The following is a 72,089-nucleotide window of genomic DNA, read 5'->3' as shown; positions in this document are numbered from 1 at the left end:
AAGCCGATCTGGTAAATAACAGTTTATCTACAATCTCAGATTTAAAATCATTTTTATTTGAGACAGAGAGAGAGCATGAGCAGGGGAGAGGGGCAGGGGGAGAGACGTTAGAAGAACTTAAGCAGGCTTCACGCTCAGCGCAGAGCCCGATGTGGGGCTGGATCCCATGACCTGGGGATCATGACCTGAGCCGAAATGAGGAGTTGGAGGTCAACCAACTGAGCCACCCAGGCACCCCACAATTCCAGATTTCAACACAGATGTGCTTAGGCAACCCAGAACATATACATAATTGGAATTAGAGATCCTACATAAAATCCACTTGACTCTTGAAATAATTCCTTGAGTTTGTGACCCAATTACCAGAAATGTCCTGTTACAAAGAGATGAACTGATAACTATCATCTGTTAATAGAGGCTCTACATTGTCATTCATCCACAAGGGTTAGGGAAGGATTAATTTGGCTAATGCCCCACACGGAGCGTGGATTTTCAGTTTTAAGATTCAGCACAATGTACTTCTCATTAAATTTAAATTATTTCCATTTTTTAGTTTAGAAGACATCAGGATTATGGGGATGCCTGGGGTGGGGGGTGGCTCAGTCAGCTAAGTGCTCTGACCCTGGGTTTTCAGTTCAGGTCACAATCTTACGGCTTGTGAGATCAAGTCCCACGTTGGGCTCTGTGCTGACAGTGCTTGTGGGGCCTGTTTGGGATTCTCCCCCCCCCCCCCCGCCCTTCCCTCCCCCCCCCCACCTGCACTCTCTCTCCCAAAGTATTTTTTTCATAGCCATCCTTTTGTGGTTTGTTTTCTTAACTGATGTGGAGGATAAAGGCAAGAGAAAAAAAATGAAATTCCCTTCCGACTGACAGCCCATTGCCAAGTCCTTGAGACAGAGCAACCTTCTCCTAGGAGCTCAGCTGCCTGGATATTAAGACTTGAGTTTAACGTCAGCCCGACCTCACGGATCCTGTAAGTCTCCTTTAACATATACAAATTCCCTTGGAAATGGCCTTTATCTCTACCCCCGGCCCAAGATACATGCTGGCAGTCATACTCCAAGCATACGGCCCCCTGATATACATCTGTAGGATCTCATGACTAAGGTTTCACTGAACAGTAATAAATGACATTTTCCTGACAACAGCTAGCCCCTCAAGGTCCTGGAAATCTGGCTTCCAAATTCCTTAGAGACTTATGCTGTCCCTAACCCCCTCCCAACCTGAAGGTATATAATCAGTCACCCCTCACAACCCCAATGCATCTTTCTACCCAGGGGTCCTGTCCCCACGCTTTAGTAAAACCACCCTTTTTGCACCGGAGACGCCTCAAGAATTCTTTTTTGACCATTCCCTCCGAACTCTAACATTTTCACATCATTAGCCTCACACAAATTTTGAAATTAAGAATAAGTTGTTTTTAATAGTCTACTTCTGTTGGGTCTCACTAATCTTAAGCTGCCCTGTCATTCACTAAATTGATTTAGGGGACAAATAACCGAAACAACAGAATCTTATCTATTCTAGTGTGCTCGTTTGCCGTATACTCTTCTTCTTAAATTGTGGCATTTTTGTCACCTAATTTGCACACGTACTCATCAATAACATTGTGTCAATTTTGTAGAAGGAAATCGAAGTACCTTAAATCATCTGCTGAGATAGTCTCGTGAATTCTTAAGTTTTACAAGTTGTTTCTCTTAAAAAAGGTTTTAGTTGCTTCTGTTTTCTTATTTATAGTTTAATTTTCTAATTCTTTTAATGTTTATTTTTGAGAGAGAGAGAGAGAATGGGGGAGGGACAGAGAGAGACACACACACAGAATCTTAAGCAGGCTCCAGGTACTGAGCCATCAGCACAGAGCCCAACACGGGACTCGAATTCACAAACCCCATGATCGTGACCTGAGCTGAAGTCGAACGCTTAACTGACTGAGCCACCCAGGTACCCCAGTTTAATTTTCTAAAAGTTGTGTAGGAATATACACAGTTTAAGAGGCAAATAGGCCTATAGGACGTGTGGAGCACAGATGTCCCTGAACTTTTCCCTCTACTCTCCCCTCCCCCAGCATTTCCCACTCCCCAGAGACAGCCCCCTTCAATGTCTTTCCTTTTTTCTTTTGATATTTGCCTGCCTTTTTCTTCCTCTTCTTTTTTAAGTTAACTCTACCCCCCCACTGTGGGGCTCAAACTCATGATGCTGAGATAGACAGTTGGCCTGCTCCAGCAGCCAAGCCGGCCATTTTGCCCCCCTTTTCCTAAATAAAATCCTTACACTGCTACTCCTTCATTTTTCACTGTTAAAAGGTATCCCCCTACCATGTCATACAAGTACACTTCCTGTCCTCCGTTCTCCTAGTGTGGCCGTATGGAACAACTGGAACAATGTTCTGTGTCTAATGATTATGGCCGTGTAACGAATGCTAGTCATAGCTAAGTCACGAAGTATACGATGACTACTTGTTTTTTTTTTTAACCACATAACTTTCTGTTTTCTCTGGAATAAATCATTTTCTTTTTTCTGTTTGTTTAGTTTTCTGTGTACCTACCAATACTTCACCCCCAGACTCTTCTCTAGTCTTCCTCTCAGGAAGTTTGCATGCGTTAGATACTCTATCGATTTCTTCTTCTTTTTTGGAGAAATCTCTTCCAAGACTTCTGATTTGCTTAAATATGGGCAGCTTGCTCTCTAGGCCTGTGGAGAGAGAGAGAGAGAGAGAGAGAGAGAAAATGCAAGTGCCAGAGGGACAGAGAGAGAGGGAGACACAGAATCTGAAGCAGGCTCCTGGCTCTGAGCTGTCAGCACAGAGCCCTGTGTGGGGCTCAAACTCATGAGTGGTGAGATCATGACCTGAGCCCAAGTCGGACACATAACCGACTGAGCCACCCAGGCGCCCCCATATTAGGTATTCTTTTGTGCCTTCTTCCTCATTTGGTTCTCCTGTTGCTTTGTATTTTCCTTTTTTTGTGGCTTACTGTCTTTTGGTGAGCACCTCCCCCAGTAGTTTCCCAAGAAAGAGGGCACGGGAGGTGAAATTTTTGAGACTATAGGTGTTTCATTTTGCTCTCATACTTAATTCATAGTTTTGTGGAATGTAGAGTTCTAGGTTGGAAATGCTTTTTCCTTCAAGTTTTGATGGCATTATTCCATTGTTTTCTAGCTTCCAGCATTGCTGTGGAAAAATAAAATGCCATAATGATTCATGATCCTTTATATAAAAGCTTGGGTTTATTTTTTTTGATCTCTTTTTCTCTGGAATGATTTTTTCTTTGCCCCAAGTGATTTAAAACCCTGCCTTGATGTGGATCTATTTTTCTCCATTTGTGATGAGGTCTTTCGAACTGGAAATTCAAATTGAAAGATTTTGGGAAATGTTCTGGAATTATTTTACTGATGATGTCTTCCCTGTTTTCCCCTGCTTTGTGTTTGTGGAACACAGGGATGGGAGAGAGGGACAGCTACTAATCTTCTTCAGAGGTCTTAGAGACCTATTTGCCTCTGGAACTATATACATTCCCCCACTACTTTTAGAAAACTATATGTAAGCTATAAATAAGAAAAACAGCTAAAACTTTGAAAGAAACAATTTGTAAAACCTAAGAATTTATAAGACTGATTCAGCAAATGATTTAAAATATTTCCAATTTCCCTCTATAAAATTAACTCACATTACTCAAATCTGGAACTTCTGAATTGTTCCTTTACTTACCTTTTTTCTTCTATTTTTAACCTTATACTTTTACCCTGATTTTTGAAAGATTTTCTCAACTTTATTTTCCTAGTATTTTATTGAATTTTTATTTTATTTCCAACAGTGTTTCAGCTTTCTGCGTATTCCGAATGTTCTTTTTTCATATCATCTTGTTCTTGTTTCATGAATATAATGCTTTGTCTCTCTGAGGATATAAAGAGTTTTCTTCCCTCTGCAGTTTGTTTCCTCTTGTTTTCTTTTTGGTTCTTTTGTGGACTTTGTTTCATGTTTCTCCTATCTGGTGACCCTTGAATGTCTGAGTACATGATAAAGCTTTGGACGCATAAGCAGGTTTTTCAACAGTGGGAGGCACCATAGAGCAATCTGCCTGAACTGAATCATTATGAAATCCTCAACAATAATATGTATTTTCCCTTTGAACTGGTCAGATTCCCAAGAGAGGACCCCTACCATCTTTTGCCAGCCTCTGAAAAGCTGACTGGGAAAAGAAAGCTGGCCGAGTCAACATTTAGTATGTCAAATTTCCCTTATTCTCCTTATGTTTATTTTAGTACTTTTATACCATCTGCTGTACCTGGTGTTCCCTAGCTGGGAGACTTGCTGTCCTTCTTTTTCACTAAAATGAATAAAACTTCAGTCTTCTGCTAAAATGAGATAGAATCTGTCTCTTGGCTGTTTGGAGTGAAGGAGACACTTTGGAGCCTAACTTCGTACACAGATTTTCAATGAAACCTGTTTTTAGCCTTACCTTAACTGCCGTTTCTACAGTTTCCACCAATCCCTGAGCTCTTAGGGAATTCTGAGGTGCAAAATGGGTTGTTTCTTGGCTTTCCCACTGCTGGCTTAGAATTCAGCTGAGTTGAGCCTCTTAAGTCAGTTACCACTTATCCATCTGTTTCCCAGCTTCCAAAATTTTATTGCTGTCATCTTCTCTTTCTTCTCTCTGTTCCTGTGCCTCTCTGGCAGATACAGTGTGTGTGTTCTTTTGGTCATCATCATCCCGAATAGTGCCCTCCTTTCAACGTAAATTCATTACAACGTTCTGGTGCTTTTCTAATACATTCATTTCCACCCGTTGCTCCCACCATCCCTCTCTTCCCTCAATGTAGCCATATGTTCAAATGTTGAATCTCATGTATGAGACATACGCAAGGTTCTGAATGACAGTTGCAGATTTCAGGACAACTGTTGGAAGAAAACATGTGATGCGAGTGTGCATGCACGTGTACAGACACACATATACGCACACACATGCACGCACGCACTATGATTAGATCAGACACCTCGTTTATTTAAGGAAGAGTACGGAATCATCTTGGAAGCAAGCTGGCCAAACAGAACAAGGGCAGGTTCAGCATATCTTGGAAGCTGCAAGTGACACCAAACGTATGAAGTTGAGATGTTTTGTTTGTTTTCTTTTTTGATCTGGGAAACATATATTTTTTAATGTTTATTTATTTTTGACACAGAGAGAGAGCATGAGCAGTGGAGAGCAGAGAGAGAGAGAGAGAGAAAGAGAGAGGGAGACGCAGAATCCAAAGCAGGCTCCAGGCTCCGAGCTGTCAGCACGGAGCCCGACACGGGGCTTGAACTCATGGACCGCGAGATCTGTCGGGCACTCAACCGACAGAGCCACCCAGGCGCCCCAAGCAAACATATTTTTAAACCGCACCACAGTATCACTGAAGAAGAATTTAGAGAAATAATGTATGCCCTCAGAGGGAAGTATTTGGAGATATCCTAGCACATTAGAGGCAAGCTGGAGAGTAGATGGGCAAGCGATTCTTGGGCTAAACGTAGCATCAGTAAACCCCCTTCGTGTTCAAAGGAAAACAATACATCCCTGGACATTCTCTGAATTCATCTTCTCAGTGTCCTAGAAAGCCTGTTTCCCTGTGATCTGTCCACAGTCTTCAGTAGAATACCCCTTTTGCTTGAGTGGTTCTGATCCTACATTTGGTAAAAAGATCATATAGCATTATATTTTAAAACAGTCCCCCAAATGTTGGACATCAGCGTTGATGGAATATGGCAATGTTGATGTCCAAAGTCTTGCTATAGAAGCCAGTTACGACGCTTGTGACCATTAGTATTATTTTTGACATCACACTTTCAAAAAAACTTTTTAAATATTTATTTATTTTGGGGAGAGAGAGACGGAGTGTAAGCGGGGGACGGGCAGAGAGAGAGGGAGACAGAATCCAAAGCAGGCTCCAGGCTCTGAGCTGTCAGCACCGAGCCCTACGTGGGGCTCGAACCCACAAACTGAAAGTTCATGACGTGAGCCGAGGTGGGACGCTTAACCGACTGAGCCATCCAGGCGCCCCGTGACATCGTACTTTTTTAGTTCTAAGTAGTTACTGACATACGTGTGTGATCCTCAACCTTGTAATTTTAAAGAAGAATTTTAATTTTACCTTACTTTGCATATGGTCTTTCTCCCAGTAAGACATTTTGGTGTTTTGTAATGGAGCGGAGTAGGACCCTGTTTAGTAGGGATCGGTTTAGTTGCAGAAGCTTCAAAGAGTGTTACAAGGTGCTCAAAACCTTCATACAGCCTTACGGTAGGTGCTACAAGGACCATAATGTTCGGTGCAAGTTTATTTGCAGAGAACACTTTTCTAGATAATAGCAAACATAAGTGAGTTCAAAAAGGGCAGTAATTGGAAACAGAGTGAGCGTATGTCACCAAGGTATAAATAGCGAAATAACTCATTGTCATTCATAAGAGAAAAGAACATAATACGTGACCGAAAGGAGTAAGCTGAATATCCTCCATTTTTTTAAAACATTGCCACTCCAAATTGCTGTTTAAACAAAGACTTTTGCGGGTACAGAGACGATAAGCCTGGAAATTTTTACCCCAGCGGAACTCGGCGAGCTGTAGACATTATGAAAGCAGCCATTGAAAGGGATGTCACCCATAAGCCAAAGAAGGCCGGGCTCACAGGGCGCCTGGGTGGCTCCGTCGGTTAAGCGTCCAACCTTGACCCAGGTCATGATCTCACAGTTCGTGAGTTCGAGCCCCGCGCTGGGCTCTGTGCTGACAGCTTGGAGCCCGGACCCCACTTCAGATTCTGTGTCTTCCTCTCTCTGCCCCTCCCCTGCTCACTCTCTGTCTCTCAAAAATAAACATCGAGAAAAAGTTTTTTTCAAAAAAGAAGGCTTGAGCTCACATGCCCCAAATTTTGTTCCTGGGTTTTTCTCGTTTGATTTCACCTCAGCTGCCAGGGGTTCTGTCTAAATCTGAGCTTTCACACCGAGGAATAAGTAAAGTTGATTTCCATTTTGTTCTTTCCTCCAGGATGGCTATTTTGAGCTGAGTACAATTCTTCAGCCACCAGAGTCCTATGTCTTAGAACTCTGAATCAGAAACGTAAGAAAAGACCCTCAAATCCACGTTTTTCAGGCATATGAAAGAGGGCACAGACTCAAATTTCAAGATGACGTTTTTGAAAAAGCTGTAACAAACGGCATTTTCTGCTGCTTTGCAGCGTAAGAGGGTTTTGGGGGGTAACCTCTTCTGTCAGTTAGGTGGCTTCCATGGCCTCTGGTAAAAGTCATCATTCCAGCTTACATCTGATCTCTTTGTGGAAATGTCTTTCTCTCCCTTTTCAGCGACTGGAATCTACACACGTGGTTCATCGCTATTCACATTTCAGTGAGTCCTGAGACTAAACATAGAATTGAAGGAAGTTTTTGACCTGTAATATATATCTCCCAGTTGACGATGTACATTTCCAAAGTTGTACATCACATTAAGGGAAACGTTTGAACGAAAGGGCAAATATGGAGTAAACTTCATAGCTGGGAGGAAATTAAAAAATTAGAAAATCGACTCTAGGGCATAAGTTCCTTTTTAACAATATTAGCTTTTCAGCTAATTTGATCTTTTAGATCAAAGGATGTCAGCAATAGATAGAGATCATCACCCTCACTTTACCAGATGAGAGTACTGAGACCCAGCTAGAAAGCCAAGATATGTCTCTGCTTTGGGCAAAATAACTTTAAAGAATCTTCATCATCAGTGTATATGTATCAAACTGATATATATATTTCCAATTCGGAATATTTTGTTAGCACATAATAAATGTGATGACAAGAAAAAAATATTATGTTTATATTTATAATATCTATTTATATACATTTCAGACATATATCACGAGAGGCTAATTTGACTGAATTTTGAACATTCCTAGCCTGCATTCTTCTTTTTTTTTAAACATTTATTTATTCTTGAGAGAGACAGAGACAGAGTGCGAGCTGGGGAGGGGCAGAGAGAGAGGGAGACACAGAATCCAAAGCAGGCTCCAGGCTCTGAGCTGTCAGCACAGAGCCTATGTGGGGCTCGAACCCACGACCTGTGAGATCATGACCTGAGCCGAAGTGGGACCCTTAACCGACTGAGCCACCCAGGTGCCCCTCAATTAGTGTTTTTGTATTTTGGGGGGTGAACCCCCAATAGTGTGATTACTGTATCAGTTTCTCAAATTCCACATAGGCGTGAAATCATATGACATCTTTCTCTGACTGACTTATTTCACTTAGCGGAAGACCCTCCGGTTCTGGATCTCAGACATTTATTGATGCCTTCGCTGTGCAAAGCACCTGTGCCAGATTCTAAGAAGGTATTGAATTTCTTTTAACAAACAATCCTCCGTCAGCAACTGAACACTTGAGTCAAAGACTAATGGAGTCAGAAAGTGGCCTCAGGATAGTAGGGTGCCCCAGGCTTTATGCAGTCTGTGGCTCCATGTGACAGACTGGATTCTTACCAAACCCAGCCTGCATTCAAGACGGCAGAGGACGCGAGTCAGGGTAGTTTGTGCACAGCCGCGTTCGGGACTTAGCTCGTGAAAGCTCACAGGAACCAATGGTTAGCATCTCGTCCCCACTCTGCGTTCGGCGACGTCACTTTGGTGGCTTGACATCAGCCATGGTGGGAGTATTTGACACCATGGAAATCAGCAAATTACAAATCGGGGTTTGGTTTTGTTTCGTCTGGAGATCCAGTCGCTAAGCGTTGACCGGCACGCAACTGGTTATATGAACTACTGTTCAAGACCATCTCAGTATCTCAGTTGACTCGATGTAATGGATTTTTCTCACTCACATCCCGTGTAATACCAGCTGATGGGGGACTCTGCTCCACGTAATAATTCAAGACTTCAACTCCTTTCACCGTGGGGCTCCGCCATCTATATACGGCTTCGTAGTTATCCTGGGACATTTGCTTACAGGCAGAGGGTGGGTAGTGAGAACACAGAGAAGGCCCCCCGCCTCTTAATGCCTCAACCCGAAAGTGACGCCTCACTTGCGTGCACTTCCAGTAATGAGAACTAGTCACAAAGGCCACACCTAGATGCGAGGGAGACGGCAAATTCTTGACAGTCGAGGGTAGCAAAGGAAGGGACACCTTCAAACATTTGGAGTCTGAGCTAATTACTTTTTTTTTGGCGGGGCGGGGGGGGGGGGAGGGGAGGTGGGAGATTCAGGAAGACCTGAAGTACTCGTTACGTTAAACAAGTCCTGCTCAGGGGTGCCTGGGTGGCTCAGTCGGTTAAGCGTCCGACTTCAGCCAGGTCACGATCTCGCGGTCCGTGGGTTCGAGCCCCGCGTCGGGCTCTGGGCTGATGGCTCGGAGCCTGGAGCCTGTTTCCGATTCTGTGTCTCCCTCTCTCTCTGCCCCTCCCCCGTTCATGCTCTGTCTCTCTCTGTCCCAAAAATAAATAAACGTTGAAAAAAAAAAAAAATTTAAAAAAACAAGTCCTGCTCATGTGATGTAAATTTGAAAGAAGTGTCAGCTCTCAAAAGGAAAGGGGGCCAAGTCACGTGGCAAAGGGGTGTGGACACATGTAGGCGCGGCTTTTAACAACTTGCCACAACACCCTGCCAGCAGGATCCCAGCCTGCTCTCTGTTCCGGAAGCCGTTTTGTGACTTTGGCTCTCTGCGATGGTGGCCTTAGGGCTCACTTTAAACTAATTTGCCTGGTGCCTGTATAACACGGGGAGAACCCCCAGTCCTTCCCCAGCTTAAACCTGCCAACCCAGCCTTAGGTCTCTACTTTAACTCTGTTTTGTGTTCCAGCCATTTGCCTACTGGTCATTTCGTCTTTAATAGGGCTACTTACTGACCTCCTGAAAGCAGGGCCTGGGGCTTACCCTCTGGGATATCTCCGATGGCACCAAGCACAACTTTGTACCCACCAGACTTCAGTAAGTGTTGATTCAAACCGCCCATCCCAATTTTGGTCAACCTTTTCTGCATGATCTGCCCTGATAATTATTTCTGATGGTCATTCTGATCATGTTTCCAGAAAAGAAAGCAAATGAAGCAATTCTGAGGTCTCAGGGAGAATTTCTGAAACTTTGGTTTCCCGCCACCCTGTTTCTCACAGGCAAATGCCATCCTTCTTCTGCTATCTGTGCCTGTGATCGGGCTTCCAGGAGCATCCCACGGGAGGCCAAATACTAGGACCACAGAGAAAATGAGAATCAAAATTTGCCACAACTGGTCTTCGAAAAAGACACAACGAATGGAACCTCCATATTGTCAAGGGCTGTGAGGCCTGTGTGGGAAAGCGCCATACGAAACAGCGAAAGGAAAAATAAGTTGCCTAGCATTGCCCAACCCCACACATACCTCTGTCCCCCTACTCCAGCCCGAAGTGATCGGAGATTATGGGGAAGCCACTGGGAAAATTATAGTAATTCCAATTATACTCTGCTTGATTCCGGTGTTCCTTCACGCCCCTGCCGGCCTAAAAATGGGAGTGAATAGACTCACTGTTAATTCTGCTGCCATCTTGGTCCTTGAAACGTGTTCATAGATCCTCCCTCCATTCTGGTGAGCACCTGTAAAAAACACAGATTTTTTTTTCTTTCCAGTGATTACCCTCCCATTCCTTATAGCTCTGCCTCCCCACACCCACTCCCAGACTGGGGAGACCAGGCACTATTCACTATTCCTGGCTCTGTAGGGACACGGGACACTGTTCTTTTCTGTATCTCTTGGGTGATTCTTTCCCCAGCCTCGTCTAGGTTCCTCATATGCTCATGTGGATTAGTAGTACTCTGTTCAGTACTCAAGGGGGACCTTCTGCCGCTCTACTGAGTTTTTTCTCTGTACGCTCTCTTCTCTATACACTGTCACCTCTAGTTGCCTTGATCTCCCCAGATTCTCAACTCTTTTACTTCAGCTCAAAGGGTCTTCTCCTCCCCTCTCTGGACTCCCCCTTCTTGCACTGTGGCCGAGACACCTTCTCCAGGCAGTAAGCAGAAGCAATCACGGGACTCACCTCCCTCGTTTCTTATCTTTTAGGGGTCACTGTCTTTGCTATCCAACGCCTTGATAACCGTTTTGTAGATTTTGTCCAATTCCTTCTTTGTCCAATTCCAATTCCTTGTCCAACTGTTTTGTAGATTTTGTCCAATTCCTTCTTTGTTTAAGAGGAGAGGATACATCTTCTACCTGTTATTCCATCTTGACCAGAGGAGGAAGTTGCTCAGAGTGCTGTCAGCACAGAGCCCGAGATGGGGCTCGAACTCGCGAGGTCATGACCTGAGCCAAAGTCGGAGCTTAACTGACAGAGCTACCCAGGGCTCCGTAGAAAATGGTTTTCATGGATTTAGTAAGCAGAGTTAGAAACCAAATTTAATCTCCCAGCTTCTTAGATTGTATTTAAGGGCAGGGGACATTAAGAAGATCAATATTCATTTTAACTGTGTTTGAAGGAAAAAAATGAGTCGGCTAAAAGATTAGAAGTGAATGAATGAATGAGGAGGCATGATTTCTGGTTTCCTTTCCCTTTTCTCCATTTTCTTACTGTACTTTCCCTCCAATGTCAGCCCAGGCTCCTACTACTCAACCCATCCATCTACCCACTAATTCATTTATCAGATGCTATTGAGTAGTACCAAGGATAAAATGAATTACAAGACAGGGACCCTTTTGCAAAGCAGTAAGTGAATTGTAAGCAGCTCTCTTCTACGGGGACCCTTTTACAAAGCACTCACGTAGAGCGGGTGAGAATTTCATTATTGCAGAGTGAACAAAATCCTGAGGCAACGTGAAGAGTAGGGTCATGACCTTCGGGTAGATCTGAGGAACCGGTCAAGGAAGGCCCTCTCCTGGGAGGACACATTTGAAATGGGTATTGAAGAATGAGTAGCATTTGGCTAGGCCAAGATGGGACGGGGGTGGCATTCGAGAGAGAGGTGGGGGGGGGGGTGACCGAGCCAGAGAAAGCATGGAAAACAGGTTCGTTTTATTTTTAGGGCGGTGAAAAGCTGGCTACAGTCTGTGAGTACTGAGCCGAGGAGCCTGAGTTTTGATCTTCCAACAGCCTGAAGTTTCAGTTTCAGAGCAAGGAAGGTAGCATCCAAAAAAGGATAGGAGTCCCCGAACGCAGGCCGAGGGGATGTAGACTAGTCCGGGAGACATTCTTGCAAGAGACTCTGTAGTATATTGCACGCTAAGCATGAATAAGAGGGAGACATCGAGAACAAATAAATACACGCCTCTCCAATTTAGGAGAATTGACCATTATTGTGTCACTAGCTAAGACGGAGACAGAAGGCAGGCGAGGCTTGAATTCTCGTTCAGCCTCGCGGAGTCTGGGGTGGCTAAGAACCATTCCGTGTGAAAAGTTACAGCAGCCAGTTGGACCTTAAGAGAGGTCTGAGGGGCAATGGCATTATATCATAGTCAGAATGATCAAAATGGCTTTGACCATCATACATCAACGGACAAGAAAATAATCTGGCATTCTGGTTATCTGAAGAGTTTTGTACTTCAGATATCTATCAATCAAAAACATACATGCAGGTCCATTTCTGAGGATCTCAGTGCAGGGGATAAAATTCAGTGCAACCACCGGATCCAAAATTAACATACAGAAATCAGTTGCATTTCTATATGCTAATAACAAGCTTTCAGAAGGAGGAATTAAGAAAACGATCCCGGGGCGCCTGGGTGGCGCAGTCGGTTAAGCGTCCGACTTCAGCCAGGTCACGATCTCGCGGTCCGTGAGTTCGAGCCCCGCGTCGGGCTCTGGGCTGATGGCTCAGAGCCTGGAGCCTGTTTCTGATTCTGTGTCTCCCTCTCTCTCTGCCCCTGCCCCGTTCATGCTCTGTCTCTCTCTGTCCCAAAAATAAATAAACGTTGAAAAAAAAAAAAAAAAAGAAAAGAAAACGATCCCATTTACAATTACACCGGAAAGAATAAAATGCCTGGCGGTACTTACTTTAATCAAGGAAGTGAAAGGCCTGTAGTCTGAAAATGATAAGACCTTGATAAAATAAACTGGAGGCAATGCCAGATAGGACCATGAGCTCCTGGATTGGAAGAATTAATAGTTTTAAAGTCTTCATAGTGGCCAAAGCGATCTACAGATTCACTGCAATCCCCATCAAAATACCAACAGCACTGTCCGCAGAACTAGAACAAAGAATCCTAAAATCTGTATGGAACCACAAAAGACCCTGAGTAGCCAATGCAATCCTGAAACAGAAGAACAGGGCTGGCTTCAAACTCTACTACAAAGCTATAGTAATCAAAACAATATGCACAGATCAAGAGAACAGGACAGCGAGCCCAGAAATAACCCCACACATATATGGCCGATTGATCAATGACACAGGAGGCAATGGAGAACAATCTCTTCAATAAATGGTTAGGAAAACTGGACAGCTATGTGCAAAAGAATGAAACCGGACCTCTATCTTATACCCCATGCAAAACTTAATTCAAAATGGGCTGAAGACTTGAATGTGAGACACAAAGCTATGATAGTCCTAGGGGGAAAAAAAACAAAACAAAACAAAAACACAGGCAGTAAGCTCTTTGACATTGGTCCTAGAAGAAAAAAATTTGGACCAGTCTCCTCAGGCGAGGATAACAAAAGCTAAAATAAATAAATGGGATTACATCGGACTAAAAATCTTTGGCATGGTAAAGGAAACCATTAACCAAATGAAAAGGCAACCTACTGAATGATCACACGTCTGAAAAAGGGTTAATATCCAAAATATATAAAGAGCTTACACAACTTACTATAAAAAAAAACCCAAACAACCTGATTCAAAACTGGGCAGAGGACTTGAACAGACATTTTTCCAAAGAAGAAACAGAGTTGGCTAATAGGTACATGAAAAGATGCTCACCGTCACTAATCATCTGGGAAGTGCAAATCAAAGCCACAGTGAAATACCATCTCTCTCTCTCTCTCTTTCTCTCCTCTCTCCTTCTGACCCTCTCCCCCACTTGCATGTGTACCCTTTCTTTCTCAAGAAACAAAGACAGGTGTTGGCGAGGGTGTGGAGAAAAGGGAATCCTTGTACACTGTTGGAAGGAACGTAAATTGGTGCAGCCGCTACCGAAAACAGTATGGAGGTTCCTCAAAAAACTAAAAATAGAGCTACCCTAGGATCCAGCACTTCTGGGTATCTATCTGAAGAAAACATCAACACCAATTCAAAGAGATATATGCCACCACTGCACTCATTGCAGCATTATTTACAATAGTCAAGGCATGGAAACAACCAGGGCGCCCGGGTGGCTCAGTCCATTGAGCGTCTGACTCTTGGTTTCAACTCCGGTCATGATCACAGGGTTTGTGACCTCGAGCCCCACGTGAGGCTGACGGTGCGGAGCCTGCTTGGGGGTCTCTTTCTCCCTCTCTCTGCCCCTTCCCTGCTTGTGCTGTCTCTCTCAAAATAAATAAACATTAAAAGAAAAAAGACATGGAAAAAAGACAAGTGTCCGTCAATAGATGAATGGATAAAGGAGATGCGGCATACATATACACAATGGAATATTTCTGAGCCATAAGAGAATGAAATCTTGCGTTTGCAACAACATGGATAGACCTAGAGGGTATTATGCTAAGTGGAATAAATCAGAGAAAGAAAAGTACTTATATGTGGAGTATATAGAAATTCACTTATACGTGGAATCTGAAAAAGAAAACAAATGAACAAACAGAAGAGAAACAGACTCGTAGATACAGGAAGGAAACTGTTTGTTACCAGAGGAGGGAGCAGTTGGGGATGGGCAAAATAGGTGAAGGGAATTAAGAGGTACAAACCTCCGCTAATAAACTAAATAAGTCACAGGGATGTAATGTACAGCATAAGGAATATATCGCAATCTTGCAATAACGTTTATGGTGGCAGATAACTAGACTTATTGAGGAGATAATTTTGTAATTTATGAGAATATCAAATCACCATGATGTATACCTGAAACTTATAGGACATTGTATATCAATTATCTCTCAATAAAGTAGTTTCTTTCTTTCCTTTTTTTAAAAAAGTAAGCTCTACACCCAACATGGGGCTTGAATTCACGACCCCAAGGTCAAGAGTCATGTGCTCTACTGACTGAGCCAGCCAGGTGCCCCTGAATAAAATAATTTTTAAGATTTTATTATTTTTATTTTTTTAATGTTTATTTTCGAGACAGACAGAGTGTGAGTTGGGGAGGCGCAGAGAGGGAGAGGGAGGCACAGAACCCGAAGCAGGCTCCAGGCTCTGAGCTGTCAGCACAGAGCCCGACGTGGGGCTCGAACCCACGAACGGTGAGATGATGACCTGAGCCGAAGTTGGACGCTCAACCGAGCCACCCAGGCGCCCCCTGAATAAAATAATTTTTAGAAACTGAATCCCTTCAACCAAGAAAAAAAAAAAATCTTCCATTAACATTCTCTCAGTGAGCAAAAGGACTTAAGGTATTCTCATTAGCCCTCATGAATTTTAGCATTTGATGTAGCATAATAATGTTCATCAACGAAAATGAAAAGATCAACCACAAGGGATATATCATCACGGACTTTCTAAGCAGCGATCGCGGGAATAGAAAAGTCAGAAGGGAGGCTACAGGAGGCCCTCAGGAGTCAGCACTGAGCCCTTTTTCAAAAAAGTTGCTATTTTAAGGTCAGCTCGGATTTAGATATTTCTGCTACTGAATAAACAGGGGAACTCGGGTAGGCCTGAGCCAGCTTCACACCCTCCACTGACTTCATCCACCGAGACACGTTCTAACCCGGCCATGTTATGAGACTGTGAAAGTGAGATCTATTTGAGGAAGAAGTGATTTGGTGTGACCTTCAAGCAGTGGAAAAGAAAACACTTGTCGCTTCAGGAGGACTTCCTCAGAGGAGGCTCTGCCTCAGACAGCAGAAAGCCACTGGAATTTCCCAGCCTCCTGAAATGTCAGAAATATTGGCTGTAAGGTTCGCATTCAGTTAGTCTGAAGCTCTTACCAAGCTCTTTCTGTCCTTAACTCTCACGGTCCAAAACGAGCATGTCGTGAGGAGGTTCCTGGACACTCCCGTCTCCAAAGCTCCAAGAGGTGGGCGAAGAGAATGAAGAACCCAGGTTTCCTCAGGCTTAGGCTAGTCCCCCGGACGTGGCATGGCCCTATTACCCTATTCCAAAATCAGATATCCCACAGCAAAGTCACTCAGTCTTCAAACTGAGGCAAGATTTGGTGGTTTTGTGTCTTTCGGGGAAGTAGAACATCAAGAAACTTCTTGCTAGTCTAGTCCCACCTGGTATGAGTGATTCTTAGCCACGTCATAGATTCAAAATGGGCAAGATTCGCAAACAGGTACTTTTAAATACGTTCTCTTCTTCCTGTTACTGAAAGTAGCGTCAGCAGATATAAAATACGCGACAGTAAAGGCATTTTGGGAACCTCTAGACTTGCGCACACGATCCCGAAAAGAGATCGTGCTGTCACCCATTCCAGAATAAGCGGAAGGTGTTTGATAAGGTAGAAGTTGATCTGCTAAGAGCTTAAAAACCTTTGGTAAGTGGAACCTGGCCTCGAATCCATGGCTTTCTGGCTTCAGGGAAAAGAATGCTTTAAAAAGATGGCGGGTGGGTAGCGATAAGACGTGAAAGATGCGCGGCTTATCGCTACCCATCCGCCATCTTTTACAATCACCTCTGACTGAAATGCACACAGTGCTCAATGGAGTAAAAGCCTTGAGTCATTTGTATCCAAATACACGCTGGGTGATGACGACTCACCTTAAGGATATGGTGCAAGAGGTTAGGGACCAAGAGTTTACACTCAAAAGTTCATCACCCTTGTCCCCAGCTGCTACTGATCCTTAATCTTCTACCACCAGTCACTCCCCACCTTCCCTCCTCTTGGGGTCTATGGAAGAAAAACAAGTGCCTGCTACCAGGAAGTGAATTAATTAACGGAACCGGTTCCCTAGTTAATGTCAGGACCGTTGGTCTCCTCTATGGCAAGTAAGCAAAACCTCTATGGTTTTGCCTACTTCTTATGTGGCTACCTTTGGGGGATCCCTGATGAGCGATTGCCTTAGAAGTGGGTGTACCCCATAATACACTGCTTTTCGTGGGCACTTGCTTAGGCGTTGACTATGTGCCACGTTTTGTGCTAAGCATTTAACGAACATTATTCTTATAAAAAATCTCGAGAAGTAGGTACGCCTATTTTACAGATGAGAAAACAGAGTCCCTGAGGTTAAGCGACGAAACCAAGGTCCCCGAGACTCAAACCTAGGTCTGTGTGACTCCTCTGCCCTGTTCTTCCTGGACTTTGTTACATCTCCAAGCAGCCCTAATGACGGTTTTCTCCATATTTAAGGGTAAAACTATGACCCCTCCTCAAATAGCGTTTAAATGGTTTTCCACTCCTCCATTATCAGTGCTTGACTCAGTTTCTGTCGAGGCCAACTCGTGCCCTTGTTCACCCGGACCTGCCTTTTGCTCAAGCCAAGTTAAAACATTTCATATCCTCACATACCCCACCCACCCCCCACGCTTTCCAGTGTGTATTCTTTTGTAAGCGCAGAAAGAAGGGGATGGTGGGTAGAAGGAGCTGCACGGTGTCCATCGTCTGCTCAGGGTTGGGACAGGTAGAAGCTGAAGGTTTCGAGGATCCTGTGTCAGACATGAGGCACGTCTGTGTATGACCCTAGAAGGCAACAGGCCGCTCTCCCCATTTCTCTGTAGAATTAATACATCTTCAATGCCAAGAGTCAGAAGTGACTGTGATGCCTTCGCGGCCTCCACTGTGGCAGCTGTGGGGGCACGAGAGAAAAGCCTGGGCACATACCCCATGCTCACAGAGGGGGCGGTGGCTCCGCACAGTGGGCACGGCTGGGGGGCTTCCCCTTTTAGAGCACTGGCTAAAGGACAGAATGGAAGAATAAGAGAGGACAGTGCGCGAGCACATGTAAAACACCCCTTAAGGTCCTAGAGGTGACCGAAATGACTAAGAGGGGAGACAGTTCTGGGGCTGAGGCCCAATGTCGTCTAGAGTCCTAAAAAATACATATAGGTGACCACCATTTTGTGATCTCGCCCCGATTTGTACCGTCCAGGTGGCGGGGCTTGGACAAGGCTGAGGTATCGTTCACTCATTTGGGAAACACGTATCAAATGCCTAATACGTGCCAGACATTGTGCAAAGGTCTGAGGGTCCAAAACAAAGAAGACCAGGTCCCCGCTCTCTGAGGACTTACGTCACGATGGCAAGTCTACTCCACAAGAGGTTTTGTGCTGCATTTCTCTTAGACTTTTGCCCTAGGGTTGCCACCATGGCCACACAGATTGTGTTCTGCAGAGAGAATGTGACAGGAATTGTAACCCCTTGAATTGTCTATCACACGACCTCACGTGGCGGCCCGGTTGGCCCACATAATCCCCAGGTGACATGTCTTCCCCTGCAACTTTGCCCTCCCACTCCTTCCAGACGCATCTCGGATCTGAATTCTCTTCTCCATCCTCGAATCCTCTCTTGACCACGACCCCCAAGGTGTTCCCCTCTCCTCAGGCCCCTTTTGGCGTGTTCTTTCTGTGATGGAACCTGAAAAGGAAACAGGGCGTCCATGGGCACTTTCTCAGCCGTAAGGGTAGAAAATGTATCATATCCTTCTTCGTCCCTCCCTACAGGACTTGCACAGAATTGGAATTCAATAGGACAAAAGAAGAAAGTGTTATGTAAAACGAGAGACCTTTTAAAGAGTGAAAGATGCCAGCTGAAATAGAGTGTCTGTGACAAAAATCTTCAGTCAATACGTTTTTCAAATTCCTTCAGTTGTTGACTCTCAAATATTTATGCTAATGACAACCAGGAAAAGCACAGATTTTGGAAATGGACCAAACCCAGGGCTAATTCTAGCCAACTAATTCCTCTCACCAAACTTTCTGCAAGAACATCTAACAAGAAGAGGCTCAGACACCACGGACCCCCTGCAAGTGTCCCCTGGGGGAGTCAAGCTTGATTTTTCTCAGGTTCGGACCATTAGTGGGAGGTCCGAAGTACGGCGATCTGAGGGTACAGGAGAAAGAGAGGAAGAAAAAAAAAACCCCACAAAGGACCTGAAAATTAAAACATATAATTGTGGATGCAGAGCTTGGATTTAGAAATTTAGAAAAGATCAGTTAGAAGAGACCTTTAGAAAAGATCATTTAGAAATAAGGTTATTTCCCATTCATTACTCAAGTAATTTTATTCTTATAAAGAACAGCTGCTTTATCTACAGAAGACAGGAAGAAAGGAAGGGAGGGAGGGAAAAGAGAGAGAGAAAGAGAGGGAGAACGAAAGCAAGGGAGCAAGAGAACGAGAGAGAAAGAGAGAGAGAGAGAGATCGAGAGAGAGCAAAGCAGTAGGGGGAAAGGAGGACTGAATCTCCAAACAGACCATGTTTGCCTTTTGGTATTTTATTCAAGCTCTGTGTGCTTTACTTGACATAAGAATCTGGAAGGTGCTGAAACTCTGACTAAGGGGATGGCCTTCCTGGGTCATTTAAACTTCCTTTCTCATTCATAACCTCAACCACAAGGTTCAACTGGCACCCCGTTCCTTTTTAATTTCATGACTAAAAAATGCACTGAAAACCATTACTCTAGCCAGGATGAGTGATATTTCCTCCAGATCGACTTTCTGACGAATAGCACATCCTAGACCAGGTAGCTGACTAAGTCCTTAGTCACAGAAACAGAAGTTTTTCATCTGAAGTCAGTATTTTTGTTCTCTGAGTTGGCCAGTCTGCCCCACCTGCTCTGGGACGCTGGAACCCCGTGAGTAAATTAGAAACCTGACTTGAGGGGAGTGGGATACTCAGAGAAAAACCCCAGCATCCTGTACACTCTGAACGTAGCCCCACACAAGGACATTTAAGAAAGAAAATGCAAATAGGTTTGACGTAAACTAAGAATCAGTAGCCTCTGTGGTCTGACGCTAGGGAGCCTGGGAAGACCCTAATGTCACCTCCCCCCTCCCCAACAGGGCTGTGGCCCTTCTGAGGTTAAGGCTCTATCTGATCCCTCCTCAAAGGTCAAGTGATAAAGGCCCCTACAATGTTGTTAGTCACATCTGCGTGTGAATGTATAGCCTCAAAGAAGGTTTGGAGAGAAAGAGAAGGAGAGAACGAGACGAAGAGTGTCGGTCAGTGGGTACACATAAGGTTCTAGAGCAGAATCTTGGAGGGCTGGATGCCTTTGGCAAAGTTATTTTGCTTCTTCTCTGAGCACCGTATGTATGCACACGGCAGCGATCCAATTCAGTGATTTTAACCCCCCTCTGCCCTTCCTTCCTTCCTTCCTTTCTTCCGTTCTCCCTTTCCTTCCCTTCTCTTCTGCAAGTATCCGTTGAGCCCCCACTATGGCTTTGTTGTAGGCATCGGGAATAAAACTGTCAACAAAATAGGCTAAGTCACCATTCCTGTGTCGCTCACATTCTAGCGGGGGAAACAGAACCAGCAAATGGTCCTCCCTTTGCCTCGTTCTAACATGCATGAGTTTCAGTCACCGTGGTTTGGTTAATAACACTCCGCCAACAACCCAATTCAAATTTCGGTCACCGCCATGTATTAATTATGAGTTATTGCACAAGGTACAAATTTCACGGCCAGCTCTCCAGTCCACAAATTGTGACGATCCACAAACGACAGGTGCATGTTATGGTCGGTGACCGGTCACGTCTCTCCTCTTCAGAAGCAACCGGTGACCGGTCACCGCTCCTCTATTGTTCGGGTCACACAAAGGCAGTAAAGCGTGTAGCTCTAATGCCTTCTCATCTCCCAGTGGTGGAAAGGTACTACAGGCAAAAGAACTTAACTTTTATTCTTTTTTTTTTGAGATAGAGAACACGAGTTGGGGGGAGGGGCAGAAGGGGAGACAGAGAAAATCCCAAGCAGGCTCCATGCTGAGTGTGGAGCCCAACATGGGGCTTGATCCCACAACCCTGGGATCAGGACTCGAGCCAAAATCAAGACTCGGATGCTCAACTGACAGAGCCGCCCAGGCGCTCCCCCCCCCAACCAAGAATTTAACTTTTAAAGGACTTCTGCTGTTGGATAATGCTTTAGGTCACCCTGATTCTCTTGAATGAAAGTGTGAAAATTTGCCTTTTCTCACCCAACACAACTTCATCAGCCCATTCAACGGACCATGGAGTTATTTCAACTCTTAAACCCTATTGGATGGTCTTTCAGACAGGTTATCGATACTACAGCTTGGTGGCAACAGGCGGGGCAGGGGGGGAGGGAGAGAGAGGACAGGGAGGGAAGGAGGGCGAATTTCACGCAATTCCTTTAGCTGAGTTTTGAAAGAAATATGACATAAGGAATGCAATTGAAAGCATTCAAGAATACGGCAAGGAGCACGCACGCAGCATGTCAGGAGCCTTTACTGTGCTGTGTAAGTATATTTACAGGTTTCTAGTCAGAGGTAAATGGAGTTATAGACTTGCAGCCAGAAGAACTTAGCAAAGGCAAATACATGGGCACGCATGAAGAAAGGGCTGTGACGTGCGATGAGAACGATGACGATGTCCCGGAGGAAGGCACACCAGCGAAAAAATTCACATTTAGCGAATGCTTAGTGATTTTTCATGACATTGAAACTGCAAAGGGCAAACGGTTGGAAGCGGATCCAAACTTAGAAGGTACACCAAGGGATATAATTAATGTTGTTTCCATGTTAGGACAAAAACTTAGGAGTTTTACCATGAGAAGAAGGAGGCAAGCCCTGCTCAAACTACTCTTTATAAGTTTTTAAAGTGTAAAATGCGCATACCATAAAATTTATCATTGTAATTAAAAAAAATTTTTTTAAGTGTATTTATTTTGAGACAGAGAGAGAGAGACTGAGAGCGTGAGCGGGGGAAAGGGCAGAGAGAGAAGGAGAGAGAGAATCCCAAGCAGGCTCCAAGCTGTCAAGGCAGAGCCTGACAATGGGGCTCGAACCCACGGACCGTGAGATCATGACCTGAGCCAAAACCAAGAGTCGGACGCTTAACTGACTGAGCCACCCAGGCGCCCCTTCTTTTTAAAGGCTGAATAATATTCCACTGTATGTGCAGACCACAGTTTGTTTATCCACCTTGGGTCATTTCCACCTTTTGGTTATTATGAATAATGCTACTATGAGTACTGGTGTGGAAATATCTGCTTCTAATTCTCCTTGGTGTGCACCCTGGATGTGGAAGTGGAATTGTTGGGCTATAGGGAAATTCTATGCTTAGTTTTTTGAGGAACTGCTATGCTGTCTCCCTCGTGGTGGTCCCATTTTACACTCCTACCAACAATGCGCAAGAGTTCCGATTTCTCCACGTCCTCTCCAACACTTGTTATTTTCTATTTGTTTGGGTTTTTTTTTTTTTTGACAATAGCCCTCCTGACGGATTTGAAACGGTATCTCATTGTGTGTTGATTTGTATTTCCACAATGCTTAGTGACGTTGGGCATCTCTTCGTGCACCTTTTGGCAATCTGTACATCTTCTTATGAGAAATACCCATTCAGCTGATAAGTTTTCTACCAAATAATAGAACATTTTATTTTTAACATCTTTTTATTTATTATTTTATTAAAAAAATTTTTTTTCAACGTTTATTCATTTTTGAGAGACAGAGAGACAGAGCGCAAGCGGGGGAGGGGCAGAGAGAGAGAGGGAGACACAAGAGCCGAAGCAGGCTCCAGGCTCTGAGCTGTCAGCACAGAGCCCGACATGGGCCTCGGACTCACGAACCGTGAGATCATGACCTGAGCCGAAGTTGGTGCTCAACCGACTGAGCCAGCCAGGCGCCCCTTAACATCTTTTTAAAATAAGCTCTACGCCGAACCTGGGGCTTGAACTCACGACCCCGAGGTCCAATCCCATGCTCTACCAACTGAGCCAGCCAGGTGCCCCAAGAATAAAACTCTGTTGTGCAAAGGGAAAAATTCTCAATATTATTAATGTGCAAAATTCTCAATATTATTCATGTGCAAAGGGTTTTAATTCTCAATATTATTGTTTTCAATCAACGTTCGTTTTGCAAGTTTTTTTTTTATTTTTAATTTTCCTATATGCGGATAACCAACAAGAGAAGAGTTTCTAATGGTTTGACCAAACCTTTTTAATGGTCATTCGTGGAGCAGTCATAATTTTCCTCACTTATTATTAAGGATGCTTTGCATGGTTTCAGCTCGCATGGCGGCTTTTATGGTCCCCCGCTATCATGCAAAATGCGGATTTCCTCTAGAGTGTTAGATTAGTGATAAGAAATAGGAGAATGAAGCAGGATGAGGGGCCAGAGAGAGGTGGCGTGTGATGGGAGAGTGGGCTATTTGTGCCAGTTGCCAGGAAATGCCGCTCCGGGAAAGTGAAATCTGAGCAAAAACAGACAGCATTTTGATGAAGGATTAACGTACATTTTCTTCGAGTTGACCTTTCCAAAAAGATCTACGGAAATTTTTGTGAGACTTAGAAATTGTACACGCGCAGAGCTTTCTTGCACGCCTAGGAAAGCTCCATATTGACACCAATGTTTTAGTTTCACTTTCCTCTTTCTCATTTGTTTCAAAGAAAAGAGAAGTTTAAATGAGATTTGGTCATTCGGGGTTACGGTACGAGAGAAGGGAACACGGTATCAGCCGTGCGGTGTTGTCCTTTTAAGAGATTTTTGTGTAACCGATAAAGGCAATTGAGTCCATCGTTTCACTTGAAAACACAAAGTTTCGTATCTTAAAAAGAAACCCCCATGGTTGTTACTCTACTAAACTCGAAACGCCTGAAGAAGAACTTTTTTTTTTCTTTTTTTTACAGTACCTTAAACCAGTCTGTTACTCAGTGTTTGGTTAGAAGGAAATCTGCAGTGTATGTTTCTTCCAGAATCTTCGTTTGATGTAGATAATTACTCTCAAATTAAGTGGTCTCTTCTACGAATATCAGCATCGCGTCTGTTTGGTTGGCTTCTATAGCAATCAATGATGGCAAAGCTCAAGCTAATGATAAATAAAACCCATGTCCAGCCTCAGAAGTTGGGCAGCCCAGCTTCTCTTACAGGAATGGACCAAGAGGCCTACTTCTCACTTCTTCAGAGTAGCGCCAGGAAGGGACCTTGCTGTGTTTATTTTAGGGACACGTGAGAATCTACAGGGACCCGGAGAGGATCCGCTGTAATTTATCCAAGGACTCATGCCCACTTACATCCCGTTTCTGAGACGTTTGCTCCAGTGACAGGTTGAATTAACTGATCTTTAAGATCCCTCTTAAACCGAAGAGGCCACAACTCCACCTTTGAAACCCTCGCAGCTGTCATTGTATTTAGTCGATGAATGAGTGCTGTGAGATGTTTTGTGCTTTCACAGAATTCTACTCACCGGGTAAAGGGAAAGGTGGTCATCTGTGCCACACCCTTCACAGAAGAGACATGGTGCTAGCATATGGCACCTTTCTTTCTTTCTTTCTTTCTTTCTTTCTTTCTTTCTTTCTTTCATATAATTTATTGTCAAGTTAGCTAACATACAGTGTATACAGTGTGCTCTCGGTTTTGGGGGGTAGATTCCCGTGATTCATCACTTACGGACAACACCCACTTACAGCACATTTCTTTAGAAGAGAACTCCGGGGCGCCTGGGTGGCTCAGTCGGTTGGGTGCCGGACTTCGGCTCAGGTCACGATCTCACGGTCTGTGGGTTCGAGCCCAAAGTCGGGCTCTGTGCTGACGGCTCGGAGCCTGGAGCCTGCTTCCGATCCTGTGTCTCCCACTCTCTGTCTGCCCCTCCCCGACTCTCACTTTGTCTCACTCTGTCTCTCAAAAAATAAATAAATGTAAAAAAATTAAAAATAAACAAATAAAGAACTCAGATACCTTTGCGTACAGCTAGAGTTAGTTTTTGATTTTGTCCTTTTTTCCCTTTGCACAACAGAGTCCTAGGACATTGGAAGTGACAACTACCAACCTGATGTCATAGAAGAAGTCAAACTAGGAGGAACGAGTGTGTAGGAGAAAAAGATTCTCTACAACATCTGAATGAATCAGTGCGCAACACTGCTTGCCAATTTAAGGAACCAAGTCATGAGGCCAAAGGTCAGGCCAACTGTACGAGTTTCCTATTGCCACAAATTACCGCCAACTTAGTGGCCCCAAACGATATTAATGTCCCGTCTTACAGTTTGGGCGGCCAAAAGCCCCAAATCGGTCAAACTGGACTAAAGTTGAGGCGTCAGCAGGGATGGTTTCCTTTGGGGGCTCAGAAGGCAGAATCTATTCCCTTGCCTCTTTTGGTGATTCTAGAGCTGCCTGCATTCCTCGGCTCATGGCCGCTTCCTCCATCTTCAAAGCCAGCAATGGTGGGGTAAGTCCTATTCATATGAATTCACTCGGGCACTAACTCTCCTGCCTGTCTTATAAGGATGCTTGTGACTACATCGGACCCACCTGGATAATCCAGCACGATCTCCCTAACTCCAGATATTAAATTGAATCACATCTGCAGAACCCCTTTTGCCATGTAAGATACCATATTCATAGGTTCCCAGGATCGGGAGGGATGTGGACATCTCTGGGGGCTATCACACTACCCACCAAACTAGCCACACTACAAATTTCAGTGGGCTCTAGAGGATGGCAGTTTAGCAAGTAAACATTATGATTTCCTTTAAAGCATCAAGTTTAGGGGCACCATGGCTGGCTTGGTCAGGGGAACATGCAACTCTTGATCTCAGCATCGTGAGTTTGAACCCCACCTTGGGTGTAGACATTACTTAAAAACAAAATCTTTAACAAAAGAAAGTACCAAAATTGGGGCACCTTCTGGGGACTGCTGAGTTACCTTGGCTTCCTGTTATGCGTCCCCATGTAGGGCCAATCTTGTTTTACATATGAGGAAACAGAAGCCCGAAAAGCAAAACGCTTATCTCCAACAGCCCTCCGGTGGGAGCAAGGCAGGAGTAAATCTGGAACATGGGCTCTTGATGCCCGGCTGGCAAATTTCTCACCGGTCTCCAGTGCCTCTGCCAGGAAGTATGTCCTAAAGAAATGTTGGAGTGAGTCTGGCACCATGTTGGGTAGCATCGGGCAGGGTGGGGGTTGAGGTAGGTAAAGGAAGGGAAATGGCGTGCTACCCATTGGAAGTGGACAAAGCTGCCACGCAGCAACTGTATTCCCAGGCACTGCTCTCCACTCTTACTTAGACTTTTAAGGAATGTCCCTTTCATCGTACCTTCTAGACTTCAAGTTGGATGACGATACTAGGCGTGCTTCATTTTATGTGTGTACAACAAGGTATTTGAAGCCACCTGGTTCCTTGGTATATAGCAATGGAGTACAACATTTGAGAATTGGAACTAGTTCTGGGGTCAGACCCGGGGAGGCCCATGCCACAGCTCTAGCATGAAGCAGTGGCTATGTGCCCACTGGAAATAGCACCAACCTCCTGAAACTAGATGTGATAAGAAGCTAACCCACAGAAAGTGGTTAGCGTGGTGCAAGGGTATAATGATGCTTACTGAGCTATTATTACTATTATTGCATCAGCTGGCCCCTGCCACCTCCCCAGCCTCGTCTCCCACCATTCTCTCCCCTCGTCCACTGTGTTCCGATCACACCGGCCTTCTTTCTGACCCTCAAGCAGGCTGTGAGAGTCTTTGCATTTGCTGTTCTTCTAACGTGGAACTCTTCCCCCAGATATTTACAAAGCTACCCGCATCTCATTGTTCAGAACTTAGCTCAGATATTACATCCTAGAAAGTTCTTCTCTGACCACCCCAACTATAGTAGCTGTTTCCATCCTTCCCAGTCATACCCTGTACTACTGTTTTCTTTTATTCCGTTAGGTTTCGACCATGATTAAACTCTGAAATTGCCTTCCTTTCCCCTCTCTGCCGTTCTCTTTCTCCATAGGCTTGATCATCATGAACATCATGTTCATTGATTTATATCCAGCACCTAGAACAGTGCCTGGAACATGACAGGGGTTTTAGTTGGCCAGCTGACCAACTGATAATAGACTACCATCAGAATACAGATCTTAGGTTAGCGTATGAATTTGAAATTTTTGTTTTCTAGAAGAATTTACCTCTTGGGATCCATGCCCCTCCCCCTGCCCCCACCTTGTTACTTTCACCCCCCCCCCGATGTTTCTTCATCCCTTCCCAGCTCTTCCTCCTCTTCACCTCATTCCATCAGGGCCATAACGTGAGCTTCTCCTTCCTTCCAAGTACTTTATTTTTTTTTTTAATTTTTTTTTTCAACGTTTATTTTTATTTTTGGGACAGAGAGAGACAGAGCATGAACGGGGGAGGGGCAGAGAGAGAGGGAGACACAGAACCAGAAACAGGCTCCAGGCTCCGAGCCATCAGCCCAGAGCCCGACGCGGGGCTCGAACTCACGGACCGCGAGATCGTGACCTGGCTGAAGTCGGACGCTTAACCGACTGCGCCACCCAGGCGCCCCATCTTCCAAGTACTTTAAAAAATTATGATACAGCACTCTTAAAGTCCGAGAAACTTACAAGACAAAAAAATGAATCATTACAAGGGAAACCTCACAGGCCATTGTCGGTTGATAAGGAGCCATTTTTGATCCCTTTACCTCCTTGATCTACAACACAAGTGCACAGTTGCTCATGGGCTCATGTAGGTCAAGGTCTTGCCCAAGTCTGTCTTGTTCCCAGTGTTTGACATGGTGACTTAAGCATACAACAAGCACTCAAAAATGCATGTGACATGAACGGGGTCTTCGCCTACCTATTCACAAAATCATTTGAAAGAAATGCAAATCAGTAACAATCAGGGAAGAATGCAAGAAACCTACCTTGGGTCCTGGCAGACCTCTTCACCCTTCTCAGAATGAGGCTGGGGCCAGCTGATCTACCAGTGGAGAGAGGGTCCAGTGAGTGGGGTGGATGAGTGCCCTGTTCCCAGGCTCCGTCTCCTATGACTTGGGGCTTGGCAGAGCAACTGGGGTCCCCAGGTCACAGTCAAGAATTGTCAATAAGAACAGGCAATAATACATCTTGGTGTCTCTTTGAAAAGAGGAAGAGAAGCTCCATGGCGGTAGTCAAAAAACTTGGGGCCATAGAATTTCAAACTTGGAAGTGTCTTCAGAAGTCATCTGATCCATTTTCCCATGTTCAATTAAATCACTAGCTTACAACAACCCAGTAGTGGAGCTGGGAATATAACTCAGGACTGACGCCCATTGCCTTATTGCGAGGAATGAAAAAAGAGATGGAACACGTAGGGCAATCGTCTCGTTCTCCATCATGATGCATGAAAACTCTCAGAGAACAAATATAAGGCTATGTAAATAGATAGGCACACCATTCTTTATTTCATACTATATACATATATATATGTGTGTGTGTGTGTATATATGTATATACACACATATATGTGTGTATATATATATATATATATACACATATATACATAGCATTCATAAAAATTTCACCTTAACATAGCTGGAAAACAGAAAAATATGTTTAAGTTTCTAATCTCAAAATTCTTACCCTCAAAATAAACCCTTATTTACCATACGGGCAAATGTTTATAGCGAATTAATATTCTGGGGGCTTTTTCACTCCAGTAAACAGTATTTTTTTTAATGAGTGCTGGGGTTATACATTGTAATATACAAATTGGTACACATTCATACTTGGGGCTGCTATGGGGCAGCCTAGAGCACCTTTCGGAAAGACAAAATATTACTGGCAATTATACCCTTTCTTCTCTTCATTCTTCCCTCTCCTCTCCTCTCTTCTGCTCCAAATTCGTCCTTTCCACAAACATCTCTTTAGAGACACAGGGAATGCTGTCACCCTGGGCAATGTATCAGCACTGATTTTTAGCTACCTACAAAATGTAAACCTTTTAAGACCACCTTGAGTAATGAGGGGTGCCTGAGTGGCTCACTCGGCTGAGCGTCCGACTTCGGCTCAGGTCATGATCTCACGGTTTGTGAGTTCGAGCCCCGCGTCGGGCTCTGTGCTGACGGCTCAGAGCCTGAAGCCTGTTTTGCATTCTGTGTCTCCCTCTCTCTCTGCCTCTCCCCTGCTGACACTCTGTCTCTCCCTCTCTCTCAAAAATAAATAAACATAAAAAGATTTTTTAAAAAAACCACCTTGAGTAATAAAACATTAGCTTTGCAAAGTTGCTGCACATTTCTTTCCTTCAAAATCTGAACATTTTAAGAAAAACTTTGAGACAAAAATGCTTAAAAAATCAATCCCCTTTTCATAAATCATGTATTTATTTTCCAGAGCTGTGGAGGGTGGGGGTGATGGCATTGTTTCTCTGTCTGGGTATTAATTTTCAGAATTTTCAGTGTGTCATTGTGTGTGTGTGTGTGTGTGTGTGTGTGTGTGTGTGTGTGTTTCTCCCTTTGGAAAAACAAAAGACGGGTTTCCTTGCCCACCATGGAAAAAAATATGACATATAACTAAATCCCTTCCTGGGAGCACAGACAACCAAAAGCAGGCAGCTTAGATCAGGGTGGTGAGGAAGTGTCGTCATTTCCAGAAGGAAGCATGAGTCATAGTGTGCGACATTTTGGGAGGCCTGAATCAGAGCTGTCGAGGAAGTCAGGTCTCAGACAGTTGAACTTAGAACCACAGTATAATTCAATTTAACGTCTTCAGTATCTTGTCTTTCTCCAAGATGGCTGTTGACATAGATGTCCTGATGATTTCCCTTCCGGAACGAGAATAATGTAACAGATGAAGAATTCCACTAATCTACTTCTGAGGCAAACAGGTCTGGAAAATATAATTAATATATAACATTTAGGAAGGGGGAAAGAGAGCAGGTAAGAGAGGGAGAGAGGACACTGCTCTAAAATCTATTAATAAACGAAGAAGGGCCAAGTTTATATTGTTAGAAAAAAAATTAATTATTATAGGTAAGCAAGCATTTTAACAAGCATCCTTTTCCTCTTTGAGCCAAAATGTACTTGAGAAAAAAAATCTTTCCACATATTCACATTTCATACTCTATAAGAATCTGATCTTTTTTGCAAAGACTTAATACCCAGAAAGGTTCCAGAATGCTAAAGAACACCCCATATAAGCATTCCAAAGATGATCGTGGGTGGGGTTTAGGATGAGAAGAAATGTTGCTCTTTGGGGCGGGGAGAGGAGTGGTCCTGGGATTGGGGTGAGAGCAAGCAAGTGAAGAAGTATAGAGACAGCAAGATGGGCTGCCTTTCCAAGATTGGTTTGCAACCATTACTAAGAGGTTTGGGGTACAATAAACAAGCGTTTTTAAATTAGAGGTGAAGAGCACAGAGTAATCTTGCTATGTTATGGTGTCAGGGTCCTGATGATTCAGAGGCCCAATAATATTAATTATAACATGCTTATAATCGAATAGATTTGGAGTGAATTCAGATAGACAATTTGGAGTTCTGCCCTGCTCCCAATCTCCGCCATTATCTCCTTGAGGCCCGAGAGTCGAGAAGGGCGTAACTTTAGTATGATAACTTCCTGTGGTTGGTTTCACTCTCAGCTAACCACTTAGCGGTCGCCAGCTGCTGTTAGGCCTGGGAAAATTTGCTTGGGGGCAATTACAGCTTCTAGCAACCCAATGAACATGAGCATAGATGGGAAAAGAAGAAAGAGAACATATGTTACACAATCTAGTAATTAGGACACACACACACACACACACACAAAGGCATGTGGCCCTGAGATCCATTTGGGATATCAAATGATGGCAAGAACACTAAACTTGATAGTAGCAGAAAACCTGTCCTCCTGATCTCTATATATAGGTTGAAAAGAGACATTATTAATATCAGAACCTAAAAGACCTTTATAAAAGTTTCCCTCTGAGTCAGGCTTAAACTGGGCTGGTGTAATTAAATATTCTAGTGTGTGGATAGATAGATATCGATAGATAGATATAGATATATCTTCTTTATCCATTCATCCATCAATGGATACAATTTGACTTCTTCCTTTCTGATTTGGATGCCATTTATTTCTTTTTCTAGCTTATTTGCTCTATGATTTCCAGTACTGTGTTGAATAGCAACACAGTGGGCATCCTTGTCTTGTTCCTGATCTTACAGGAAAAGCTTTCAGTTTTTCACTAGTGAGTATGATGTTAACTGTGGTCTTGTCATATATGGCCTTTATTATGTTGAGGTACATCATTCCTTCTGTACCTAGTTTGCTGAGAGCTTTTATTATGAAAGGAGATTGCATTTTATCAAACGCTTTTTCTGCATCTATTGAAATAATCATATGATTTTTATCCTTCATTCTGTGAATGCGATATGTCATATTGAATGATTTACAGATGTTGAGACATTTTTGCATCCCAGGGATAAATTTCACTCGATTGTGGTGTATAATTCTTTTAATGTGCTGTTGAATTCACTTTGCTAATATATTTGTTGAGGACTTTTGCACCTATACTCATGAAAGATACTGCTGGCCTGTAATTTTCCTTTCTTGTAGTGTTCTTTTCTTGTTTGGCTATCAGGGTAATGCTGGCTTTAGAGTGTTTCTTACTTTTCAATTTTTTAGGAAGAGTTTGAGAAGGATTCATATTAATCCTTCTTTAAATGGTTGGTAGAATTTACCAGCAAAGCCACTTGGTGTGGGTTTTACTTTATTGGGAGGTTTTTGATTACTGATTCAATCTCCTTACTCATTATTGGTCTATTTCTTCATGATTCAGTCTTGGTAAATTATATGTTTCTAGGAATTTATCTATGTCTCCCAGGTTATCCGATTAGTTGACATGTAATTATTCATAGTAGTCTCTTCTGATCCTTCGTATTTCTGTGGTGTCGGTTGTAATGTCACCTTTTTCATTTCTGATTTTAATATGTGTAACTCTTTTTTCTGAAGTCCAGCTGTGAGCCAGAGCTAGTAACTTTGCTGACATCTTCAATGACAATCTTTATCAGGCAAACTGGCCAAGATCAGGACTAGCAGCTGACCCAAAAGGCTCTGAGAGTATGCTCTCTCAGTGAACCAAGGACTTATGAGCACACTTTACCTCCACTATCTTCCTCCAGTAGCACTCTTAGACATAGGTAACTTCCACCCTGCTCCATAGAAAGACCTGCTTTGACCCTTCTCTAGCCCAGCCTCTGTCTATGTGATGACAAGTCCATGAATCCAAGGAGATGTGCCCATTCAGAGGCTTGATCCTTCTTTTATATGAGGCTCTGGGTAGCTAGGACCCTGAGATTCCTTGCCCAGATGACCCCAAGCTGGCTTCTAGAACCTATGTAGTCCTCTTCCCTGGCTCTTTCTTCCTGAAGACAGATAAACCACAGGGGTGTTTCTCCTGAGAGTAGTGCTATAGATGGAGGTAAGACATGGAATCTAGAATGTCTTGTGTCTACATAGGTGTGTGCATGGTCCCTCACAGTGTATAGTTGTATTAGAGATGAGAAGAGAAGGACTGGCCACAGGCCTAGGACCTCACTGGTCCTTTTGTCCCAAATCCCACAAATGTTAAGGATGGATCCACTTTTTTCCATCCAAGGCTGAAAGCTAGGTTCATTGGAATCTCGCTCCATTCATAAGAATCTGATCTAAACCTCTGGTTTTGCTTCTCTCTGATCATAAGTTAATAGGTCGGGTCATAAGGTTGGTCACTGTCCGTGGCTGGGTGAGGATAGTATAGGGTGCACGAGCTCCCGGTCAAAATGGATTTGGCTCTATCAAGAGACCTCGGCAAGGCCAAATGCGGCCTTGAGCTGCATTGACTGAAGTGAGCCATAGCGAAGCTTCTGCCTTGGTGGAAATTGCTTTCATGAGGATCCTTACACTAGGCCCCCAAACATCTTTCTTTTAACTCTTCAAGGGCAAGGGCTGTGTCTTAGCCTATGTGGCGTCCCTTTCCCTTAGCATCACATCTAGGTCTCAGCAAATACACAACAAATGCATATTGAATCCTAGCGACTCTGCCTAGAAACTACCAAGTGGGACATTATCATGCTCACGTTAGCAGCAAAGAACAGGCTTCCCAGCTCTCAGGTAAAATAAAACAGAAGCTGTGGCCCCATTAACAGAGATACCATTCCTGGAGCACCTGTCAACCGTAACAGGCATTTGACAGAATATATGGAAGGAAAACCAATTCCAACATTAACAGATCTTTGTGATGGCTAGAGCTACAGCAATGCATTCAAGGAGGTCTCCATAGCACTTGTCATTAAGCCATGGTTCTCAAATTTTAGGGTTCATCAAAATTACCTGGAGGGTTTAAAAATTTTTTTTCAACGTGTATTCATTTTTTCGAGAGACAGAGACAGAGCACGAGTGGAGGAGGGGTGGAGAGAGAGGGAGACACCGAATCTGAAGCAGGCTCCAGGCTCTGAGCTGTCAGCCCAGAGCCCAATGCAGGGCTCCAACCCACCAACGGTGAGATCATGACCTGAGCCGAAGTTGGGAGCTTAACTGACTGAGCCACCCAGGCGCCCCTGAAGGTTTTTTTTTTCTTTTTTGAAAAAAAAAACAAGTATTCCTTGGCTGCTCTCCCAGAATATGTAATTCGGTAGCCTCTGGTGGGATCTGAAAATCTGCATTTCTAACAAGTTCCCAGGTGATGTTGATGGTGCTGGTCTGGACACCACACTTCAGAACCACTGTTTTAAACAAATGAAGAAAGGTGCTTAAATTAGCAAGTAAAGAGCTTAACACAAACCAGTGTGAGCTACAGAACAGTTTGGTAGATGAGCCAAACCAGGATCGTGAAAGTAAAGGAGAATCCAGGTTGAACAAATGAGAGCCATTACACAAGGCTTAGGAACCAACTTCAAAGAGGCTCCTGCTGGCCAAAGGCTGGACAATTCGAGCTTCAAAATGGATAATAATTGCAATTGCAATCCATTAAGTACATTGAAATCCATTTGTTCTTAACATTTAAAAAAATTAATTGGTCACTACCAGAGGATAATAAAGAGAAAATAATCAGGCACTTATCCTGCTTTTCCTACGTGAACTCTCTTACTGAGTCACAGTTATAAATGAGAAGTAATGTCTCTTATAAAAGTATTTGAACTAATAAAAATAGGAAACAATAGAATTAGAAAATCACCATTTTACAGCCTCCAGTGAATTAGTGGATCCAGGCATTAAACGTCGACACTTGATAATATCATAATGGGAGAGACCATCAGATGTTATGAAATCTTACGAATGAAAGAACAGAGCACCCCCTTGCCAAAATGATTGGCTAGAATTCTGATTGAGCCTGTGGATCCAGCTGCCAATTCGCCTGAAGTACAAGGGACAGAGGAATATGCTGTACGTCATTACCACTGCACATGCAATTAACAAAATTCAAACCAGGACAGGAGCCTGGGTGGCTTAATCGGTTGAGCGACCGACTTCGGCTCAGGTCACGATCTCACGGTGGGTTCGAGACCTGTGTGGGGTTCTGGCCTGACAGCTCAGAGCCTGGAGCCTGCTTGAGATTCTGTGCCTCCCTCTCTCTGCCCCGCCCCCCAATAAATAAACATTAAAAAAATTCAAACTGTGGGAAATTCTGTAGGTCAAATGGTCCCAGTTCTTCAACAGGTAAATAAAAAAAAGAACGAGATGGAAAAGGAAATTGTTAATTAAGGCTGCATTTTTTAATGGGTAAGATTAAACCAAAATACGTAGAAATGCACCGTTGGGTGAGAAGACTGTAAAGAGAGGCAAATCAGGATAGTGGTTGTTTTGTGGTGAAGGAAGGGGTTGGGATTGAAGGCGGGGAACTGAGAAGTTTCTAGAATGGCTAGCAAAGTTTTCTTTCTTGACCTGGGTGATGATTTCAAAGACCTAACTCCATTGTGTGGTGGGATTTTTTGTATCCCTGTTTTATTTCACAATAAAAAAGTTTTTAAAAAGTCAATTACTATTGGAGACAAAGCAAAAGAGTGAGTACTGTTTGGGGATATGTCCCATGTGAAAATATTTACTTTATAGAGACCAAGATGCTTAAATATATTTTTTTTACAGACCTACGTCCGCCTTGTCTTACGAGGTAGGTGGTGGAGAAGGATGAATCATAACCATTCAGGCCAAGCAGAGGGCTTCTTTCCATTTTGTGCACTGTAGAAACTACTGGCAACATTAGAGCAAAATATCCCGACTTAATCTTTTATACTTGCAAGTAAATGATAAATAAATATGACTTCAGAAGACCAGGTATAGAGAGCTATAAAAACAAAACAAACTCTCGAGGTTGTGTTTCCAATTTGAGAAGGAAAATGTTGAATACTGGTTCGAGTTGCCATATTGTCAGCGAAGGGTATGTATTCTTTGTTGAGCCCCACTCGATACACACTTTGGGACCGCTGATTTGCCTCTGTGTTGTTGATGCTCTGGGAGTTTATCTGACTTTTTGTGCTGCCCAACAAGTTTAAGACAAGTGGATCAGCCCCTTGGTCTGATGGGCTCTAAATTTGGAGAGACCCTCCCACCTTGCTGTACCATTAGTCTTAGTATGGTCCACACACATCACAGAAGCTAAGAGTCTGTCAGTCGAAAATGAATGCCCTTCACGCTGGCCTCATTTCTACTGTTCATAGAAGTTGACTCTCGGAAATATTGTCAAGACCATGCTTACAGAATTGTACCACATAATTCATGTCCTAAAATCATCTTGGTTTGTAGCGAAAGGGTAAAAACTCAGTATTTAACAACAGAAATAAAAGAAAAACTGAAGTTCCCAACATAAAACATGATGCACGCTCTGGGGCACCTGGGTGGCTCAGTCGGTTAAGTGTTCGACTTCAGCTTGGGTCATGATCTCACAGTCCGTGAGTTCGAGCCCTGTGTCGGGCTCTGTGCTGATGGCTCAGAGCCAGGAGCCTGCTTCGGATTCTGTGTCTCCCTCTCTCTCTGCCCCTCCCCTACTCATACTTTGTCTCTCTTTCTCTCAAAAATAAGCAAACATTTAAAAAATGGAAAAAATCTATGATGCACTCTCCTATGTGTTCTTTTCTGGAAGCATGGGCATAAATGCCTTAATGATTATAGCTAATGCTTATTGAAAGGCAAATATGTGGCCAGGTAATTCCAGGACGTTGTACATATATTAACCTATTTCACCTTCATCACAGCCCTATGAGGAAGCGACTGTTCATCACCACGTTTCGCCGGTGAAGAAACTGAGACCCACAGAGGATGCATAAGCTGTCCAAGGTCACACATCCTCCCTGGCCCCTCTTCAGGCTCTTCATCAGGTGGCAGCCAGAGTGACTTTTCTAACAACAGAACACAAGCTATCAAAGACTTCTGGCTACTTTTAAGGGCAAAGTCCAAACCAAAGCCCTAAAATGGCTGCTGGTGTCCCTTATCTCTCATCAGTATCTTTCAGCCACCCCTGCCTCCTCACTCTCTGTCCTTGAACAACTTCATTCACGTCCTTTAACATGTCCATCCCTCTTGCACCCCCACCCTTTCTCACCGGAACCCCTTTTCTCCATCTCCTTGGGTATCTAATGCCTGCTTTTTGTGGATATTCTCTCTACCTTGCCGCAAATACAAACCAGGTTAGGACCCTGTAGTGCGAACTCCTCTTACATATCTGATGCCCCTCGGTTCGTGTGACTGCTTGTTTCCTTATATGGGTTTCTTGCTAGATTGTAAGTTATGTGAGGTCGGGGACCTTGATTATCTTTTATCACTGTCCCTCCAAAATGGAGCCCCGTTTTCTGGTAAGTAGCAGGCACTGTATAAATATCTATTGGACTCTGCTTATGGTCAATGGGTTTTTGAGACTTGGGCCAGAAATGTTAAATTTGTGATGCAATCATAGAAACAAGAGCTTACTCGTGTCAAAGCTACACTACAAATTTGCTTCTGTCCAGATTCTACATGCAGGGCCAACATAGACCAGCCTGGGTTGTATGAGCTGGGCTAGGGATTCAAAGAAGAAAGTCCAGGATAAGGCAGAATAAAATGATCACTAGAATTTTCGTTTGTGTGTGTATCGGAGGGATGGACAAGAGTTGGAAATCATGTACATCAGAATACTGACAGAGAAACGAATTCAATTGCTTTGCTGGTTCTGGGTCTGTTCAAGTTTTCTATTTATTCCTGCTTCAGTGTTGGTAATTTATCTGCTTCTAGGAACTTATTCATTTCTTCTAGGTCATCCAATTGGTTGGCATATAGTTTTTCACAATATTCTCTTATAACTGTTTGTAAAATAGTGACATAAAAACTAACCACTATATATATATATATATATATATATATATATATATATATACAATGGAGTATTACTCGGGAATCAAAAAGAATGAAATCTTGCCATCTGCAACTACGTGGATGGAACTGGACGGTATTATGCTAAGTGAAATTAGTCAGAGAAAGACAAAAATCATATGACTTCACTCATATGAGGACTCTAAGAGACAAAACAGATGAACATAAGGGAAGGGACACAAAAATAATATGAAAACAGGGAGGGGGACAAAACAGAAGAGACTCATAAATATGGAGAACAAACTGAGGGTTACGGGAGGGGTTGTGGGAGGGGGGACGGGCTAAATGGGTAAGGGGCACTAAGGAATCTACTCCTGAAATCATGGTTTCACTATATGCTAAGTAATTTGAATGTAAATTTTAAAAAATTAAAACATTAAAAAAATAAAAACTAACCACAGGAGAACAGGGGAGGGATCTTGATAAGAAAGAAGATGATGGACGTAGGGAGAAGGAATGGCATAAACTAAGGTTTGGGGACAAGAAAAGGTGTAACTTGTCCAGGGATGCAGGAAAGCTTCATAAACTGTAATGCAACTGAATTCTGAATGCTATAGCATTTTACTTAGCATCTCAGCACAAGACGGTGATCCAAGATGCAGACTAATTGTGGATTAACACACAGAGGTACTCATGGTAGACACCAACTCTGGATGACGAGCATCGAGTGGGTTCTGGTGTTCTCAAAATCAGTCCTGGTTTTACCGGGGAAAAGCTTGCATCAGCATTTATAGCGTCCTTCTCCATAAGAGAGACGACCTGATTAAAGACAGTTGAGCAATTTCTTTGGTGGAGAAGGTGTCTTTAGTCTGAGGGATGCATGAATTTCAGACAAACTTGGCCCAATACCATGCAACCCCGGACTCATCAACGCCCTTTGTCTGGAGTCTATATTATGCTTTGGCTATGGTCCGGCCTCCCATGGAGGGCTGCCTACAGGAAGAGAATACGCTGGTCAGGGAGGCGGAATAATCCCCATTCCTATGATTCTGATATCCAAAAGCATTTTAAGGGTTGATGAGAAACTGTCTCGGAGAGACAAACCCACTTTCAGGAGGTTGTTGAGTCCGATTTCTGAGCTGCCAGTGATGAAGTTCAGTCCTCCGACCGCACCGGTGATCCAAGGCACTGAATAAAGGCCCGGTGTTGTCGTGGCTAGGCGTGCTGACCCTCGAGCTGATGGCCCAGTTCCGCCATCGTGGTAGCAACTTCCCCCAGGTCTCAGCTTTCTCGTCTGTGAAATGGGGATAATGACAGAACCTCCCACACAGGATCGTCGCGAGGATTGGTAAGTTAATGAAAATGAAACCCCGGCGTCCAAGAGTGTAAGCTATTTGTATTGTTCAGCCAGATCATTGAAAACGGCAGCGTGCCCCCATCTATATATTATTAGCAGGTGTGGGGATAAATATTTTCAGCAGTCATGCTCTGGCTTTCTTGGAGGTAATAAGGTAAAATAGGAGGATGCCTACACCTAAGCATAATTTTTGGAGCCGAGAAAGATGGGGAGGGGGGGCGGGGAAAGAGACATAAGCACTGGGCAGAAATAAGAGTCCTCTCGCTCAAAACAACATGTGTAGAGCTGATCCCATATTCTTGCTCTGAGCGATGCCATCTGCTTTGGGCGCAAGGACGGGGAGGTGCGTAAGACGGGAATAACGGCGTAATGGCAACAGGAAGCCCGGCCACCCCCAGCATCTCATTTGTGTTCTACACATCCTTTTTTTTTCCACAGTGGTCTTCCTTTTTCCTCCAGGACAGCCGGCGTCCTCAAGCCTTCTCGCCCCTGCGCAGTTTATCAGAACTCCTTCTCAGCTGCGGAACTTACAGCCTCACCCACACTGGGGAATATATGGCGAATAAGCCGCCCGTGGTGGCTTTGCCAAAAAGCGTGCCTTAAAAAAAGTGATGATTTGCTTTTGTGTTTCGATATGTTGATAATTTCAGATGTACAGAAAAGTTGCAACAATACAGCCCTATGCTTGGAGTCACCGATTGTTTACGTTCTGCCTCATTTGCTTTCTTCTTCTCCTTCTCCCCTCCTCCTCCTCCCTCTCTTCTTTCTCCCCCTCCTCTTCCTTCTCTTCCTCCTCCTCCCCCTCCTCCTCCTCCTCTTCCTCCTCTTTCTCTTCCTTCTCTTCTTCCTCCTCCTCCTCCCCCTTCTCTTTCTCCCCCTCCTCCTCCCCCTCCTCCTCTTCCTTCTCTTCCTTCTCCTCCTTCTCCCCCTCATCTTCCTCCTTCTCTTCCTCCTCCTCCTCCTCCTCCTCTCTCTCTCTCTAGCTTATTTGTTAATTTTGGGGGGAAACATTTGAGAGTAAGTTGCTGACATCAACCCCTTTTCCAAATACTTCAGCGTGCATTTCCTAAGAACACAGACACATTCTTACATATCCACTGCACAGCGATCAGAATCGGGAAATTTAATGCCGACACAATGTTATTGTCTAATCCCTGCTCCGCATTCAGATTTCACCATTGTCCCGATGTGCTTTAGAGCTATTTTGTCTCTGCTGATCCAGAATTCGATTCAGGATCATGCATTGCCTTTGGTTGTCATGTAACCCCAACCTCCCTTAAACTGGAACAATCTGTCAGCATTTCCTTGTCTCTTTTGGCCTTAGCATTTTTGCAGAGTACAAACTATTTTGTAGAATGTCCCTCGGCTTGGCTCCGGCTGGTGTTGCCACGTGAGCAGATCCTCTGAAAGGACCACCACAGAAGTGAGGTTGCGCTTTCCCAGTGCATCATAGCAGGAGGCACACAGCGTTATTTTGTCATAATATCGGTGATGTTAAATTTGATCCCTTTGTTTAAAAGGGTGTCTGCTGGGCTTCTCCATCATGTAATTATTATTTTCCCATGGTAATTAATAAGTGCTGTGGGGAGATTCTGTGAAACAATGTAAATATGTTCTTCATCCAATTTCTACTCATGAGATTTAGCATCTGTTGATGATTTTCTAACTCCATTATGCCTTCCACATTTATTGGTTGACATTCTACTCTCAGGGAAAGCTTTCCCCTTTCCCCCTGTTTATTGATAACAGTATACATTCCTAAGACTTTATTATATTCGTTGGATGAGAATCTATTACTGTAGTTATTTATTTTAATCTCAAATTATCCAAGATTTTACCAGTGGGAGCTCCTCCAAGCTGGGTTCTGTGAAGTCCCCTCTATTCTTCGAGCACTTCCTTATTTTCCAGCATAACAAGATATTTCAGGATCATCTTCTGCTTTCTATGCCGCAACCCTGGAATCACACATTTCTCCAAGGAACCCGGGTTCCGTCGAATGGAGAATGGTATTTAGAAAACAAGATATGGCACTAGACATATTCGTTGTTCCTGATGTGTCCGTGTTTCTAGAGCCTCTCAGAGAATAGAGCTAAGACATATAGGCATGTACGTGGGCATCCAGGCTCACGCACGGACACACACATATGTACACAGAAGATTGCGATTTGGGCTTAAGCCAAAAGGATGAAGCATTAGTTCAAATTTTGTTCTGTACCACGGTGAATGGAAGACGGCATTTTAAGGAGCAGGACAAGCCTTTTGCACCTGGGAAGGAGTTGGAGGCAAGCGTGACAAACGGAGGCTTTGTCTTTGGAAGTAGGAAGAAGGGAAGGAAGGGCAGGCGCCTGTAAAACTCACGGAGCCTAAAGTTAGAAATCTGATCTCAAAGGACGAAGAAAAACGTGGAGGGATGGTATGGAAATATTTTAGAAACAAGACTGTGCCGACATCGGAGCGAAGCTGCTGTGATGAGTTGAAGAAGCCACCTGTGTAGAAGTGAGGTCACATTTCTCCTGAGATAGGAGATCACGTATCTTTGTGTGTGTTTATTATTTTCTTTGATTACCTGAGGACAAGTGGTCACCGTGTGTTGCTCAACCCTGTACCCCTGAAGCACTTACTACCTTATAGTTGTTCAAGAAATGTCTGCTAAAAGTTTCTTACTTTGATTTCCATGGAATGTCTAAAGTGTCCTTAATTGGCATGCATCACTTTTTTCTTTAATGTTTATTTTTGATAGACAGATGGACGGAGACAGAGCATGAACGGGGAAGGAGCAGAGAGAGAGGGAGACACAGAATCCAAAACAGGCTCCAGGCTCTGAGCTTTCAGCACAGAGCCCGATGTGGGTTTGGAACTCACGAACTGCGAGATCATGACTTGAGCCGAAGTTGGCGCTTAACAGACTGAGCCACCCAGGCGCCCCCGGCCCGTATAACTTTTGAAGCGACAATTGTAATTTAATTTTATTAGAAACCTTTAGTTTTGTTAATGACAATATATCTAGGAAAAAGAATGATTATAATATCTTAGACCCATGGGCTGCTTTTGGAAAAAGAAACGCACTGAGTGAGATAAATATTAAGTTCTACACTCAAAACACCTTCCCACTGGGGCACCTGGGTGGCTCAGTAAGTTGAGCATCCGACTTTTAATTTCAGCTCAGTTGATGATCCCAGGGTTGTAGGGTGAAGCCCTGCACTGGGCTCTGGGCTGAGTATGGAGCCTGCTTAAGATTCCCTCTCTCCCTCTGCCCCTCAACTCCACTGGTGTGCTCTCTCTCTCTCTAAAACAAAAACAAAAACAAACACAAACAACAGCAACAAACCCATTTTCCCACTTAAAAATAGTCCAGTTGCAGAGGGAGGCTGCCATGCGATCATCGTGCAAGCTGCACAGTGGAAGTCAATGTCATCTGCCCAGTAGCTCATAACTGCATGATCTTGGATAGATTCCATGACCTCTGGAACTCAACTTCCTTTTCTGTAAAATGGAAGCAACAATACCTGACTACTATAGCCTGAATGTGGCTCCCCAAAATTCATACATTGAAATCCTGCTGCCCACGTTGATGGTATTAGGAGGTGGGGTCTTTGGGAGGTGCATAGTTCATGAGAGTGGAGCCCTCATGAAGGAGAGTAGTGCCTTAGAAAGATTTTATTTTTAAGTAATCTCTGCACCCGATGCGGGGCTCAAACTTACAACCCTGAGATCAGGAGCTGCATGTTCTACTGACTGAGTCAGTCTGGTGCCCCAAGAGTAGTGCCTTATAAAAGAGACCCAAAAGAGATCCCTAGCCCCTTCCCTGTGAAGACACAGGAAAAAGGAGTTTGCTATGAAATAGAAAGAAAGGTCTCATCAGAATGTGACCATGCTGGAGCCTTGATCTTGGACTTCCCAGTCTCAGAACGGTGAGGTATAAATCTCTGTTGTTTATTTTTTATTTTTTTTTAATTTTTTTAAGCTTATTTTTTGAGAGACAGAGAGAGACAGAACATGAGCAGGGGAGGGGCAGAGAGAGAGAGAGAGAGTCACAGAGTCCGAAGCAGGCTCCAGGTTCTGAGCTGGCAGCGCAGAGCCTGATGTGGGGCTTGAACTCGTGAACTGTGAGATCATGACCTGAGCCAAAGTCAGACGCTTAACCAACCAAGCCACCCAGGCACCCCTAAATCTCTGTTGTTTAAAAGCTACCCGGCCAGTGCAGTGTTTTGTCATGGCAACTTGGCAGATTGAGACACACTGATTTATAGGGTAGTTATGGGAATTAAGTGGGCTAATGTGTGCTGGAGATATTGCATGTCTCTTTAACGTCCTCCAGGTTCAGTTGGAAGGGGTGCTGAAGGCGATGGGAGGAAAAGGTAGGGGGTAGATTCTTGGGATGGGCTTGGCCATTGCAAAGGAAACTTGCCCGACTATACAGATGTCCCTAGACATGTTGGAGTCTGTATTTTTCATGTTAGAGGGAATTAGTTTTCTAGGGCTGCCATTGTAAAGTGTCACAAACTAGGTTGTTCAGAATAAAAGAAATGTATTGGCTCACAGTTCTGGAATCCAGAAGTCTGAAATCAAGGTATTGGCAGGGCAATGATCCCTTTGAAGGCTCTAGGAAAGGATCTGTCCCAAGTTTTTCTCCTAGCTTCTGGTCACCGCAGACATTCCTTGGTTTGTAGAATGGGTATCTTCTCCCTTTGTCTGTTTACATTGGGCATGTCTGCCTCTGTGTCCAAATTTCCCATTTATGAAGACACTAGTAACATTGGATTAGGACCCACACTCAACATCTCTAAAGACCTAATTTTAAATAAAGTTACATTCTGAGGCATTAAGAGTTAACACTTCAACATCTATCTGTTGGAGGACACAATTCAACCCATAACAGAGGGGAAATGGAAAGTCAAGTCTGATCCAGGTGGCTGGATATTTAAGGCATTTGGAAGTGTGTTCTACATGAGAGAAAGGGTGAATGAAAGGAGGCATGCAAAGCAATAGGAAGCTTTCCGCAGGGAAGATTCTTGCTGTCAATCCAACGTGCTGGATGAAAAATGGCCACAAATTCTCTGGCAGTTCTTTCATGGAGAAGTGAGGTCTGCTGACTCTTGGCTGAACTGTGATTGCTTTGACTAATAGAATATGGCAGAAGTGATGCTCTGTCACTTCCAGATGTAGCCTTTAAGAGGACTGACATTTTTTTTTGCTTCCTTCCTTTTGAAGCCCCGAGACATCAGTTAAGAAATCTGACTACCCTGAGGCTACCATGCTGTGAGGAAGCCCAAGCTAGCTTGTGGAGCGTTCATGTGAGAGGAGAGACATAGACAGAGAACAGAAAGATAGCGACTCAGCCGGTCTCCCACCATTGTATCCACTAGATGTACAAATTGAGGGTCCAGACTTTATAGAGCCATAATAAGCTTCCTCTCTGTGTCCTGTCTGGATTCTTGACCCAGTATGAGCTATAACAATAAGTTGTTGTTTAAAGCCACATAAGTTGTGTTTAAAACAACATAAGTTGTTGTTTAAAGTCTGGAATAGTTTGCTGAGTAGGAATAGATAACTGGAGCAGCCAGTCACGGATCTCAGAAATGGAGATATTCAGGGGCGCCTGGATAGTTCGGTTTCGGCTCTCACGGTTTCACGAGTTCAAGTCCCGCAATGGGCTGTCAGCACAGAGCCTGTTTGGAATTCTCTCTCTCTCTCCCTCTCTCTCTGTCCCTCCCCTACTCACACTTTCTCTGTCTCTCTCATAATAAGTAAATAAACTTAAAAAAAGTGTTTTAAAAGAGAAATGGAGATATTCAGTGGATGTGAAAGTAAAGATGGGGGGTCTGGACATTGTTTTTTGAGGAAAGGGTCCTGACAGTGTGAGTTTCTCTTTGGCCTATGGACTGGGAGGCAAGTCTTCGCTGCTCAAAGCTGGAAGGGTGTGGTTGGAGGGATGGAGGGATGTCTACTGGGCTGGGAAATGGAAGGCCGGGGGGTTTCCTGGGACAGGAGGGGGCTGCAGACCTTACTCTTGCACTTCAGGGAAAATAGAAGGAAGGAGATCTAATGGTGCCCCGGAAACACATGCAGAGGAATGGTTCTTCAGCCTGTCATTCAAGCTGTCTTTAACCTGGCACCCACCTGCCTTTTCTACATTGCTCTCCAGGGTTGTCTTCATGCCTGCCGTGTTTTCTGTATATGACACCCACTTCCTTACTTTGATGCTTTCACTCAAAATGGAACTTCCCCCCCCCTCCCAGCATCACACGTCTGGACCTTGGATTCCTACAAGAGGCCCTTGGAATGCCACATGAAGACCGTCTCTGATCCCTCAGTGTGGAGGTAACCATATACTTTCTGAACTTCTAGGATACATTGTCTATACACTGTATGGATAAGAAAGTCTTGCCTTGTCCTTCCTTAGAGCCCAGAGACTTGGAAACAGACCTCATATCACTTCTGAGACTGCTCAAATGCTATGACCCTCACATCAATCCAAGGTCAAATAAACCCTCAGAACATTTTATCGAGTTGGTGGTGGGAAGTAAATGTCCTGACATTTAAAAGGCCCTGATATTTTAAAAAATGGAAATATTTTAGAACTCAAACAACTCTCCCATGTCCATACAGCTAGGGAGGATAGTTCTAGGATGCAAACCCAGCGTGTGGGGCTCCAGAGCCAATGCTCTGAAACTCTGTCCTGTCTATCCAGAAAATATCTTATTTTGACCGCGGATGATTAAATTAGCTGAACCAGTTAAAAGCGATCACGCCCATTATAAGTTCTATCTGGTTAACCTTGACTTTCATTCATTTGCAAACTATGTGCAAGATGGGTGGGATGGCTCTGCCCTCAAAGATATTATACTCGAATGTGCCTGCAGAGGCCCATGCTGAATCATAGTTCTAATTTCTGGTGTGGGAAAAAAAAACCCTCATCTGATTCAACCTGCTTTACTGCAGCTGTTAACAGCTTGCCCGTCTCTGAAAATTGGCTGTGTCCATTTTTCCTCTTTGGAGACCCTCTAGACTACCCAGTTTGAGATGCCTGGACCCTATCTCAAGTCTCTCTGCATCACTGTTATTATTGAGGGGTATGGCTGGAAGCAAAAGAGAGACCAGGTAGAGGCTTTAATCTTTCCACAAAACCCATCTGGGGTAGGAGCTCCGCATCCAGGGGGGAAAGGGAAGATGGAAGTAGACAAGGGCAAGTACAGGTGAGAAGATCAAAGAAAGAGCAGCAAAAACAAATGATTGAAGAAGGGAGCCCAATGAAAGAAAGATTAGAGATGGAGAAAAAATGGAAATAAAACAAAGTAGAGGGTAAGGGAGAAAGCGCTTTGGAAACAAAATGAGAAGACTGAAAGGTAAGCCGACAGGCAACAACAACAACATTGAGAGTCAAGTGTGGTTTATTCATAGCAGTGTTGCCCAAATGTAACTGTCCATTTGTTCACTATCTTGACTTCGTGAGATAATGTGCTTGCATCATCCCCAAAGTGTTTGCACTTAGATGAATGGGTCCTCCCTACAAAATGTTTCCACGTCTCTGGATTTGACTATTCTAGGCACCTCATATAGGTGGAATCATACAGTACTTGTCTTTTTGTGTCCAGGTTATTCACTTCGGATGATATCTTCAAGGTTCATCCACATTTTCACATGTAGCACAATTTTATTCCTTTTTTTAAAGTTTTTTTTTTTTTAATGTTTATGTATTTCTGAGACAGAGAGAGACAGAGCATGTGTGGGGGAGGGGCAGAGAGAGAGGGAGACACAGAATCCGATGCAGACTCCGGGCTCCGGGCCATCAGCACAGAGCCCGACGCGGGTCTCGAACTCACAGACCGTGAGATCGTGACCTGGGCTGAAGTTGGTCGCTCAACCGACTGAGCCACCCAGGCGTCCCACAATTTTATTCCTTTTTAAGGCTTCACGATATTTCATGTATGTATAGACCACATGTTGTGTATCTATTCATCCAGTCACGTACATTTGAGTTGTTTCCACTTTTTGGCTGTTGTCAGTAATGCTGCTGTGAACGTTGCTCTACAGGATGGCTTTCTGCCCTAGTGAAGTGGTAACTTGTAAACTTAGGAAAGAGATGCAAAGTGGGCTTTTAGGAAGCTTTGGTTCTAGAACATTGAAGCTAACTTGGCTTGGGTAAATGAGCCATCTGTGGAATCCAGCCTATTATCAGAGCTTCCTTCACATTTGGGTTTGGAAGCAAAATGCTAGTTCGTAATCAAGTTTTACTGAGTCTCACTTTGCAAGTGTTTTTGTTTCTATCTTCTGAGATCCTTGCAAGGATGAAAGACAGATGAGTTGAAACAATGTCCTTGGATCTCTAGCCCAACACCATCGTATCATGCCTTTGTCGTATTCCATCGTAGCCCCAACTGCAGGGTCTTTCTGGAACCAATAACTGCCCTTCTAGAAAGAAAAAGATGATTTTGACATCTACTCTAATATGTATTTTTTCGTAGAAAACAATGGATCGGACCCCGGCCCACCAAATTGGAATTGTGCGTCTACCAGATTTGGCCATTGTTGTGGGGAAAGGTTCTTTATTGGTGTGTGGGGTTTTCTTGTTGTTGTTGTTGTTCTCAGCGTTTCCCAGGATTTGGGTAATTTATTCAAAAGTAAGGTGGGCCACTCATAATCTAGAGAGCTCCTGTTGAAGTGAATTTTCAAATTTCATCCATCCATAACAACCCAGGAGTGATTCTCTCTTAGGTTGAATTGGGTCTCCCTTCCCGGTACCGCTGCAAATTCTTATGTTGAGGTCTTAACCCCCAGGGGACATCTGACTTTCACCTGGCCAGAGCTATCAGGAGCACCCAGCGCTTGAGGATTCTCAAACATGAGCTTGTATCTCTATGTTTATTGGAAAACGCCTAGCCTGCGCCTTCTCTTAAAAATTTTAATATTCTGGGGGCGCCTGGGTGGCGCAGTCGGTTAAGCGTCCGACTTCAGCCAGGTCACGATCTCGCGGTCCGTGAGTTCGAGCCCCGTGTCAGGCTCTGGGCTGATGGCTCAGAGCCTGGAGCCTGTTTCCGATTCTGTGTCTCCCTCTTTCTCTGCCCCTCCCCTGTTCATGCTCTGTCTCTCTCTGTCCCAAAAATAAATAAACGTTGAAAAAAAAATTTTTTTTTAATTTTAATATTCTGTGTGACACAGTGAGAAATACGCACAAAGCACTTCTGTCCACTAACATGTGATAGTTGTCTGAAGAACAAGTAGTTGTACAATTGAGTCGTGAGCTGAACTAGCTGCCTTTTTCATGGAGGACCATTTTCACTTGAACAAATAACTGAGAGACAAATCACGGTTATTCGGACTTGGGTATTTGGCAGATACATTTTTTTTTTTTTGACAATGAACAAAGTGAGTCTGTTATTTCAAGGAAAACAACTGACGATGTTTGTTGCCAAAGATAAAATTCCAACTTTCAAGAGAAAATTAAAATTTTGGAAAGCTTACATCCATCACCATGTGCCTGGCAGCTTCCCAAACTTTAAAGACGTTTGCTGTTGAGATTAGTGTTGATATTAACAAATACGATTTAAAAGTTTTTGTGTCATGAAATGTGTCAACATTTGCAATATCTGCATAACTTGGTGAACCAATATCTTCTAAATGACCAGTTCATAGTTTTCTAAAAGTATGCACGGGGGAAAAAAATGTATTCCACGCGCGAGACGTCCCGACGAATTTTAATGTGATAGAGAATGAAAAGCTCACTGACGGTGGTCTCAGATTCCATGTTGCAACGAACCTTTACAGGACTCTACACTTTGTTGCATTTTGGTGTAGTATCTAAAACAGCTATGAAAATACTCCCTCCCTTTTCCAACTACATGTCTGCGTGAGCTGGATTTTGTTCATATGTATGCTTCCATCAAAACAACATATTGCAACAGCTAGAATGCAGAAGCAAATATGAGAACCCATCTGTCTTCTATTAAGCCAGATGATAAAGAGATTTGAAAACAAAATAATGCCACTCTTCTCACTGATCTTCTTGGTTTGGGAAGAGAAAAAAAAGTTATTTTTCACGAAAATATTTTACTCGTGTTAAATTGTAAAACGGGTATTGTTGTTATTTCAAAGATGATTTCTAAATAGATATTTACAATATTTCTCGGCTCTAATTTTTAATATGGTAAGAGTCAATAGATATAACCCACATAAGCCAAGGCTCATTGGGGTCCTAAATAATTTTTCGACCCTGTCAGGGGATTCTGGGCTCCAAAAATTTAAGAGGTGTTGGCCTAGGTGACCCAGGACAATGGTTCCCAAAGTAAGGTCAGGGAACTCTTTGTATCAGAGCCATCTGGGTAGCTTGTTATAAAATGCAGATTCCTGGGTCTTGTCCCAGATTGAATTGGGCTTCTTAAAGGGCCAGCCTGTATTTGTTTTCACATATTGACCTTTCCAAACAAAACGAAACTTGGGTTGAATCAAGTTAGTGTGGCCAGTTTTTCCAAGATCCTATACAACCAAACTGAACACAATACTTGTTCGACCAGAATTCCAAACCTCAGGACTTAACGGCCACCCTTGTGCAAAGGCAGTGATGGGAATTCATTAGGATAATATTTTCTGCAGAGATGACTTAGATATGGAGAGAGAGTGACATATGGCAGTGGCATGCATTTGACACATTTTCTCCAGCTTGTTGTGGAGCCAAATATGTATTCCTTTTCCTTCTTTCTGTTCCAGTATTGAAGCCAACCACTGTGGTGGCCATTGAGATGAGACGGGGCGGGGTGGGGGGGATGTGCAATGAGGCCGAGTTAAGCCCAGAAGAGTGGATCTTGGCAACTAAGACACACAGAAGCCAAGCTAAGGAATGTGTTTTTCTGAAAAGCCACATCTGGACCCCTGGTTAACATCCCGACTAATCTTTTGCCTCAGACAACAGGCCAACCACAGAAAAACAGAATATGGAGATTGGTCCACTCCTTTGATTTGTCACATAGAGTAACATGAATCCAAAGCACTTTGGCCATAGTCATGAAGAAGCGTGTGCATGTATGTGTTGGAAGCTTCAATATTCAACTGGGAAACACGTTTTCTTGTAATCTGCTTCCTGGATCAAACCCAATCTCTTCCTTTATGAACTCTCAAAACAGACAATGCGGCAGGCTCTTGTCGTTGGAATAGCCAAGCAACGGTACCAGCTAGAAGCTAGGGCCTGAAGGTCTGTTGTTGGTCCGTGGTACAGGATTTCTCTTGCTTTTTTCAATGACCGTTTTTGTCATTGCACTGGAGCATGTTTACAGGGCGAAGCTTCTGACATGTGATTCCATCACACTCGATTCACTTGTCCTTTTCCTTTGTCTTACTCATGGATGTTTATCTCCCAGTCCTTCCTCGACCCTACACTCCTGTCCCTGCGTAGACCTCTAAAGTTGGTTTCATTCTGATCAAGGTTTCTCCTCTCAAAGTTCGCCTGCATCCTGCACAGCACAAAGCGTAAGAGGTTCGGTTGGCTTTATTTTTTCCATAAAGCAAAAAATGTGGCTGGCAAGTCACTTACGTGTTACAGACGCAAGGGACGCGGGCAGGGAACATTGATTTGAGCGAAGAAATCCAGAAAACGGAGTCCATAGCGGCCAAACGTGTTGGAAAGATGAATTAGACTCGTGCAAGCTTAGGATGCGGGTCAGTATAACAGGCTGCGTTTGTGGGTTATTATCATAGTGCTTGCTTCTCCTTTAATACAGTATCCCCTCTGTACTGGCGGGACTGCTGGCCAGAGAATGATATCTCTGGCTGCTCATGGCTTCCTCCTGCCTTCCCACCCTTGTTACCCCTCCTCTGAGAGGTGCTGTGTGGCCACCCCCCATGCCTCTACCACTGCAGAACTGCCTCTGAGCTCCAGAACAGCTTTCCTTCTTCCCTCCAGGTTAAACTTTTACTTAAGGACAATCTCTTCTGGGCCGGACGTTTGGTGTGTGTTACTTGACTTGGTTCTCACCGCAATCCCATTAGTAGCCCCTTTCTACAAGTAAGGAAAAGTGAGGTTACGACACCTAGTGAGTATCAAAGAATTCTGGGTGTTCATTCCACTGGACGACCCTATCCACACCCACCTGGACACCTTCCCCTTTTCTCATCCCCTAAATGGATGCAATGAGCTAGCATGATCTAAGCAGCTAGTGAGTGATGAGTTCTCAATGTGCTTCCCACAAGGGTGACTTTGCATTTTTTTTTAAATTTAAATTTAAGTTAGTTAGCATACAGCCTAGTATGTTCTGTGGCTTCAGAAGTAAAACCCAGTGATTCTTCTCGTACATACGACACCCAGTGCTCATCCCCCAGAGTGCTCTCCTTAATGCCCATGATCCATTTAACCCATCTCCCCGCCCACCTCCCCTCCATCCAGCCTCAGTTTGTTCTCTGTATTTAAGAGTCTCTTATTAATGAAGCAGCAAAAAGAGATATCAAGGAATCGATCCCATTTACAACTGCACCAAAAACCATAAGGAACCGAGGAATAAATCTAACCAAAGAGGTAGAAGGTCTCCACACGGAAAGCGACAGAAAGCTTATGAAAGAAATAGAAGAAGACATGAAACAATGGAAAAACATTCCATGCTCCTGGATAGGAAGAACACATATTGTTAAAATGTCGATGCTACCCAAAGCAATGTACACATTCAGTGCAATCCCTATCAAAGTAACACCAGCATTCTTCCCAGAGCTAGAACAAACGATCCTAAAATTTGTATGGAACCAGAAAAGACCCAGAACAAGCAAAGTAATGTTTAAAAAGAAAACCAAAGCTGGAGACATCACAATTCCAGACTTCAAGCTGTATTACAAAGCTGTAATCATCAAGACAGTATGGTACTGGCACAAAAACAGACACATAGATCAATGGGATGGAATAGAGGCCCCAGAATTGGACCCACAAACGTATGGCCAACTAATCTTTGACAAAGCAGGAAGAACATCCAATGGAAAACAGTCTCTTCAGCAAATGGCGCTGGGAACACCGGACAGCGACATGCAGAAGAATGAACTTGGACCACTTTCTTAGACCGTACGCAAGAATAAACTCAAGATGGATGAAAGACCTCAATGTGAGACAGGAAACCATCCAAACGGAGAAAACAGGCAGAAGCGTCTTTGACCTCAGCCGCAGCAACTTCGTACTTGACACGACTCCAGAGACGAGGGAAATAAAAGCAACAATGAACCCTCGGGACCTCATCAAGACAACAAGCGTCTGCACAATGATGGAAACAATCAGCAAAACTAAAAGACGTCAGATGGAATGGGTGGCTTTGCACCTTGAAAGAAAGGTCGTAGAGCTGGGAAAGACTGCTGCAGACTTCCGGGGGAGTAGCATATGGTAGGGCACACGTTTGGGGTCCGAAGAAACCTCTCCGGGAAACTGAAGTTGTACCATATAGCGGACGGTCCCAATCCTTGGTCCGTGGCTGGCAAACATTTTATTTGACCCACACGGTGTTTTTAAAAACTTGAATATCTGCCAACATTTCAAAACTAGGCGATTCAACCTAGAAAGCTAGCTTTGTACTTTCTCCTGAAAAATCGGAGGACCTAACATCACCGTATCCATATTCTTCGGTGACGGCAACCTCCTGGAGCTGCCCTCTGGTGAGATCCAAGCTCTCCTGTCATCCCAAGCCCTACAGGTTTTCTGGTCTATTTTGCTCACGTCTGGGCTGCCGTAGGCATCTGAGTCGAAGGCCTCTGAAGTACATGACGGTCTCTTCTGCCCATGGGAGGGGCACCATCCTTGAAGGTTAAGTCTATGAAGAGACCTGGAGGCCAAAATACTGTTTGCTTTCTCTTCCATTTTCCTTCCAGAGAGCAGAGAATAAGTACATCAGCCCTCATATTCCAAGGCTGGGAAATCTCTGACAAAGTAAGGGCCCCGTGAAATAAAAAGCGCCCCAGACTTGTGGGCAGGGCTCTGCAGTCTGATGAGGCTGTGTTCTCATTAAGAGTCAGACCTTTGTCTCAATCATAATTAAGGTGCTGAGGCCACGGAGAGCTGGCAGCTAGCTACATTCACCACTACAATTTAGCTGAGAGAATTGAAAAGTATCCAGGCCCACGAAAATGGCAATAGGCCCATAAAACTCACGGGACCTTACCCACTTTTGTAGGCATTCTTTCTCCCCTAACTTGGTCGTCACGATGTCCACTCATGGGGAAACCTACTCCCTCTGTTGATCCTTAACTAATCATAATGCATTTCCAATCGAGGGGGTCACCTAGGAAAAGTCATCAAAATTCATGCTATATTGTAATAATCACAACTGCAATTGTAGCTCAAATTCATCCAACTTCTAGTTTATAACCAGGCGCTGTGCTGAGCTCTTCTAATGCCATATCTCATTTGATCCTTGCAACGATCTCAGAACTAATCATCATTACTATTCCCTGTCTACGGATAAACAAACTGAGACCAAAGGGGTTGAGCCATTTGCCAAAGGTCGCACAGTTAAAAAGTCTTGGAGTCAGAATTCAGGACCAATTACCAGGGATAGGTACCCTTCCCATGGGCAAAGACGGTCTCCATCTACACTATTAACTTTGGAAATCTTTCATTAAAAACCCACACTAACTAGAGAAGACATGAGACCAGGCTAATTCTGTCGGCTTCCTTTCGGCAGCCAGTGCCTGATGCTTCTATCCTACTTTGTATTCTTCTTTGCACATGGCTGGTCATCGAGCCGCCAGAGTCCTAATCATATCTTGGAAATTTCTTTGAGCGCTTTTTGACTGAAGATCGCAAAAGCTGTTCCCATTCTTTTGCTCATTACCACTTGTACTCAATTTGGCTCTGTGCTCGATCTCAGCGATCAAAGACCTCACCTCACTGCAAGTACACTTCGTTTTATATGCACCACATTAGGAAGCCTTTTCAATCAGAGTTTGATATGTGCTGAGAATTTAGGAGTGAGTGGGAGAACTTGAGCAGATCTGTTGAAGTCGAGACAGTACCAATGATTTCCCCTTTAACGGGAAATGCCTTAAACTTTATATCCATGGAATATGGTGCTCGCGTGTGCCTGGATAATTTTATGTCTCGGAGCGACGTAAACATGGCCATTATTCTACCAGCCACCATTCTTCTGTTTTATGTGGGGCTTCACAGAATGGAGCAGTTCCATTCTCCTATTCTCAGAAGGTTGTTATTTTTTTCTCCCCTGCCCAGAAGAAAAATATGGAGTGTGCTGAGTTATGTTTAGGTGGTAGCAAAGAACAAAGGTGCAAATGACAGTTTGAAAAATTTTGGTGTTGAGTGGGCAGCTCTAAAATGTCATAGAAATAAACTCAGCTAGATCTTTGGCTGGAAACCATCAAAATGGATTATCACTGCTTAGGCTGGCTTCTTACAGCCTGAAACAACGTGGCACAGAAAGGGTATTCAAAGGCATTGGTTGTAGGAAAATTGCTACCCCAAGCAGGGCTTGGGCAGGGTGAGTTTTGGGGATGGAGGAAAAAGAAACCTCTTTGTATATGGGCCAGAAGTTAAAAAGGAGACGGTGATAAAACCGAGACAGCACTTTTCTGTATCAAAGCACAGACTTCACCTCTGAATTAGCAAGCAGGTGCCCTGAGCAGGTGGCCTGTGCGTCCACCATCAATCTCTATTGAGCTCTGCAAAGCGTGAGGGGAGCGCGAAGGGTGCGAGAAGGGCCAAGTTTCAGAGTGAGTTAAGGCATGCGGAAAGCACAAAGAACACAAAAAGGGCTCATTTAGTCATACACAAAAGAAATGCAAGGAAGGGAGCTGTTCACCAAACGGGAGCAGGTCACGGGATAAAAGCAAAATGCCTCAACTTTTTTTTTTTTTTTTTTGCCTTCACAATTGAGAAAAAGGATCTTCAACCTCCCAAATATATAGTCAACAATACACGGAGGGACAAAAGCGCCAGAGAATTAGAGAGCTATAAAGAGCTCTTACCCAATAAAATAGATTTAAATTATACCCTGGACACTGAAAGAGGGTGGGAGAGGCTCCCGAAGAATGGGGATGGTCCTATGAGTCTAGTTCCCTGGGAAACAGACTCTGAGTCAGAGACTCACATTAGGGTGTGCCTTCAGGACCAACGCTGGTGAAGAAAGAGGGGAAGCAGAACAGGAAAGAGAGAGAGAAACTGAATGGAAATTCAGTTACAACAAAGACCTGGGTTGATCCCACGGTGGGCTCTGAGGCAAGAGAACCAGGTCTTTATAAACTCACTTCCACCAGTTGACAAATATGAAGATTAACCACCCCCTCCCCCCACCCAGGAGCGGGAGGTGGCCTTAGGAGAGGTGGCTTCTCTTTAGCAGGGGGCAGTGCCCAGAGAAGGATGCAGCTATAAGCTGTCAATAACCTAACTCCCAGAGGTTGGAGAAATGAGTTCCTTGGTCTTAATGGGGTATCCAGCCGTGCACCGTCAGAGTATCCCGATTTACGAAAGGAAGAGAAGTTTAGATTCCAGAAACTATATACTGGTAGTCTTGATATTGTACCTCAACCAAATTGTAGAAGGATTATCAGATAGATGGTCTTGGGGCCTTTACAAAAGGAAGTGGGGACCACTAAGAACCTAGGTAGGATTGGGGTGCCTGGGTGGCTCAGTCGGTTGAGTGACTGACTCTTGATTTTGGCTCGGGTCATGATCTCATGGTTCATGAGATCAAGCCCCGCATCGGGCTCTGTGCTGAGAGTGTGGTACGTGCTTGGGATTCTCTCTTTCTCATCCTATGCCCCTATCCCTCATGTTCTCTCTCTCTCTCTCTCTCACTCAAAATAAATAAACTAAAAAAAAAAAAAAAAGAGAGAACGTAGGTGGGATCATTGGGAACAGTGTTACATGCATGAATTTATTATTGTCCATCGTGGTGACAGCCCTCCAGACTCCACTTAGCTTTGCCATTTTCAGCATTTTGAGTCAAATGCCTGGCGGAATACATATAAGACACATTTGTCAAATCTGCAGGTGACCTAGAGTTTGAAGGCTAGCCAAACCCAAAACACGTATAACGTATTTTTTTTAAACCATGTCCAAAACATCAACAGAATGAAATTTAGGAAGAATGAATGTAAAGTAACTCCCTGAGGTCCAAAAGTGCAAGAAGGAACAGATTTGACATAACAGTAGCTCATAATGAAAGGTGACGTTGGCTTTCATATAATTTCAATCAGCGGCGTGACGTGATTGCCAAGAAGGTTAATGCGGTATTGGGATTCACCAAGAGAGATATGATGTCCAAAGCAATTGAAGTAAATCCCAATTTATCAGCAGCTCTATTAGAGAGAGTGCTCTATGAGAGATTAAGGATGTGAGGTTTTTCATGTCTTTAGAGAGAGACCTTCTAAGATCATCACCATGGAGGCAGAAGCAAGGAACCTGCCTCAGAGGGAGTGGTGGCCTCGGAATCCCTGAAAGCAAACTTTCTTATCATGGTGGGACTGAGAACCTTAGAAAAAGGGTGCCAGATAGGCTTTAAGGTGGTGCCTATGATCCCAACCTTCTAGGATTCACACCTTTCTATGATCCCCTCCCCTTGAATGTAGGCAGGACCTGAGACTTCCCTCTAACTAATAGAACCCTAGCAAAGGTGACGGAATGCAATTCCTGTGGTTGTATTTGGTTATATACCATTCCATCTTGCTAGCGGACTCACTCCCTTCCTCCATTTCTGACTCTGGAGAAGCAAACCGCCATGTTGTTGGGGTGCCTAGGGAGAGAGCCACGCGGCCTTCAGGAACGGTGGGAAGTCTCTGGGAGTCCAGGGCTGCCTCCAGCTGGCAGCCAGCAAGAACCAAAGCCTGGAATGGATTCGGACAACTTGAGGGAGCCTCTCAATAATAACGGATCCGAGCCTGACAGAGGATTCAGCTAAGCCAGGCTCAGACTCCTGACTGACCTCCATAAACTGATACTTTAAGCTGCTACACTCACGGCAAATTTGCTTCGCTCAGCAGTCAATAATACAGAAGGGAAGGCAGGGTGGAGGAAAGAAAGAGAGGTTGGGTTGGTCGGCTCTGTGTTTGCGAGGTAACAGATGCCCGATCATGTGCCCATACTTGATCCAATCAGTGTGGCCACAGAAGGTGACACTCGGATTGATCAGGCCTGTGTCCTGTAACTACCCTGAACACAGAGTCTCGGAGGGCAGGTAGCGGGCCCTGTTAATGCCTTTTCCCTCAGCCCATCTTTAGTCCACTGGTAGCTGAAGTTTTTCAACCTCAAATTCCTGAGCCTTTCTGCTTTTTTTTTTTTTTTTTTTTTTTTTTTTTTGCCTGAGAGCTTGCTCAGCCTTCCAGTAGGGCAAGCCAGAACTATTAGCCATGTCACACCCCCCTGGGGCCACCTCCAGCTGCTGAGGGATGGGAGTCAACAGATAAATGCTGCGGCCTCCCTCGCCCTTGATGGAACAATTGTGAGGCATGTTTGACACAATTCCTGTGAGGGTCACAGTGGGATTGAGCAAACTACCCATTAACACACCCTTTATTGACTTTCCTCTCTTCCTGTCTCACGTGTGCTTCTGGGACCATCTCCCAAATCAACTACCTACACCCAAGTCCTTGTTTCACTGCATTTGGAGAAGCCCAAAGTAAGACAGAGGATCAAACCCACTGGCGTCACCTAAATTGACGGGAGGTGGTGTTGAAGAAAAGCAGAGAAAACGCATTCAGAGCAAACCTGAATACCGGATTTCATGGCAGGATTGATTTCAGGCATTTTGTTGACTTCTCTGTTCCTATTCCATAGGGAATGCCAGCATCAGTTTCCTGTACTTCTAACCCTGGCCATTCCCTTTACTGGAGAAGGCCACTGGCGACTAGAGAGGCCAAGTTAGAGTGCGGGATGGGTTGGAGAAAGCCCATTTTTTCACCTCAAAATGCAAAAAGTCAAGGGGCGCCTGGGTGGCGCAGTCGGTTAAGCGTCCGACTTCAGCCAGGTCACGATCTCTCGGTCCGTGAGTTCGAGCCCCGCGTCGGGCTCTGGGCTGATGGCTCAGAGCCTGGAGCCTGTTTCCGATTCTGTGTCTCCCTCTCTCTCTGCCCCTCCCCCATTCATGCTCTGTCTCTCTCTGTCCCAAAAAAAATAAACGTTGAAAAAAAAATTTTAAAAATAAAAAAAAATGCAAAAAGTCAAAATACGGGTTTAATAGACAGTAGCTCAATGGTATCATCTTTTTATCCTTAAAGGTGAAATTTACAGTCAGTTTTCTGAGGTTGAGGCAAATTTTAACAAAGTGTGAAGATAATGTTATCTTGCGTACGTATACATACAGATTATCTTATTTTTAATGCTTTTTTATTTGTTTTTGAGAGAGAGAGCACACACAAGCAGGGCAGGGGCAGAGAGAGAGAGAGAGAGGATTGAGAGAGGGAGACACAGAATTCACAGCAGGCTCCCGGCTCCGAGCTGTCAGCACAGATCTTGCCCGATGCGGGGCTTGAACTCACAAGCTGTGAGATCATGACCTGAACCGAAGTCGGATGCTCAACTGACTGAGCCGCCCAGGTGCCCCCAGAATATCTTATTTTGATGCCAATAACAAAATTTAGACAACATGTTCATGTCCCCTTGCTTTTATAAAATAATCCAGTGGGATTTAGAATTCAATACTCAGAAGACTGTACTGTTGATTACTAGGCATATTATAGGAGAGATAATAACCATTCTTGCCTTCTTTTACCTACTGGAACCCTGTATTAATGGAAGCAACTATGTACCTGGCTAAATGCTACCATCTGTTACAGATAGGGGCGGCCGATAAGGGGTGCTGATATAATTGGGAAATGTACCTTTCCCCTTTTCCCCTTTCCTTCCTTTCTGATGCGAGATTGTTGGAGCTCTAGAACCATCTCTAATGATGAGAGAGTCTTAACAAAGGGAGCCGTGTGTTAGGATGAGTTAGAGCCATGTGTTAGAGTCAAGGGACTAAAGGGACATCGGTCTCTGATATCTGTAGACCTGTTATACCAGTTCTAGAGAGCTTATCATCACAGTATAATGTGGGCAAGAAATTGGTGTTGCGTCTAAAACATTGTTAGTTGGCTTCCGTGGTACCTTCAACCAACCTTGATCCTAGCCGCTACATATACCCGCACATAAAGTCAGAAGACAACAGTTGAAAGGCTAGTTTAAAATTATCAAGAGGGAAGATGGTTCATTAATATCAGCGATGGGTATGCTTGCACAATGCAAGAATAGTTCCACTGCAAACTGAATTATGATGTGCACAAACATATCCACAAACATAGGCACGGTTGGATAACGCCGTTGTTTGGGAGTATGGTCGAATTCAACAGCAGGATGTTGAGAAAGGGGACCTGTTCTGGACAAAATGTCTGTGTCTCCTCCAAATTCATATGTTGAAGCCCTGGCCCTCAGTGTGATGGCATTCAAAGGTGGGGTCTTTGGCGGGTCATTAGGGTTGGTTGAGGTCATGAGGGTGGGCCCCTCGTGATGGGATTCATGCCTTTGGAAGAGACCAGAGTCAGTTCTTTCTCCTTCTGCCATGAAAGGACACAGCAAGAAGGCAGCTTTCAGTAAGCCAGGAAGGGACTTTCATAGGAACTGATCTGCCAGCACCTCGACCTTGGACTTCCCATCCTCCGAAACTGTGAGAAAATAAATGTCTGTTATTTAAGCCGCCCAGTCTGTGGTCGGGTATAGCAGCCTGAGTTACACCACAAGAACGTGTGTGTTTTCAATTTTTCCCTTTCCCTTGATTATCTGAGACTCAGAGATCTTATATAGCTTCATGTAAACTCAAGCATCTCTTTTAACCCCGTCCCTTTCGAAACGAGAGAGCCAAAGTTGCCCCCTCCAGTCCCTCTGTTACCAAGTTGCGCAAACCTTTCTTTGAAACACGGCAGATTTATCTTCTCTTTCTTGTGTCTTCTCCTCACATATCAAACCAGCTCTCACCACTTCACTTGGGAGAGTCCACTACCCCCTCACTGAACCTCCCTGTCTACGGTCTCCCCTTCCTTCAGTTAATTCTATGCCTTTCTCCTGTGCCAACGATCCTCACAAAACCCTACTTTTGCCCAGCGACTTCCCTTTTAGAGCACCTCCGACGGTCTTCAGTGGGCTAATCAACCCACCACCGTGGGTCCTGCTTTTCCCCAGCTCTAAATTTTATTCTTTCGCATTCGACTGTGCCCAGAGAAAGCGTTTACATCAATCTTTACTGTTTCAATGGGCTCATTCATCAGTCTCAATAACGGATCCATCAGATTTAGCTGCCCCGCTGCACACTCAGGCATTGGTTTGACTTGCAAACAGGCAGAGGCAGGTTGAGACAGAAAGCAAGGACAAGGAACAGAAGCAGTGTGTGCAAGGACTGCCGCGTCCACAGGGAAATGGGATTCACCACCTTGCCTTTGATCGCGCTTTGCCGACCCGGTGCTCCTTTCTTCTCTCCGACCATTCAAATTCTGTGACATCCACCCAGAGGAGTCAAGTCCCCCTCCTCTCTCTACGACTGTTGGAGGCATTTGGCTGGGGATTTTGTTTTATTTTCCAGCTTATTATATAGCCTGGTTTGGCAGTAGCATTGTCTGAGATATGCAAGGCCCATCTCTCCCAAATAATGTTTCCAAATAATGAGAACTAGTGGTATGTTGTCGTAGATAGATAGTAGATGATAGATAGATGGTAGATAGATAGATGATAGATGATAGATAGATGATAGATTGATAGATAGACGATGGATTGATAGATGATAGATAGATAGATAGATAGATAGATGATAGATTGATAGATGATAGATAGATAGATACATAGATAGATGATAGATAGACAGATGATAGATTGATATATAGATGATAAATAGATAGATAGATAGATGATAGATAGATAGATAGATGATAGATTGATAGATGATAGATGATAGATACATAGATGATAGATATAGATATAGATATAGATATATAGATATACATATACATATACATATACATATACATATACATATATTATCACAACAGGGCTTGGCATATAGAAAGTACCAAAGAGATTGAGATTATCTGAATGTAGACAAGATATATTTAACATATATAAATACGTACAATTGAGAAAATTTTCTTCAATATAACATATTCTCTTCAATATAATACAAGTAAATTTGATTTGTATAATATTTTACTAATAAAATTGAACATTCTGTAGTCATTAAAGCTCATTAAAGTCATTAAAGCTATACACACCCCGGAGGCACCTGAGTGGCTCAGTTGGTTGAGCGTCCGACTTCGGCTCGGGTCATGATCTTACAGTTCGTGAGTTCGAGCCCCACGTCGGACTCTGTGGTGACAGCTTGGAGCCTGGAGCCTGCTTCGGATTCTGTGTCTCCCTCTCTCTCTCTGTTCCTCCCCCACTCACGCTCTCTCTCTCTCAAAAATAAATGAAGATTAAAAACTAAAAAAAAATATGTAGACACCCCAATTCTTTAAATCGGCAGAAATTACATTCAACAAGTTTCTCACCGTTAGATTGACAGGGACTTAGGGACTCTGATCACACAGATTTCTTTTTCATGAAAATTTACTATATATACACCAGCAGAGCAATTTCAACCTGGATGGTTAATCAGATCATGAAAATAGGCTCGTTATGTAGTTATGACAGTTCAGTGGTACTCATTAAGATCAGATTCCGCCTATAATATTACATTTTATAACATCAACAATAGAACATTTTCTCTGCACAACAGAGAAATACAACGTCTGTGAAAGCATATTCCATGGACTGATGATGTTAATGGGTCTTACGTTTAAAAAAGAGGTTCCTGGGGCGCCTGGGTGGTGCAGTCGGTTAAGCGTCCGACTTCAGCCAGGTCACGATCTCGCGGTCCGTGAGTTCGAGCCCCGCGTCAGGCTCTGGGCTGATGGCTCAGAGCCTGGAGCCTGTTTCCGATTCTGTGTCTCCCTCTCTCTCTGCCCCTCCCCCGTTCATGCTCTGTCTCTCTCTGTCCCAAAAATAAATAAAAACGTTGAAAAAAAATTAAAAAAAAATAAATAAAAAAGAGGTTCCTTAGTCCAACAAGCTCGGGAAAGCTAAACTGACATCTCGGTGCCTTTTAGATAGTAATGTGCTTTTTGAGTCTCCAAAAAGAAATACGTAGCTATGCCAGCTATCCAAGAACAGGCATCAGACGTGTGGATAATGAAGTCATCTGAGACGCCCCAGCTCTAACAAACGTCATGTGGAGAAGAATCCAGGAACTCGACCAACAGGTAGAGCCGTGATGGCTTTCTCCAGCCATTCAATCTACTCTAGCTAAGACCTTAGTTATTGTGGAGCAGAGGCGAGACCGCCCCACCGTGCCCTGTCTGAATTCCTGGCCCCAAAGGCTGTGAGATGAATACAGTTGCTGTTTTGTGACACTAAAGTGTAGGCTAATTTGGTAGGCAGCAGCAGATTCCTGGGCAGTTTTGGTGACATGAGTACAAACGTGAGGTTTACCTTGATATTTGGCATAAAATGGATGTTCACTAACATGAGTTTCTTTCCTTTTTTTCCTCCAGAGGCCTTCCATCATGTGGCCCACATGCCCATGGTTGACGCTATTCTTATGTAGGTCGTGATGCTGAAAGAGAATAAAGGTGATGACAGGACAAAAGTCAAGATTCCAGATACCGAAAACACTGAAAATGTGGGTATCCGTGGGGGTGAATATCTGGGCGAAAGAAGGTCTGTCTTAAGATTGACCGTCACTCAGTCATTCTCCACAAGGAATGTAAATTGTCCTCCTCTACTTTCTGGTGTATTTGCAGTGATTTTTAAATATGTCTGCAAATTTTTTGACTCTCACCACATTGAGAGGTTGGATCTAGATCCCCACCCATTGAAAATGGGTGGGATTTTGTGACTGGGTTGACCAAACAGAGTACGACAGAATTAATGTTATGCGACTCTCAAGGCTAGTCATAAAGACGATTCAGTTTCTACCTTGTGAGCTGGAATATTTGCTCTTTTTTTTTAATGTTTGTTATTTTTGAGAGAGAGAGAGAGGGAGAGAGAGAGAGAACGTGAGCAGGGGAGGGGCAGAGAGAGAAGGAGACACAGAATCCAGATCAGGCGCCAAGCTCCGAGCTGTCAGCACAGAGCCCAATGCGGGACTCAAACCCATGAACCGTGAGATCATGACCCGAACGGAAGTTGGACGCTTAACCAACTGAGCCACCCAGGAGCCCCTGGAGTATTTGCTGCTGAAGCTTTCGGCAACCATCAAGCAGTCTGATAGTTACAACGAAATCCGAAGTAGCCCGTGTAGAGAGACCACATGGAGAGTCCCAGAGACTCCTGGAAGAGAGATACCTGAACAGCCCCCGCTGTTTCCAATCCAGTCATTGCCCGGCTGCAACCACATGAGAAAACCAGAGCCAGAACCATTCTGATGAGCTCTTTCCCAACTCTCCTCTAAATTCCCGTCATACAGAAACCATTAGCAATAATAAAATAATTGTTCCCTTAGGTGGCTAACTTTTGTGGTGGCATGGGCTAATAGCCAGTTGGAACTGTGCCCTTTCGGGGCGCCTGGGTGGCTCAGTCGGTTGGGCGTCCGACTTCGGCTCAGGTCACGATCTCACGGCCCGTGGGTTCGAGCCCCGCGTCGGGCTCTGTGCTGACAGCTCAGAGCCTGGAGCCTGTTTCGGATTCTGCGTCTCCCTCTTTCTCTGACCCTCCCCTGTTCATGCTCTCTCTCTGTCTCAAAAATAAATAAATGTTAAAAAAAAAATTAAAAAGAAAAAAGAAACTGTATCCTTTCAAATACATTAGTAAAGTGTTAGACTCTTGTTAAATTATGATCACCAGGTGGTGCCCATTTTCCTTTGTGTGTGTGTGATTCTATTAAATTTGGTACTTTTTTTTTTCTAACCACTCAACTATCTGTGAGCAAATGATATATTTACCCATGAGCGGAAAGCCTCCATTCGTTAAGCTAACTCAAACTGCAAAAAACAGTTCTGACCTATGAAATAAAAAGTTACGGTGCGGGGGTGCCTGGGTGGCTTGGTCGGTTAAGCATCTGACTCTTTTTTTGCGTTTTGTTTTTTTTTTAATTTTTGAGAGAGAGAGAGAGAGAGAGCGAGAGCGTGCATGTGAGAGATGGGTAGGGGCAGAGAGAGCAGAGGGCAGTGAATCTGAGGCGCCCCTGACTCTTGGTTTCAGCTGAGGTCCTGATCTCACGTGGGATCGAGGGATCAAGCCCCCACTCTGGGCTCAGTGCCGACAGTACGGAGCCTGCTTGGGGTTCTCTCTCTCTCTCTCTCTCTGCCCCTTTCTTGCTCACCAACACGCGTGTGCTCTCCCTTCCTCTCTCTCTCTCTCTCTCTCTCACACAATAAATAAATCAGCCTGAAAAAAGTTCAAGCACATAATTGCTTTTTACATTTTCAAACGCTCCAATCATTCTGTCTTCCAGTGGGCGCATACTTCCCCTGGGTATTAAGATTTCTGGCAGACCAGAGTCCAGAGTTTGTGGACACAAGAAAAAGCATCGAGGACGGTGTTACTCAGACTTCTTTTCTTTGATTCCTATTCAGGAGGACATGAATAAAAGGACTATTTTTACTCCTCTCTGGGCCATCTCTTATCAGTCTACTCTGTATGGCGAGTGAGACGTGAATATTTTAGAGGGGAAGAAATTTCAAGGAAGGATGCACAAACTCTTAAGGGCTCAGCTAACACAGATCTCCCTTCTTACTATCACATTGAAAACTGCATAGCTTCTCCATAACACTAATCACTGTTTGGCTCATTTGACAGGGACCCCAAGTCCACAGCCTTGGCAAAACTCAGATTTTTAATTGCTTCTGAGCTGTACTTTCAAATGCGCCTCTCCGCTTTCCACATGATTGAAAGTGAAAAGACCGGCTGGCTTCTTTACCTGTTTTCACAGAAAATCACCTCCCAACTACGATGACCAAGAGTTCAGCAACTTTGCTATAGATCTTAAAGGCCATGGAGGGTTGTGAAGTCACAGAGGACAAGGTGTTCTTTCTCTCCACTGGCTCTCACCCTCTTTCTCCTTATGTCGCTAGATCATCTTCTCTCCTTTTCACATGTACTGGTTTCTTCTCACCCAAAAGCCCTTTTGGATTTTAATTTTTGAAAGTATGCCTTAAAAACTATAAATGGAGGGGCGCCTGGGTGGCTCAGTCGGTTAGGCGTCCGACTTCGGCTTACGTCATGAGCTCACGGTCCGTGAGTTCGAGCCCCACGTCGGGCTCTGTGCTGACAACTCGGAACCTGGAGCCTGCTTCAGATTCTATGTCTCCCTCTCTCTCTGCCCCTTCCCCACTCGGGTTCTGTTTCTCTCTCTGTCTCTCAAAACTAAATAAACATTTAAAAAAATGTAAAACTATAAATCCAACTACAAACTAAAACTTTTGGCGTCTGGAGAGAAATATATAGCCTTAAGTGCTTAAGCTGAAAAAGAAGAAAAGAAAAATAATTAACGGGATAAGCATCCGACTTAATAGAGGGTTTATAAAACCAATAGTGAATTCTTTGAAAAGATTCATATATGTGCAAACTTGTGGTAAGATTGATCAAGAAAAAAAGCAAAAATACAAAAATACTAAGAATGACAAAGGATACAGGGGTGCCTGGGTGACTCAGTCGATTAGGCACCTGACTCTTGATTTCAGCTCAGATCATGATCTTACGATTTCTGAGTTCGAGCCCCACATCAGGCTCTGCACTGACAGTGTGGAGCCTGCTTGGGATTCTCTCTCTCCCTCCCTCTCTGCCCCTTTCTCTCTCTCTGTCTTTCTCTTTCTTTCTCTCAAATTAAATAAATTAAATAAAAACTTTGAAAAAAAGAATGAGAAAGGATACAGGCATTAAAAAGAACTTTGTCCAGGAACCAATGGGGAGGGGAAGGAAAAAAAAGAAAAGAGAGAGGTTAGAGTGGGAGGGAGCCAAAGCATAAGAGACTCTTAAAAACTGAGAACAAACTGAGGGCTGATGGGGGTGGGAGGGAGGGGAGGGTGGGTGATGGGTATTGAGGAGGGCACCTTTTGGGATGGGCACTGGGTGTTGTATGGCAACCAATTTGACAATAAATTTCATATATTTAGAACAAAACAAAACAAAACAAAATCAGGAAATTATTCTGAATAAAGTATGCATTTTAATTAATAAAAAAAAGAACTTTGTCCATACGCTAAAAATTTCAGGCAAAAAATTAAAAATATGACCCAGCAATAGCACTGCTAGGAATTTACCCAAAGGATACAGGAGTGCTGATGCAGAGGGGCACTTGTACCCCAATGTTCATAGCAGCACTCTCAACAATAGCCAAATTATGGAAAGAGCCTAAATGTCCATCAACTGATGAGTGGATAAAGAAATTGTGGTTTATATACACAATGGAATACTACGTGGCAATGAGAAAGAACGAAATCTGGCCCTTTGTAGCCACGTGGATGGAACTGGAGAGTGTGATGCTACGTGAAATAAGTTATTCAGAGAAAGACAGATACCATACGTTTTCACTCTTATGTGGATCCTGAGAAACTTAACAGAAACCCACGAGGGAGGGGAAGGAAAAAAAAGAGAGGGAGGGGGCCAAATCATAAGAGACTCTTAAAAACCGGGAACAAACTGAGGGTTGATGGGGGGGTGGGTGATGGGTATTGAGGAGGGCACCTGTTGGGATGAGCACTGGGTGTTGTATGGAAACCAGTTGGACAATAAATTTCATATTTAAAAAATAAAAATATGTACAAGAAAATTTCAGGAAAATGCTCAAATTCCTAGAAAAATATAAAATTAACTCAAGATGAAATAAAGTGTCTAAAATACTACTTTAAAAACTCCTTTCACAAGGAGGACACGTACAAAGAACATACACATTTCTATAAGTGATTCCAGAGGGGAATTGCCCAACTCTTTTTATGAGACCGGCATAAGCTGGATGTCAAAACCCACCTTCGACAGTATGAGAAAGGAGAATCATAGGCTATTTGAATGATTGATGTAATGCAAAATACTAAATCAAATACTACCCAATAGGACAGTGTAATGTAAAATAAAAGTAATACATCATGACAATATTGGGTTTATCCCGGCAATGGAAGCTTGGATGAAATAGAAAATCATCTGAATACACGCAAATGTGTGTAATGAACTATTAAACAATTCCGAGCAAGATTCATACTTAATGTGGGGCGCCTGGGTGGCGCAGTCGGTTAAGCGTCCGACTTCAGCCAGGTCACGATCTCGCGGTCCGTGAGTTCGAGCCCCGCGTCGGGCTCTGGGCTGATGGCTCAGAGCCTGGAGCCTGTTTCCGATTCTGTGTCTCCCTCTCTCTCTGCCCCTCCCCCGTTCATGCTCTGTCTCTCTCTGTCCCAAAAATAAAATAAAACGTTGAAAAAGAAAAAAAAAAATTTAAAAAAGATTCATACTTAATGTAAGAACGGTAAAAGCGTTTCCTTAAAGAGCAGGAACAAAAGACAATGGACTGTGTTATCAGAAGTTCTACATCTACAATTGTCATAATGAGCACAGTAAGGAGAGAAATCAAAGATGCGAGGGCTCAAAAACAAGAAATAGTAAACTGGGGGCGCCTGGGTGGCTCAGTCGGTTAAGCGGCCGACTTCAGCTCAGGTCATAATCTCACGGTCCGTGAGTTCAAGCCCCGCGTCGGGCTCTGGGCTGACAGCTCAGAGCCTGGAGCCTGTTTCCGATTCTGTGTCTCCCTCTCTCTCTGACCCTCCCCTGTTCATGCTCTGTCTCTCTCTGTCTCAAAAATAAATAAACATTAAAAAAAATAAAAAAAAAAGAGTTCAATTAAAAAAAAAAAAGAAATAGTAAACTGCTGTTTTTCAAGAGTGAGATTATTGTCTCTATTGAAAACCCAATTTATTAGAATTTGTAAAAAGTTGAGCCCGATGCGGGGGAGGGGGGAGTCGTATTCAAGAATGGATTGCCCTCGACAATAGTTTGTTAATGGATAAACAATATAAAAAGGTGCGAGTGGTGACATCCAAAACATAAAAAGGTGGAGACTCAAAGGGTAGAGTGATCCAAGTTAAGTTGCTATCAGCTTAAAATAAACCATTATGTCTATAAACAGTGTTATGTAAGCTGCACGGGAACCAAAAAGAAAAAGCCTACAGTAGATACACAGAAGATAAAGAGAAGGGAACTAAAGCATATCACTACAAAAAATCAATTCACAGGAGCGCCTGGGTGGCTCAGTCGGTGGAGCGGTGACTTCGGCTCCCGTCGGGACCTCACGGGTTCGTGAGTTCGAGCCCCATGTCCGGCTCTGTGCTGACAGCTCGGAGCCTGGAGCCTGCTTCGGATTCCCTGTCTCCCTCTCTCTCTGCCCCTCCCCCACTTGCGCTCTGTCTCTCTCTCTCAAAAATAAAAGAAACATTACAAGATTTTTAAAAAATCAAGTCACAAAAGAAGACATGAAGAGAGGAAGAAAAGAAAAAGCAGGCAGGGAATAATGAATAAGTGGCATTAATAAGTCCTTACCTATCAATAATTACTTTAAATGCACATAAATGGCTTCAGTTCTCCAAACAAAAGACAAAACTCAGCTATATACTGCCTACAAGAGACTCGCTTCTGTTCTAAGGACACATTTGTTAACGTATCTGAAGGGAGAAATCAGCAGTGGTACAACAGTGTAGGACTTCAGTACCTCACTTTCAACAACGAATGAATCTTCCAGAGAGAAAAGCAATGCAAAGATGTTAGACGTGAACTGTACGTTAAACCGGAAGGACCTAACAGACATACACAGAACATTCCATCCGAAGGCAACAGACACACGCTCTTCTCAGAAGCCCACATGAAGTATTCGCCAGGATAGGTCATGTTACATCACAAAACAAGCCTTAGCAAATTTGAGAAGATTAAAATCACGCCAAGTATCTTGTCTGACCACAATAATATAAAGCTAGACATAAGTAGCAGGAGGAAGATAAGACAATTGATAAAGATGTGGCAATTAAACACCACGCTCCTAAACAGCCAATGGACCAGGGAAGAAATCAAAAAGAGAATAAAAAAACATCTTGAAAGAAGTGATCACGGAAACAGAGCATACCAATACTTACGGGATGTAGCAAAAGCAGTTCTAAGAAGGAGAGTTATAGTGATAAACACCTACATTAGGAAAAAAGAAAGATCTCAAATCAATAACCTAACGTTACACCTCAAGGAACTAGAAAAAAAGCAAACTAAGCCCAAAGTTAGCAGAAGGTAGGAAATAACAAAGATCAGAGCAGAAATAAATGAAATGGAGACCAGAGGACAATAAAAAAAAAAAAAATTAACAACATGAAGGGCTTTTAAAAAAAAAAAAACAAAAACACACAAACCAAATTGACAATGCTCTAGCTAGACTAATTAAAAAAGGGAGAGGACTCCAACATATAAAATCATAAATGAAAGAGGAGAGATTACAACTAAAATAAATGTGTGTGTCTATAATTAACCAAATCGAGGGTTTCCGGGCCATTACTTTGTTGTTATAAATTTGTATTAGATTAGAATCATTTTAGAAACGAGCAGAGCCAAGGTAGCAAGAAGTCAGCACCTGTGAAAGCAGTCGGGCTCACTGGATGGGCTGAGGACCAAGAAAAGGACAATCCTCCCTGTGAAAAGAAACCTTAACCTCTCATTCCTTAACGACCCCCTAGGCCCCCCCCAGGCCAGTCCCTGAAACAGCTACTCCCCAAAAAAACCCCAGGCCTGATCCCCACCTGTCTTGTCAACAGACCTTAGACCAACCCCTAGCAAAACCCACAACTGCAAATCCCATTGGAGGGCAACGCATTCCAATGCACCTGCAACTTTTTACTCCTTGGAATTCTTGCCACTGACCCCTCTCTTGATCGATAGTACTATTTTTATCCCCACTGGCCACTCTCTTGATCAATAGTACTATTTTTATCCCCAGCAGCAGGCCAAAGTTCCCTAAAGGTTCTACCTTATAGATTCCCTTATGCGGGCACTTCCTTGAATTCTGACACTATTAAATTTTCGCTAATTCTTCAAACTCTTTCTTCCTGACATCACGTACCCATGATTTTTCTCCTACTTCTATGTAGGAGGGGCATCCTCCTCTGGAGGCCCATCAATAGACTTTCTCAAGACTCGGTTTGTTTGAGGCCCCTTTTCCCTCTCTCTCTCTCTCTCTCTCTCTGTAACTCTTCCTATGAGGCAAAGTCATCCACATCCAAGGATGATTGTTATTTTTTTAAACATTTATTTTTATTTTGGAGAGAGAGAGAGCACAAGTGGGGAAGGGGCAGAGGGAGATTGAGAGAGAGAGAGAATCTCAAGCAGTCTCCACCCTCAGCACGGAGCCCGATGCAGGGCTCGATCCCATGACCCTGGGATCACGACCTGTGCCGAAATCAAGAGTTGGACCCTCAAGCTCCTGAGCCACCCAGGTGCCCCCACAGGTGATTATTAAAAATGGTATAACCCCATCCCAAATCTCCCCTCTGAGATTCAGACCAGTGCATCCAACGTCAGACACCCCAATTCAACGGGTCCACGTTGGACTTTACGCTTTCTCTCCAATGTCTGATCCTCTCTTAGTGCCCCTTACTCTTTTGATTGTTTCCAGTAGGCTCCATGCTGGGTGTGTCAAAGCTCAGATCAAACTTCATTTCCTGAAGGAAGCCAGGTAGAAATGCTTTTCTACCCGCACCAGAGTACAGGCCAAAGGAGGCCTCCAGGGCAGGAAAGGAAGGCATTTGTAGAACCTTGTTTTCTCATTCTTCCCTACATCTGTTTTATATATTGGTAACTTGGGAGCTCTATTTTCCAAAACTCCCTGCATCTCCTCATATCGCCACAAGGTCACAGCCGTGTTTCCCTGGGAAACACGGGTCCATGGTTTTGCATCATGGCCAACTTGGCAGTTGACAACTGACTCAACTTGATATTAAGGACAAAAAAATCCATCCTTTCCTTGTCCCCATTGATCTTGAGATCAAGGAGCTGTTATTCTTATTAGGCACTAAGGAGCAGAAACCAAGAACTTCCCTTTTTCAGCCCGGATGGACACAGATCTCCAACAGTTCAAGATTGGGTCTAAATTTAGAATTGCTAACGTTGGAGTGTTTGCTTAGTCCGACAAGTACGCTATTCTCCTGAGTCTAATATTTAAAGCCTACCTATTTGTTTTTCCCATTCACGAATCGCTACAGACTGTGACTGCTAGTCAGCTGGGAGTTCTAATCGTAACCCTTAAAAATGCTCAAGTCATTCTGACTTGGACCCTCTTCACCCAAAGACATAACCAACGTATTTTACTTTAGCAAAACGTACTTACCATTTTCCCCATGCGAGTCTGTCTTACATGTCTCCTGGTTTCTCCCCAGAATTTAGTAGTGAAACTGCCATTTATGGGAACACATTTTGCTAGTTGTCCCAATTTGGAGGAGTCACAGGAACCACATTGCTAAGTTGTGATGACACATTGGGCTGTGGCTGAACTGCCCCAAACAGGAAAATATAAACTGTAACAATCTACTCCAGAAATGGGAGAATGGGCCACCTCCTTAGATTTGATTAGATATTAATCGTGTCAATCATTTAGGGGCCCCCGCCCATTTTTCAATCATTTAGGCACCCCCCCCGTTTTTTCCAGCTTTCTGGAGATGTAATTGACATATGACGTTGTGTGAGTTTAAGGTGTACAATGTCGTGATTTTATATATGTATATATTGCGAAGTGATTACCACGATAAGGTGAATTACCTCACCTCCATCACCTCACATAGTTATAATTTGTGTGTGTGTGTGTGTGGTGGGAACTTTTACATTCTGCTTCAATAGCGACTTCCAAATACACAATATGGTATTGTTGTCATGCTGTCGATTACATCCCCTGAACTTAATCACCTTATAACTAGACGTTTGTACCATTTGACTACTTTCATCCATTTCCCCCACTCTACACTCCTCGCCTCTGGCAACCGCCAATCTGTCCTCTGTTTCTAGGAGTTCAAGTGTTTTAGGTTCCACGTATATGTAAGATCGTACAGTATTGGTCTGTCTCTGTCTGATTTATTTCCGATTTAGTTCTCTGATTTCTTTAGCATGACGCCCTCAAGTTTCATCCACGCTTTTGCAAATGGCAAGATTGCATGAGTTTTTTTTTATGGCTGAATATAAATACGAAGAGTATATCCAGGGGCGCCTGGGTGGCTCAGTCGGTTGAACGTCCGACTTCGGCCCAGGTCATGATCTTGCAGTTCGTGAGTTCAAGCCCCGTGTCGGGCTCTGTGCTGACGGCTCGGAGCCTGGAGCCTGCTTCGGAGTCTGCGTTTCCCTCTCTCTGTGCCCCTCCCCCGCTCACACTCTGTCTCTCAAAAATAAATGTTTAAAAAAATTTAAAAATGAATATATATATATTTATATATATATATATATATATATATAGTCTTTATCCATTCATCCAGTGATTGATGGACACTCAGTTTGTTTTCATGTGTTGGCTTTTGTAAATAATGCCGCTATGAATATGAGTTTGCAGGTATCTCTTTGATATGATGATTTCATTTCCTTTGCATATACACCCATAAGAGGAATTGCTGGGTCGTAGGCTAGTTCTATTTTTAACTTTTTGAGG

The 72,089-nt window shown here is 43.8% G+C and overlaps 1 long non-coding RNA gene across 1 annotated transcript; it reads right to left on the bottom strand.

Moving 5' to 3' along the window:
- Nucleotides 1–29,637: 29,637 nt before the first annotated feature.
- On the bottom strand, nucleotides 29,638–70,877 carry LOC124509472 (uncharacterized). Its single transcript, XR_006961457.1, has 3 exons — nucleotides 70,788–70,877; nucleotides 61,937–62,060; nucleotides 29,638–29,720 (listed from the first exon to the last, which is right to left on the bottom strand). It is a non-coding gene; the product is annotated as an uncharacterized LOC124509472 (long non-coding RNA).
- Nucleotides 70,878–72,089: the final 1,212 nt, after the last annotated feature.

The sequence above is a fragment of the Lynx rufus genome, unplaced genomic scaffold, assembly GCF_022079265.1.
Source record: "Lynx rufus isolate CCGP_SWC_20201006 ecotype Redwood Valley unplaced genomic scaffold, mLynRuf1.p SCAF_14, whole genome shotgun sequence".
NCBI classification, from domain to species: Eukaryota; Metazoa; Chordata; class Mammalia; order Carnivora; family Felidae; genus Lynx; species Lynx rufus.
This window is presented reverse-complemented; position numbering and strand designations above follow the sequence as displayed.